Source organism: Grampus griseus (genome assembly GCF_964374135.1).
Source record: "Grampus griseus genome assembly, chromosome: 17".
Classification (NCBI taxonomy): Eukaryota; Metazoa; Chordata; class Mammalia; order Artiodactyla; family Delphinidae; genus Grampus; species Grampus griseus.
In genome coordinates this window covers 21,386,013-21,458,101 of record NC_139011.1, presented here as the reverse complement: position 1 = coordinate 21,458,101, position 72,089 = coordinate 21,386,013, and the positions used below count along the sequence as shown (strand labels likewise).

Sequence of the window (72,089 nt, the reverse complement as noted above, 5' to 3'; positions counted from 1 at the left end):
CTATTTTAAAGATTTTTCTCTTTATCAGTGGTTTTAAACAGTTGACTATGTTGTACCTTAGTGTAGGATTTTTCATGTTTCTTTTATTGCAGCTTGTTGAGGTTCTTTAGCATTTTCATGAAATTTGGAAACTTTTGGACTTTTTTAATTCAAAATTTTAATAATTATACTCCGTTTAAAGTTATTATAATATACTGGTTATATTCCCTGTGCTGTACAATATATTCCCTGTGCTCAAGCTTATTTATTTTATGCATAGTAGTTTGTACCTCTTAATTCCATCCCCAAACCTTGCCCCACCTTTCCCTCTCCCCATTGGTAACCACTAATTTGTTCTCTGTATCTCTGAGTCTGTTTCTGTTTTGTTATATTCACTCGTTTCATTTTTTAGATTCCACATATAAGTGATAACAATGTATTTGTCTTTCTCTGTCTGACTTATTTCACTAAGCATAATACCTTCCAGGTCCATCCATGTTGTTGCAAATGGCAAAATTTCATTCTTTTTTATGGCTGAGTAGTATTCTATTGTATATATAAACCACTCTTCTTTATCCATTCATCTGTTGAAGGACACTTAGTTTGCTTGCATATCTTGGCTGTTGTAAATTATACTGCTATGAGCATTAGCAGTGTGTATGTATCTTTTTAAATGAGTGTTTTTGTTTTCTTTGGATATATACCCAGCAGTGGAATTGCTGGATCATATGGTACTTCTATTTTTTTTTAGATTTTTGAGGAAACTCCATACTGTTTTCCACAGTGGCTGTACCAATTTACATTCCCACCAACAGTGTACAAGGGTTCTCTTTTCTCCACATCCTTGCCAACATTTGTTCTTTGTGGTATTTTTGCTTATAGCCATTCTGACAGGCATGAGGTGATATCTCATGGTGGTTTTGATTTGCATTTCTCTGATGATTAGCAATGTTGAGCATCTTTTCATGTGCCTGTTGGCCATCTATGTGTCTTTGTTGGAAAAATGTCTATTCAGGTCTTCTGCTCATTTTTAAAATCAGGTTGTTTGTTTCTTGATATTGAATTGTATGAGCTATTTATATAGTTTGGATATTAACCCCTTATTGGTGATACCATTTACAAATATTTTCTCCCATTCAGTATGCTGTCTTTCCATTTTGTCAATGGTTTCCTTTGCTGTGCAAAAACTTTTAAGTTTACTTATGTCCCACTTGGTTATTTTTAATTTTGTTTCCTTTGCCTTAGGAGACAGATTCAAAAAATATTGCTATGATTTATGTCAAAGAGTATTCTGCCTATTTTTTCTTCTAGGAGTTTTATGGTTTCAGGGCTTCCATTTAGGTCTGTAACCCATTTTGAGTTTATTTTTATGTATGTGTAAGAGAATGTTCTAATTTCATCTTTTACACATAGCTTTCCACTTTTCCTAGCACCACTTATTGAAGAGACTGTCTCTTCTCCAATGTATATTATTGCCTCCTTTGTTTTTTTCATATTTTTTAATTTTTTCATTTTATATTCGTGTATAGTTTATATACAATGTTGTATTAGTTTCGGATGTACAGCCAAGTGATTCAGTTATACATATACATATATTATTCTTTTTCAGATTCTTTTCCCATATAGGTTATTACAGAGTATTGAGTAGAGTTCCCTGTGCTATACAGTATGTCCTTGTTGATTATCTATTTTATATATAGTAGTGTGTATATGTTATTCCCAACCTCCTAATTTATCCCTCACCCTCCCCACTTCTTGCCACCTTTGTCATAGGTTAATTGACCATAAGTGTGTGGATTTATTTCTGGGCTCTCTATTCTGTTCCATTGATCTATGTGTCTGTTCTTATGCCAGTACCATACTGTTTTGATTACTATGGCTTTGTAGTATAGCCTGAAGTCAGGGAGCATGACACTTCCAGCTCTGTTCTTCTTTCTCAAGATTGCTTTGACAATTTGGGAAATTTTTAGTCATTCTCAAATATTTTTCCTCCTCCTCTTTTTAATGGACTCCATTAGTATATTAGACTGCCTGAATTTTCCCCTCATTGATTCTCTGTTCAATTTTTTTCAGTCATTTTTCTATGTTTCATTTTGTATAGTTTTTATTACTATTTCTTCAAAGTCACTAATCCTTTTTTCTACAGTGTCTATTCTGTTAATTCCACCTAGTAAATTTTTAAATTACAGTAATTGTATTTTTCACTTCTAGAAGTTCCATTTTGATTTTCTAAAAAGAATTAAATGTCTTTATGTAACACGTTGAATTTACCTTCTTTACCTATTGAATATAGTTATAATAGCTGTTTTAACATCTTTGTCCACTAGCTCTGTAGTCTTTGTCATTTATGGCTCTTTATCTATTGGGTTTTTCTCCTTCTAGTCATGTCCGAAATTTTTTAATTGGCTCCTGGACACTTTGAATTTTACATTGTTGGATATTTTTGTATTCCTGTATTCTTGAGATTTTTAAATAAGATGCAGTTATATTCTTTGGAAACAGTTGGCTCCTTTCAAGTCTTGCTTTTAAACTTTATTATGTATGTACAGAAAAGTCTTCATTCTCAGGCTTTTTCCCATTGCTGAGGCAGTAATTTTATGAAGACCCTATGCAGTCCCCTTGATTACAAGGTTTACCACCATGGATAATGGAACACAAACTTCTCATCTTTGTGTGATCCCTGGGTATTAACACCTTGTTCTCTTTGTGTAGTTCTTTCCATAATCTCAGGTAGTTTGTTCACATGCATTCATTGAATAGTATTTACCTGAATATTCAACTCTCCAGAATGTCGAAGTTCTTTTTTTGTGTGTAGTTCTCTTCTCATAGGTGGCCTTTGAATTCTAGTCACCTTGACCTTTTTGGACAACCAGCGCCATCTTTTCAACTCAGGGAGACTGTAAAGCTTCACTTGGGTTTCCCCTCTCTGAACTGCAGCAAAGAATCTCTCTCCAAGCCTAGGCATTCAGGGGACTTATCTCACTTGTTTCCATTCTCTCAGGGACCACTGTCCTGAGCAGCCTGATGGTCAATGTCTGAAAATTTCTGTACCGTAACTGTTGTCTGTTTTTTAAATTTCATGTAGGAGGATAAATCCAGTACTTATGTTCCTTATCGGCTAGAAGGGGATACCTCTCAATGAGTTTTTAATTTGTTTTTCTCTTATTATGTGTGAGAGTGAAAATCTTGTATTTTATTTGTATTTCTTTTGCCTTTCTCTATGTTCTTGTTCTTTGACTTTTTTCCCATTGAGGAGTTGGTATTTTTCCCATTGAGGAGTTGGTATTTTTCCTTCTTCATTTCTAGGAGTTCTTTAGATATGGTGATTAGCCCCCTCTTTTTTGTAAACCTATTTCAGTATCTTATTTGTGCTTTCACTTTGTTTATGGTGTTTTTTTATTCCATAAATGTGGTTTTCATTTTTATGTAGTAAAATTTATTAATGTTTTCTTTATTACACTTGGATTTTGAGTCATATTAGAAAGGCCTTCTTGTGGCATATTTTTAATATCTTCAGAGTTGAAATTCTTTGCCTCCTGAGGATGGTTTTATGTTTGCCAGTAGCCTAAAATTATTTGGAATAAAATCTGGTGAATAAAGTAGGACACGAAATTGAGTAGTGACAATTTTGATTAAATCATAAATTTTTTGTGTAGTTAAGGGGTTGGTTTTCATACCAAATGCATACATTTTTCTGAAGTTGATTCCAAAGTGAAATTATAGAAATATGTGACTGGATAATATTTTTAAATAATAAATTTCCCTTCTACTGTAGTTCCTTCTTTCCCTTTCCCCATTTAAGAAGGGAGTCTGGGGACTTCCCTGGCAATCCAGGAGTTAAGTGTCCATGCTTTCACTGCAGGGAGCACGGGTTCGATCCCTGGTCAGAGAACTAAGATCCTGCATGCTGCACAGTGCAGCAGGGGGGAAAAAAAAAAAGGGAATCTGTTCTAAACTTTCTGGCCTTGGAGGAAATATGTGATGAGTAACAATGGGGAAGTTGAAGGCTCTAGAGAGAAATAGCTACATGGTACCTTTAGGAAGAAAGGACTTAGGCAGACATAGGGGAGAGGTTCTATGGTCAAGCAACAGAGAACCACTGAACCCGAAGAAGCCATCAGAGAGGAACAATGGACGTTACTTGGGTAGCTTGTGTGGACAGATGATCAACACAGAGAGCACCCCCGCTCCAGATGATGAAAGACTGAGGAAGAACCTGGAATCATGACAAATTCCCCAACTGGTTGGGTAGAAACACCAAGAATAACTGACATGAGATGTCTTACCAACTGGTTGTGTGGAGTCTTGAATTTGAAATTTAGTTTATAGAAAATAAATATGGCTTATACATTTATTTTTTAATTTTTTTTAATTTATTTTTTTAAATTGAAGTATAGTTGATTTACAGTGTTGTGTCATTTTCAGCTTATACATTCAGATGAGATCTACTTTTTAAACAAATATTCTGAGCTATGGTTAACATAAATTTGTAGCTTTCCCAAGTGAGGTATTTGAAGAGATGCATTCATTTGCTTGTCTGCTAAGAGGGGGAGGAGGGTGGGTCAACTGAATTTGTTTCTATCACCTTATCACAAGGGTTTTTAACTTGAAGTCCTTAGATCCCTTAGGGATCCCTCATATCCCTAGGAACTTGGAAGGCAAAAAAGATTACATCTTTACTAACTTCTAATTGAAATATAGAATTTTCTTCTATTATAAACGTAGGCAACAAACCCATAGGAGTGTTAGCAATGTAATTTCATCAAAAATAGACCGCCCACACACACACATTATCATAGCATGATACGGTTACTGTATCTCGGTATACTGTTTGCTACTCATTACTACTCAACAATACTTCAAAATTATGGTAGTTTTAAGACTTATTGCTAGATTTTCTTATTTAATAAGGAAGCACTATAATTACTATATCACAAATATTTTTAATATTTTGATAATTTATATTTTAACATAATTCATTTTCTTTGTAATCTCATATATTTTATCTTGAGCATTTACAAACATTATCCTGACAAATCGTCCATAGGCTTCAACAGATAGTTAAATGTGTTCTTGGCATAAAACAAGTTAGGAGCCCCTGTTTGGTTCAATTCCTGGCTCGAGTCACCTCAAGAAGGGACAAGATAGTAAGAAGGCAGTTACAAGCTTTTCCTTTCCACCTCCTAAGATTTGAGGATGTAACTTAACTCTAAGAGGAACTGACCTTCTACAGTCATTTCAGGCTCAATAAACCGCAGGAGCCAGCAGTTTATCTGTCTGACTTGACAGCTTCCACCAGGAGCAGTGCTTACTAGGTTTGAGGGCCTGAAACTTCTCTGCAAGGCTTGGCTGATGATAGATTTGCTTCTCTTCTTAACTTATGAGCTGGTGCCAAGATGACTTTCCATATCAGTGAAATAGCTGTAAAGCTGACCTTCTGGGCTTGGGGGCTCTTCTCAATTTCATCAGCACCAATTCCATCCTGTCTTTGAATCCATTACATTCAGAGCACTGGGCCTATATCCTCTCATTCACCTCTGCGTCTGCCTCTGCCCTCCCAATACTCCTTCTTCTCTGTCCACATCCCCTCCAGCTGTGGCAGGTGATGGTGCCAGGAGGCTGGAGGATTCCAGCATCCAAGACTTGCAGGCCCCTGCTGAGACCAGCTATCAGCTTTCACCATTTGACAAGAAGAGAATGGAAACAAAATCAGGCCGAAAGCAAAGGCCGTGCTGAGTTGAAGTCTCTGATCTTATCGTTTTTTAAACACAAAAGTCTCTGACCCAGAACTCCCTTTTCTGAAGATCAACCTGAAAACAAAACTTTTCAGTCTCTGCTACCTAAGAACATTTTACCACATGCAACGTCATCTTCTGTTTTAACTGTAGTAATGAGAACTAACATTTCACAGTGTATGAAGTGCTTTCTTAATTAGTATTTCATTTATCCTCAGGGCAATTGTGTCCATCAAGTTTTCTTGCTCCCATTTGACAGATGAGATATCTGAGCCCTGAAAGCTTTAAGTTAGATGGTATGTGAATTATCTAGATTGCCACAGTCCCCACCATTCCCTGTTGAGCCCAAGCATTGAGACTGAATATCTGTTGTCATTTATTATTCTCTTCGTTCTATTTTTCTTATAGTGGAATTAAGAGGAAAGGAAAACATTTCTTAAACTCACTTATATCTCAAAAGTGGGAAAGTAAAATCTAGACCTCGAGAACTTTATTTTCAGCCTGATTTGCCTGGGTCCTGTAGGAATTTGAGATTCCTTATGGAGACAGTTGTTCCCCAATCTGGATGCCCACTGTAAACATCTTGGAAAATTTGAAAAAATACATGACTCTGCACTATACCACAGACCCATTGAGTCTGAATCTTCAGGCATGGGACCCAAGATTCTGCAATTTAAAAATTTCCCTAGATTATTTTGATTAGGAAGCCACTGATTTAACTCTCATGGCTCCTTATTTGTGAAGCCCTCTTATGGAAAGCAGACTCCACTTTCCCCTAAGGCTCCTTCAACAACCCAACACTACGAAACCCAGGTAAGCTGGAAACTGACTGACAGCCCAGGGCAGTCAGGTGAAAATGGTCCATTTGGAGTTTGTAATAAGTAGAATATCATTTGATTCACTGGTTTGGCCCTATTCAGTCACCAACAAAAGGGGCATCAGGAGACCATATCACTGCTGATTCCCATTAACCCATGGCGAATTCACAGAACCATATCCTGTTCACACTGAAAGAGACCTAGAAATCATTTAGAAAATTTGAGAAGTCACTTTCTCTCCTTGTTTCTAGCTTCTCCATCCAAAAAGCCAAAATGCAGGAAGAGATAGAGACAAAACAGGGTTTGAACATGGATTTCCTGATAATTTTTTTTTTGAATTTTTGAATTTAATTTTATTTATTTTTTTATACAGCAAGTTCTTATTAGTCATCAATTTTATACACATCAGTGTATACATGTCAATCCCAATCGCCCAGTTCATCCCACCACCATCCCCACCCCGCTACGGCTTTCCCCCTTGGTGTCCATACGTTTGTTCCCTACATCTCTGTCTCAATTTCTGCCCTGCAAACCGGTTCATCTGTACCATATTTTTAGGTTCCACATGTATGTGTTAATATACAATATGTGTTTTTCGCTTTCTGACTTACTCCATTCTGTATGACAGTCTCTAAATCCATTCACGTCTCAACAAATGACCCACTTTCGTTCCTTTTTATGGCTGAGTAATATTCCATTGTATATATGTACCACACCTTCTTTATCCATTTGTCTTCAATGAGCATTTAGGTTGCTTCCATGACTTGGCTGTTGTAAATAGTGCTGCAGTGAACATTGGGGTGCATGTGTCTTTTTGAATTATGGTTTTCTTTGGGTATATGCCCAGTAGTGGGATTGCTGGGTCATATGGTAATTCTATTTTTAGTTTTTTAAGGAATCTCCATACTGTTCTCCATAGTGGCTGTATCAATTTACATTCCCACCAACAGTGCAAGAAGGTTCCCTTTTCTCCACGCGCTCTCCAGCATATGTTGTTTGTAGATTTTCTGATGATGCCCATTCTACCTGGTGTGAGGTGATACCTCATTGTAGTTTTGATTTGCATTTCTCTAATGATTAGTGATGTTGTGCAGCTTTTCATGTACTTCTTGGCCATCTGTATGTCTTCTTTGGAGAAATGTCATTTAGGTCTTCTGCCCATTTTTGGATTGGATTGTTTGTTTTTTTAATATTAAGCTGCATGAGCTGTTTGTATATTTTGGAGATTAATCCTTTGTCCATTGATTCGTTTGCAAATATTTTCTCCCATTCTGAAGGTTGTCTTTTCATCTTGTTTATGGTTTCCTTTGCTGTGCAAAAGCTTTGAAGTTTAATTAGGTCCCATTTGTTTATTTTTGTTTTATTTCCATTACTCTAGGAGGTGGATCAAAAAAGATCTTGCTGTGATTTATGTCAAAGAGTGTTCTGCCTATGTTTTCCTCTAAGAGTTTTATAGTGTCTGGTGTTACATTTAGGTCTTTAATCCATTTTGAGTTTATTTTTGTATATGGTGTTAGGGAGTCTTCTAATTTCATTCTTTTACATGTAGCTGTCCAGTTTTCCCAACACCACATATTGAAGAGACTGTCTTTTCTCCGTTGTATATCCTTGCCTCCTTTGTCATAGATTAGTTGACCATAGGTGCGTGGGTTTATCTCTGGGCTTACTATTCTGCTCCATTGAACTATGTTTCTGTTTTTGTGCCAGTACCATATTGTCTTGACTACTGTAGCTTTGTAGTATAGTCTGAAGGCAGGGAGTCTGATTCCTCCAACTCCGTTTTTTTCCTTCAAGACTGCTTTGGCTATTCGGGGTCTTTTGGGTCTCCATACAAATTTTAAGATTTTTTTTGTTCTAGTTCTGTAAAAAATGCCGTTGGTAATTTGATAGGGATTGCATTGAATCTGTAGATTGCTTTGGGTAGTAGAGTCATTTTCACAATGTTGATTCTTCCAATCCAAGAACATGGTATATCTGTCCATCTGTTGGTATCATCTTTAATTTCTTTCATCAGTGTCTTATAGTTTTCTGCATACAGGTCTTTTGTCTCCCTAGGTAGCTTTATTCCTAGGTATTTTATTCTTTTTGTTGCAATAGTAAATGAGAGTGTTTCCTTAATTTCTCTTTCAGAGTTTTCATCATTAGTGTATAGGAATGCCAGAGATTTCTGTGCATTAATTTTGTATCCTGCAACTTTACCAAATTCATTGATTAGCTGTAGTAGTTTTCAGGTGGCATCTTTAGGATTCTCTATGTATAGTATCATGTCATCTGCAAACAGTGACAGTTTTACTTCTTCTTTTCCAATTTGTATTCCTTTTATTACTTTTTCTTCTCTGATTGCCGTGGATAGGACTTCCAAAACTATGTTGAATAATAGTGGTGAGAGTGGACCTCCTTGTCTTGTTCCTGAGCTTAGAGGAAATGCTTTCAGTTTTTCACCATTGAGAATGATGTTTGCTGTGGGTTTGTCATATATGGGCTTTATTATGTTGAGGTAGATTCCCTCTATGCCTACCTTCTGGAGAGTTTTTATCATAAATCGGTGTTGAATTTTATCAAAAGCTTTTTCTGCATCTATTGAGATGATCATATGGTTTTTCTTCTTCAGTTTGTTAAGGTGGTGTATCACATTGATTGATTTGTGTATATTGAAGAATCCTTGCATCCCTGGGATAAATCCCACCTGATCATGGTGTATGATCCTTTTAATGTGTTGTTGGATTCTGTTTACTAGTATTTGGTTGAGGATTTTTGCATCTATATTCATCAGTGATATTGGTCTGTAATTTTCTTTTTTTGTAGTGTCTTTGTCTGGTTTTGGTATCAGGGTGATGCTGGCCTCGTAGAATGAGTTTGGGAGTGTTCCTTCCTCTGCAGTTTTTTGGAAGAGTGTGAGAAGGATGGGTGTTAGCTCTTCTCTAAATGTTTGATAGAATTCACCTGTGAAGCCATCTGGTCCTGGGCTTTTGTTTGTTGGAAGATTTTTAATCACAGTTTCAATTTCATTACTGTGATTGGTCAGTTCATATTTTCTATTTCTTCCTGGTTCAGTCTTGGAAGGTTATACCTTTCTAAGAATTTGTCCATTTTTTCCAGGTTGTCCATTTTATTGGCATAGAGCTGTTTGTAGTTGTCTCTTAGCATGCTTTGTATTTCTGCGGTGTCTGTTGTAACTTCTCCTTTTTCATTTCTAATTTTATTGATTTGAGTCCTCTCCCTCTTTTTCTTGATGAGTCTGGCTAATGGTTTATCAATTTTGTTTATCTTCTCAGAGAACCAGCTTTTAGTTTTATTGATCTTTGCTATTGTGTTCTTTGTTTCTATTTCATTTATTTCTGCTCTGATCTTTATGATTTCTTTCCTTCTGCTAACTTTGGGTTTTGTTTGTTCTTCTTTCTCTAGTTCCTTTAAGTGTGAGGTTAGATTGTTTATTTGAGATTTTTCTTGTTTCTTGAGGTAGGCTTATATAGCTATAAACTTCCCTCTTAGAACTGTTTTTCCTGCATCCCATAGGTTTTGGATCGTCATGTTTTCATTGTCATTTGTCTCTAGGTATTTCTTGATTTCTTCTTTGACTTCTTCAGTGATCCCCTGGTTATTTAGTAACGTATTGTTTAGCCTCTGTGTGTTTGTGTTTTTTACATTTTTCCTCTGTAATTCATTTCTAATCTCATAGTGTTGTGGTCAGAAAAGATGCTTGAAATGATTTCCATTTTCTTATATTTACTGAGGCTTGATTTGTGACCCAAGATGTGGTCTATCCTGGAGAATGTTCTGTGCACACTTGAGACAAAGTGTAATCTGCTGTTTTTGTATGGAATGTCCTATAAATATCAATTAAATTTATCTGGTCTATTGTGTCATTTAAAGCTTCTGTTTCCTTATTTATTTTCATTTTGAATGATCTGTCCATTGGTGTAAGTGAGGTGTTAAAGTCCCCCACAATTATTGTGTTACTGTCGATTTCCTCTTTTATAGCTGTTAGCAGTTGTCTTATGTATTGAGGTGCTCCTTATTGGGTGCATATGTATTTATAATTGTTATATCTTCTTCTTGGATTGATCCTTTGATCATTATGTAGTGTCCTTCCTTGTCTCTGTAACGTTCTTTATTTTAAAGTCTATTTAATCTGATATGAGTATTGCTACTCCAGCTTTCTTTTTGTTTCCATTTGCATGGAATATCTTTTTCCATCCCCTCACTTTCAGTCTGTACGTGTCCCTAGGTCTGAAGTGGGTCTCTTGTTGACAGCATATATATGGGTCTTGTTTTTGTATCCATTCAGCAAGCCTGTGTCTTTTGGTTGGAGCCTTTAATCCATTCACGTTTAAGGTAATTATTGATATGTATGTTCCTATGACCATTTTCTTAATTGTTTTTTGTTTCTTTTTGTAGGTCCTTTTTTTCTCTTGTGTTTCCCACTTAAAGAAGTTCCTTTAGCATTTGTTGTAGAGCTGGTTTGGTGGTGCTGAATTCTCTTAGCCTTTGCTTGTCTTTTTGATTTCTCCATCTAATCTGAATGAGATCCTTGCCGGGTAGAGTAATCTTGGTTGTAGGTTCTTCCGTTTCATTACTTTAAGTATATCATTCCACTCCCTTCTGGCTTGTAGAGTTTCTGCTGAGAAATCAGCTGCTAACCTTATGGGAGTTCCCTTGTATGTTATCTGTCGTTTTCCCTTTGCTTGTTTCAATAATTTTTCTTTGTCTTTAATTTTTGCCAATTTGCTTACTATGCGTCTCGACGTGTTTCTCCTTGGGTTTATCCTGTATGGAACTCTGTGCACTTTGTGAACTTGGGTGGCTATTTCCATTCCCGTGGTAGGGAAGTTTTCAACTATAATCTCTTCAAATATTTTCTTGGGTCCTTTCTCTCTCTTCTCTTTCTGGGGCCCCTATAATGTGAATGTTGTTGTGTTTAATGTTGTCCCAGAGGTCTCTTAGGCTGTCTTCATTTCTTTTCATTCTTTTTTATTCTGTTCCACAGCAGTGAATTCCACCATTCTGTCTTCCAGGTCATTTATCCGTTCTTCTGCCTTAGTTATTCTGCTATTGATTCCTTCTAGTGTAGTTTTTATTTCAGTTATTGTATTATTCATCTCTGTTTGTTTGTTGTTTTATTCTTCTAGGTCTTTGTTAAACATTTCTTGCATCTTCTCGATCTTTGCCTCCATTCTTTTTCCGAGGTTCTGGATCCTCTTCACTATCATTATTCTGAATTCTTTTTCTGGAAGGTTGCCTATCTCCACTTCATTCAGTTGTTTTTCTGGGGTTTTATCTTGTTCCTTCATCTGGTACATAGCCCTCTGCCTTTTCATCTTGTCTGTCTTTCTGTTAATGTGGTTTTTGTTCCACAGGCTGCAAGATTGTAGTTTGAGAATTTTTTTTAAACAAGATCATGATGGCCTACGTTGGATTAATATTTCTCTTTTGTCCTGAGGTAAACATGGAACATTGGGAGATTCTTGTAATTTATTTGCTACCACTTTTCTTATATCAAGGATGAATCAGTTATAATGTTGGATACCCTTTTGTCTGGTCCAGCTATTTAAGGGAATCAGGGATATGTTTTCTTTCCTTCCTTTTTGGATAATAATATTGGTAGCAATAGTAGATACTCTTTATTGAGCAATAATTCTGAGTCACACAGTCTCCTATTCATTTTCTGTATATTACCTTATTTAATCTTTACAAAAAACCCCAGCAACAGGTGTTTACTTCCATGTTTTAGATATGAGGAATTGGAGCTCTGCAAATTAAGTTAACTTTGTTTATTCATTCAACCTCTATTTATTGAGCAGCGATCACGTGCTGGGTCAGAGAGCACATAAGCAGCAGAGCTAGTATTTAAATCCGACTTTCTGATTCTCAAACCCATGCATTTCGCCAGCTCTGAGAAACTTTTCTGTTTTTCTTTTTTTTGTTTGTTTGTTTTGTTTTGTTTGTTTTTGCGGTACGCAGACCTCTCACTGTTGTGGCCTCTCCCATTGCGCAACACAGGCTCCAGACGCGCAGGCTCAGCGGCCATGGCTCACGGGCCCAGCCGCTCCGTGGCATGTGGGATCTTTCCGGACCAGGGCACGAACCCGTGTCCCCTGCATCGGCAGGCGGACTCTCAACCACTGCGCCACCAGGGAAGCCCACTTTTCTGTTTTTCTAGGACTTTCTTCCATTTCTCCCTTGGGCCCCAAGTTGATACTGATTCCAGTGTTGGTTCCCATAATACTTCTTTTCTTAATATTTCCTTGAATAAAGACCTTGTCCAGGTCAGGTCTCCTGAGGTTAGAGCCAGTGTGTGGGGTGCAGTTAATGTGAGGAGAGTATGACTGGAGGGACTTAGCTCCAGATGCTGGGGGCACCTGCCGGGAACTGCCACATGGAGGCTGCTGGGCTGGGGCAGGTGTGCTGGACACGTCTCCATGATGTTAGAGTTCACCTCCTGTGGACAGATCAGGTGAGACCCTTGTGCCATAATCTAGAGGGTCACTGGTCATGAAACACTCCCATATACCTTGGAAATAAACTACACCTAGTAAACAAAGGTAGGAGGTATCTTACAATGAATAATTATGACTCATTTCATTTTGGAGTTAATTTCCAAAGCAATTTTGTATATATGGTTTTTATTTCATGCTCAGGTATGTGTACTATAGCTAGCATAAGCAGAGATTCTGTACTTCCAGTGGGTCAGGGATTGTTAATAGCTGCTGTATGCTCTGCTCCCCTTAGCCTCTCAAGAACCACTTCCTCTCTACTAAAACATGCCCTCACCTGCTGCTCTTGAGAACCCTGTTAAGCCTGGGTTAGCCAGCTGGACTATGAATAGCACACGGCCTAGATATATCCATCATTCCTACCAACAGACAACCAAATACTAGACATGGACCACCAGCTCACCGCAAAAACATGAGTGAGCAAAGATGACACCACATGGAGTAGCAGTGAGCCATCCTAACTGAATCAAGCCCAAATTTCTGAGGAAGGTGAGGGAGCGAACCACATGGACATCTAAGGGAAGATCATTCCAGACAAAGGAAGTTACCAGTATAATGATCCTGAAGTATGATGGGCCTAGCTTGTTCCAGGCATAGCAAGGAAGCCAGTGACTGAGTGCAATGAGCAAGGGGAAAGGAAGTAGGAAATGTGATCAAAGAGGTAGTGGAGGAGAGTGAATTTGCCCCGGGGCCAATGCCATTGTAATGACTGGTGTTTACTCTGAGTGAGATGGGAAGCCTTTGGAAGGTAGTGAACAGAGGAGTCATGTGATCTGACAAAGGTTTTAACATGATCCCTCTGGCTTCTGCATTGGGGAGAGTTTGAAGGAGGGAGTTGGCTAACGTGAAAGGGAAACCAGTTGAGAGGCAGTGATCCAGGGAAAGAGATGATGGTAACTTGGATGGTAGCAATCAAGGTAGTAAAAAGTGGTTGAATTCTGGCTATATTTTGAAGACAAAGCAGCAGGATTTGTTGGAGGGTAAGAAGTAGGGTGTGTGAGAGAAATTGAGTCAAGGGGGACTCCAAGGTTGTGGGTTTGAGGAAATGGTAGTTCCATTGACTACGATGGTGAAGTTACAGGAGGAGCTCGTTTGTAGGTGAAGATCAGAAGCTCAGCTCTGGACGTGTTAAATTTGAGATGTTCAGTACGTATCCCAGGGGACAGATCAAGAGGGCAGCCCGAGTTCAAGATTGAAGTCAGCTGGAGGTATAGAGTTGAGTTATCAGCACGTGGATGCTATTTAAAGCAATGCGACTGGAAGAAATTACCAAGGGAATGTGCACATAGGAAAAAACCTTTCAAGGACTGAGCCTTGGGGCGTTCCAGTGTTAAGGACAAGGAGATGGGGACTCAACAAAGAAATCTGAGAACGAGCTTGTAGCGAGGTGGGAAAAACAAACAGCTGAGAGAGCAAATATCCCAGAAGCCAGGTCAGAATGTATTTCAAGGATGAACCCAGAGATCAAATGAGAGAATGCACTAATTAGGACAACAAAATCATTATCATGTGGTGATCATGTTTCTGCGAACAAAATGACAAACTGGATTTCTGGTTTAAGTCTTCTGTGAGTTGGATACTCCAAGTTGGACTCTGAGCAATGATTCTGCTTTGGGTCTGCTGAGCAGATCGGGTAAGACTGAGGGCCAGGCCTTGGACTGTAGTAAATTCATGTGACCTTGTGAGGTGATTTGGCAATCCCTCTGCTTGTATCTGCTTTTAGTGACTTTTTAGCTTTGTCACGTGCAGGGTCTGCTTGGGAATTCTGTCCTCACATCTGCCTCTAACCAGCCTGCCCTGTCAGAGCTACTCTATCAGCTGTCTTTAAGAGATGTCCCATATGGGCTGGGTCTTTCATGCATAGGTTTTTGGAGTCATTGCCACACACATGGTGAATGGTGCAATAGAAACTATGGCCCTTATCTCAGTCAGATTGGAATTTGTGCAGGAGAAAGACTTGCCTGGAAACCAGAAAGTTTTGGTTCCGGTTCTAACTCAATCACTTAATTAGATCTATTATTTAAGGTAAGTTACTAAACTTCTTAGAGCCTCAGTGTACTATCAGGATAGGTTAGATTATGCAGCTGTTAATAAATTAACTTTGAAGTCTCAGTGGCTTAACACAACAAAGGCTTATCCCTTGCTCCTGGTATACGTTTATCCCAAGTTAATGAACAGGCTCTGCTCCCCTCAGTTGCTCAGGGACCAGCCTGTTGGAGCTGATGGAGATTCTCCCAGCTAGGAGCTTCTGTGGCACTCCCACCCTCCTTAGTCCCTGAGCTTGGGGGACGAGAAGAAAGGGGAGAAAAGTTCATATGGGCTTTTCACTGCCTCAGTTCTGAAGAACTGTGCTTTGTTTCTGCTTAGAGCCCATTGGTCACAGCTAGTTACATGACCTCACCTAACTACCATCGGAGCCGTGAAATGTAGAGAAACAAATGAAATCTTCACTGACCATTGTAGTCTACGTCACACTCAGTTTCTACATCTGTTGATAAGGTTAATAATAATACTATTATTATTATCATAGAGATACTATTATCTCATCATAATAATACTATTATTTATCTCACAGAGATGTTAGGAGGATTAAATGAGGTAATGCAGGTGACACGCTTAATGTAGAGCCTGACTCCTAGCAAATGTTGGACAAATTCTAGCCATGATAAATGTATTATTAAGTGGGCAACAAATTGTACTATTATTATTCTTATTATCGTCATTTTATGATTCTCCTAAAAGCAAAAGTGATTTTGCCGAAGCTCTAAACCATTTGTCACCTTTGGGCCGTTACAAAGTCATTCTGCCCTGAACTTCGGCTCAGGATCAAGACAAGGGCCACTGACAAAAAAAATTCCAGGAAAACTGGAATTTGACAAGGCTTCTCTTTACCCTCTACCCCTGGCCTACCCCTTTTGCCAATACTCCTGGCCATGAATGCCTCTGTCAGCAACCCAGGAGGAAGTCTGAAGACATTGGAAGCTTTCAGCTCTTTCTCCTCCTAAATGATCTTCCCGGGCCCAGAATGATTCCTACACATCCAGGCTCTAAGAGTGTGAGACACGGGAGGCTGCTGGGACAGCTCAGTTTTCCCGGCAGTAAGGCTCCCATGTAAACAGTGGAACCAGAAGGACTTAGAAAAATGGTCATACTCAACAAGCGGACTCGCTCTTGTCTGGAAATGTTTTTCAGCTTTCTATTTTCTATCTGGTGGTTCAAGGTATGAAGTTCCTACGTGACCTGGTTAAAAGCAGAAAGGTCTGTTGAGAGGCCCTATTTGTTGGTAAATATAGGAATGCGGAGAAGGAAGGAAAAATGCCAGGTGGTCCTTCAGCCTAGACTCTCTAGAAAGTCCAGCAAGACTGCTTAGCCTGAGAGTTGATCCTGTCCACTGCCTGCTACCTTGGCTTTGCCTCCTTACATTTGGCTCCCAAATCAACCCTCCTCCTTTTTACCTCCACGCCTTTGCCTGTGCTATTCTTTCTTCCTGGAACACCCTGCCCTTCTGGCTTCTGTATTCCACCTGCCAAATGAAATCACACTCATTCTTCAAGGTCTGGTTCAAGTGCCACTCACTACTTCCTTGACACCTTTGAAGAGGTAATTGCAAGGATTATGTTTTTGTATGCTATTAGCAGTGTCTGATGTTCAGTAAATGTGTGTCAAGTTGAAAATCTCCCTCTTTGTTAATTTTATCCTTTAGTGTATGTTTTTTTGGAAGCCATTGACTGTGTCAAAGTTTCAAAAAGTTTGTGGAAAGTTGTTTCTTCCCCAGAGTCTCATCAGGAAAAGCATTAAGTGCTGAAATTCCCCCAAACTGTTATGTTTATAAAACTTGCAACAGTTGCCCAAGAAATCAACCTTAATTATGTGGTATCCTCTTACCATCTGTGAAACTGACTTGTAGATTAAGACCTAACCTCATCTTCACCTAATATGCTCGCTCTTCTTCCTGAGGAAGCTGTGTTATTAACTACGTTTGTGGAGCTCTCCAGATAGCAAAGTCTGTGCACATACGTAACCTCATTTAGTGCCCATCATGATCAGGGGGCTTGGTAAAGTGAGGGATAACATTTCATATGCAGCTTTTATAATCAAGCAAATATGGCCATCTCTGTTATTTCAGCAGAGTCAATCTGAACACATTTGGGATTGCTTGGGTAAGAAACTCAGGATTTACGACCTGCTATTGCATTTCAAACAGCATGAAGAAAGTGACACTGTTGTTTCCTAGAAGGCAAAGCTTCTTTTGTTTTTTTCATTACACAGCATCTTTATTTTATGATGCAAAAAAAATTATAAATCACTTTTTGGACTGTTTTGATGTCTGTAAAACAACTTGTAAAAAATGGAGTCAGTCTTTTTCAAGAAGTCCTTGTGTGCGCTGACCTTCTGGGCACCCATCCGCATGGCCCAAGGTGCTGGGAGTCTATGTTTGTCAAGGAGAAAGCCTCTCTCTGGCACCCTGATGGCTGTCACTGTGACCTGGGGTTGTCAAGACTGTGTAGACATTAGAGGTCTGGTCTACTCAGCGGGGGGCCTGGGAAACATTGTTCTGGAAGCGGGCAAGGTGGATTCCTTGTTCATCTTGCCACCCCTCTCCTGGTTGAGCACCGGAATTGCTCTGTTTTCCCATCCAGTGTACTCAGCACATTTGTCCCCCACAAAAAATTATTGTGGGGACTTAGAATCCCAAGTCAAGTATTCTTCTGTATCTGACCACTTATTTAAACTCCGAAGGGCTCTCTTCTAAACTGGTAAAAGTATTACCTGAATCTTGGGCCTTTGGCTGTTTGTTCTGGTCCAGCTACCTCTGCTAGGTGGGCTTTGCACCAGCCTTACAGGCGCAAACCCTACCAGAGCCTTCAGCCTCCTGCCTTGGGGCGTTTCCCAGAAGGGATGGGTAGTTAATGTCCCATGGAGCAAACCTTTGCCCACTGGGAGATGGAAGCTGGCAGATAAATTATTCTTCCTTCCTGTTAGCTTTTCTTCTTTCCTTATTTTTTAAGGCAAGATTATGAGTCTTTAAAAACCATAAGAATTCATATTCTACTCTTAAGACCAATATCTACAGACATTGGCTTGATGAGTTACTTTATTTTCATCCTTTGCCACTGGTGATGCTGAATACAATAAAAACGATCACATCCCGCTCAGAGTGACTCACCGGGCTGGGGAGTTCTGCGATTACAGACAAGTCCTCCAGAAGTTCATGTCAAGTAGTCAGAAGAAGGACAAGTAAGCAGGTAAATTACAGTATATTGTGATGTTTCATAAAAGAGGTATAGGGACTTCCCTGGTGGCGCAGTGGTTAAGACTGCGAGCTCCCAGTGCGGGGGGCCTGGGTTAGATCCCTGGTCAGGAAACTAGATCCCACATGCATGCCAAAACTAAGAGTCCACCTGCTGCAACTAAGGAGCCCGCAAGCTGCAACTAAGTCCTGGTGCAATGAAAAAAAAAAAAAGGTATAAATAAAATATAGTGGAAACAGAAGACAGGGGAAATAATTCCTTTGGGGGAATCAAAGAAGGATTTATTTCTTTGGAGAAGCTGTCCTGATTCCCTTGAACTTACCAGAAACGTAGCTCTATGAGGCCAGGAACCATGTTTATTTTGTTCATGTCAGTATACCAGGCAGCGAGAATCATGCCTTGCTCAGAGTAAAGCCCTCAAATATTTGTAGCCTGAACAACAGCTAATAGATTAAGAGCAGTGACCACAGGCCAAGCACTATGATAAGTGCTTTTGTTTGCATTATATTATTTAATCCTCATGGGATCCTTATGAGATTTTGCAGTAGAGAAGCAAGACGTAGAGAAGTTAAGGTGGTCCCCATGGTTTCTAGTTAGAGACAGAGCTTTTATTCAACCCACCTTCTGCTTATTCCAATCCCATGCCCTCCGCTAGGCCAAACTCAATAAAGAGAATCTATCAATTTTTAAAAAGTCTTATTGGTGTATAGTTGATTTACAATGTTGTATTAATTTCAGGTGTACAGTAAAGTGATTCAGTTACACATATACATATATTCATTCTTTTTCAGATTCTTTTTCCATATAGGCTATTACAGAATACTGAGTAGAGTTCTCTGTGCTATATAGTAGGTCCTCGTTGGTTATCTATTTTATGTATAGTAGTGTGTATATGTCAATCCCAAGCTCCTAATTTATCCTCCTTCCCACTATGTTTCCCCTTTGGTAACCATAAGTTTATTTTTGAAATCTGTCAGTCTGTTTCTGTTTTGTAATTAAATTCATTTGTATCATTTTAAAAAAATAGATTCCACATATGAGTGATATCGTATGATATTTTTCTCTGACTTCACTTAGTATACCTCTCGACGTTTTGATGATTGCCGTTGATGTGATTATTTTCCATCCACTGGCTCTCTCACTCATTCACCTAGCATGTAGGAGACCGCCAGCAGCTGGGATAATTAGAGTGGGACTTGAGAACCCCTTTGACCAGATGCCCTCTGGAAATAACCCTGTATCGGTTTGCTGGACTTGGGGAGCTTCATTCCATCTTTGAAATGTATGGGAATTTCCCACTGAGCAGCTGTTGGCCAACTGAGACCTAATTAGTCCTAGAGCATAAATAATAAGTGATCACAGAGGGTTCCTCCTCCCTCCAGTTGGGGCTCCAGATGCTGGCCAAGTGTTCCAAAGGCAACTCTGAGGATGAGGCTAAATTGTATCTAAAAATGTCATCTGGGAATTGCCTGCCTCAGAACCACAGGAATGCTCGTTAAAAAGGCAGATACCTGGGCCAAATTTCAGGGCTGCAGATTCACAGTCTCCCCCATGACTCCTTCATTCGTAACATCTGAGAATCACTGCCTCGTTGGGCTTTGGGAAATTTGACAGGATGAGACTTGTGTCCCTAGGTTTAATTTTTTTCTAGCCCTGCTTCTAAGAAGAGGTTTCCATTAGGTTATGTGCTCATATAATGGTTACACAGTGGTTATCACACAAGGTAGTAGCAGGCCATAAGCTGAAGCATAAAGTCAAGTAAGAATTCTCCCTCTGGGCCTAAAGAATCGAATAATGGCCTTGGGAAAAATGAAGACAGTGTACTTCGAAGAAGCAGCAGCCAACCTGTGGTCTTTGAAGCTGTGACAGAGAAAAGAGCTCTGTAAGCTTTGCTTTAGTGGCTCAAAATCGCTTTCCTTACAGCCTTCACACAGCTCAACAGAAGCCACAAACCTGAGGGTAATGGGCTGGGTCTGCGTGAGGTTGAAAACAATTTTGGATAATACATCACATTTGAAAATCAGGAGTAGGGGCTTCCCTGGTGGCGCAGTGGTTGAGAGTCCGCCTGCCGATGCAGGGGACCACGGGTTCGTGGCCCAGTCCGGGAAGATCCCACATGCCGCGGAGCAGCTGGGCCCGTGAGCCATGGCCACTGAGCCTGCGCGTCCGGAGCCTGTGCTCCGCAACGGGAGAGGCCGCAACAGTGAGAGGCCCGCGTACCGCAAAAAAAAAAAAAAAAAAAAAAAATCAGGAGTATTCACATAAGAATCTGGATTCCTGGCCTCTCTTGATAAACCCCTAAATGTGGCAATGCTGGGTCTTTTCTGAACCAGCAGTTGGTGAGACTTTAGCAGACACCGCCCACCCCTCCCACCTCTGTTTATCCAACACCGGGCCACTTCACTCATTTCCATTACCTGCAGAGACTAAGCATTTGCACTCCTGACAGAAGCACAGCTGGGAGAGAAGCAGGAGGAATACTGAACAGGAAGCAGACGCTCCTGGAAGGAAGCATGTTCTTGATATAAAAGCCTCCCTGTCCTGCCACCATTTTAAATTCCTATGTTGATTTACTAGTTGACAATAACTTAAGAATGTTTAGAGGAAACAGCATGCAAGCAAGACTATAAGGCAGGAACAGAGTGATATCACTTACATGTGGAATCTAAAAAAAGGGTACAAATGAACTTATCTACAAAACAGAAATAGAGTCACAGATGTAGAAAACAAACTTACGGTTACCAGGGGGGAAAGGGAAGGGGAGGGATAAATTGGGAGATTGGGATTGACATATACACACTACTATATATAAAATAGATAACTTTACTAAGAACCTGCTGTATAGCACAGGGAACTCAATACTCTGCAATGGCCTATATGGGAAAAGAATCTAAAAAAGAGTGGATATATGTATATGTGTAACTGATTCACTTTGCTGTATACCTGAAACTAACACAACATTGTAAATCAACTATACTCCAGTAAAAATTTTTTAAAAAGGTAATATAAAAAGAAGAAGATAGTCAAAATAAGTGGCTCCAGATACCTACTAATGCCCCAGGGCCCCCAGCTCCACCTGGGAGGTCATGTCCAGGGATTGCTTCCTATTTTTATGGAACAGAGCTATTTGTCTGTGTATGCCCTTAGCCTCCAGGGCGATAAATTCTTAAATTACTTTTATAGGAGAAGCTTAGAGACTTGTAGAAATTAATTGCCTTTTGTGATAATGTGTATATAGTGACAAAAGAAAGAAATGCTTGGATGGATGTAGCTAAATACTTCCTGATACTTTCTAGGTACCAGCCTGGCTGGATGCCTGTTGCATTCATAGAGTATTACATTTGATCCTCACAAACCCCATGAGGTAGGTCTTGCTACCCAACCTTATGGATGAGGAAACTGAGGTTCAGAGAAGGGAAGAGGTTTGCCCAAGGCACACTAGTGGTAAGTGACAGAGCTGGGCTTTAAATCCAACTGTGCCTGATTGTGAAGTTAGCAATTTTTCTACCCGGGGATGTCATGTGATATTTTCTCATGTTTTACATGGTTTCAAGAGACATGTTATGACAGGAGACATATATAATGGTACTTATTGGATTGTATTATACTAAGCAGTAGGTCATGCCACCTTAGAAATTTAACAGCATTTTTCTAAATGGTGTGAATGTTTACCTGCCTTTGGGTTAGGACTATCACAGGTGACCCCTTCTGACTTCTAAAAAATTGTGATTATTTTTCAATTATTTAGCACTATATAGTTTAATTTTTTTGGAGAAAGATCCTTAAAAGAATGTATATTAAAGCCTGCAGTTTCTTTAGAAGAAAGAGGGAAAGTTTTGCCAATTAACTATACATTCATTCATTTCACTTCATTCATTTTTAGTTTTATTTTCCCCTAGCTTTATTGAGATAATATTGACATATAACATTGTATAATTTAAAGTGCACAGCACGTTGATTTGATACACTTATCTATTACACAATTATTACCACCATAGTGTTAGCTAACACCTCCATCTCTTCACATAATTACCATTTCTTTTTTGTGGGGAGAACATTTAATATCTACACTCTCAGCAACTTTCAAGAATATAATAAAATATTATTAACAATAATCACCGTCGTATACATTAGATTCCCAGATTCATCTAATAACTGAAAGTTTATACTCTGACCCAACATCTCCCCTTTTCCCCCACCTCTCAGCCCCTGGTCCTACCAGCCTACTCTCTGCTTCTGTGAGTTCAGTTCTTTTAGATTCCACGGGTAAGTGATATCATACAGTATTTGTCTTTCTCTGACACTTATTTCACTTAGTATAATGCCCTCAAGGTCCATCCATGTTATGGCAAGCAGCAGGATTTCCTCCTTCTCATGACTGAATAATATTCCACTGTGTGTGTTGTGTATTTACCACATTTTCTTTACCCATTTATTGACAAACACTTAAGTTGTTTTCATATCTTGGCTTATTCTTTGATGATAGCCATTCTAGCTGTTGTGAGGTGATATCTCATCGTGGTTTTGATTTACATTTCCCTGATAGTTACAGATGCTGAACACCTTTTTATGTACCTTTGGCCATTTGTATGTCTTTTTTGAAAAAAATGTCCATTCAGTTCCTCTGTCCTTTTTTAAAAAAAAATTTTTTTTGCCCTTGAGTTGTATCAGTGCTTTGTATAATTTGAATATTAACCTCTTATCAAATAGATGATTTACAAATATTTTCTCCCATTCTGTAGGTTGCCTTTTCACTTTTTTGATGGTTTCCTTTGTGCAGAAGGTTTTTTCTTTGATGTAGTCTCACTTATTTTTGCTTTTGGTGTCAAATCCAAAAAATCATTTCCAAGACCAATGTCGAGGAGTTTATACTCTATGTTTTCTTCTAGGAGTTTCACAGTTTGAAGTCTTACATTCAAGTCATTAATCCATTTTGAGTTAATTTTTGTGTATGGTATAAGATAGGGGTCCATTTTCATTCTTTTGCAGGTGCTACCCAATTATCCCAATGCCATTTATTGAGACTATCCTTTCCCTATTGAGTATTCTTGGTGCCTTTGTTGTAAATCAAATGACTGTATATGAGTGGGTTTATCTCTGATCTCCCTGTTCTAGTTCATTGATCTGTGCATCTGTTTTCATGTCAACCCTGTGCTGTTTTAATTACTAGAGCTCTGTAATATAGTTTGAAATCAGGAAGTGTGATGCCTCCAGCTTTGCTCTTTCTCAAAACTGCTTTGGCTATTCAGGGTCTTTTGTCATTCCATACAAATTTTAGGATTGTTTTATTTCTGTTGGAATTTTGATAAGGATTACATTGAATCTGTATTTTGCATTGGGTAGTATGGATATTTAACAATATTCTTCTAATTCATATGCTCAGAGTATCTTTCCATTTTTCATGTCTTCTTCAATTTCTTTCATCAGTATTGTATAGTTTTCAATGTATAGGTCTTTCACCTCCTTGGTAAAATTTATTCCTAGGTATTTTATTCTTTTTGATGCAATTGTAAATCAGATTGTTTTCTTAATTTCTCATTCCAATAGTTCATTGTTAGTGTGTTGAAACACAGCTGATTTTGTATCCTGCAACTTTACTAAATTTGTTTATTCTAACAATTTTTTGGGGGGAGAATCTGTAGGGTTTTCTATATATAATATCATGTCACCTGTAAATAGATAAAACTTTACTTCTTATTTTGATTTGGATGCCTTTTCTTTCCTTTTCTTGCCTAAATGCCCTGGGTAGGACTTCTAGTACTATTTTTAATAAAAGTTTAAAGAGGGCTTCCCTGGTGCCACAGTGGTTAAGAATCCGCCTGCCAATGTGGGGGACACGGGTTCAAGCCCTGGTCTGGGAAGATCCCACATGCTGTGGAGCATCTAAGCCCATGTGCCACAACTACTGAGCCTGCGCTCTAGAGCCCCCGAGCCACAACTACTGAGCCTGCGCACTGCAACTGCTGAAGCCCACACGCCTAGAGCCCGTGCTCTGCAACAGGAGAAGCCACCGCAATGAGAAGCCCGCACAGTGAAGAGTAGCCCCCATTAGCCACAACTAGAGAAAGCCCATGCACAGCAACGAAGACCCAATGCAGCCAAAAATAAAATAAAAATAAATTTTTTTAAAAAAAGAGGGCTTCTCTGGTGGTGCAGCAGTTAAGAATCCACCTGCCAATGCAGGGGGCATGGGTTCGAGACCTGGTCCGGGAAGATCCCACATGCTGCAGAGCAACTAAGCCCATGTGCCACAACTACTGAGCCTGCGCTCTAGAGCCCATGAGCCACAACTACTGAAGCCCATGTGCCTAGAGCCTGTGCTCTGCAACAAGAGAAGCCACTGCAATGAGAAGCCTGGCCATTGCAACGAAGAGTAGCCCCTGCTCACTGCAACTAGAGAAAGCCCGCGCATGGTAATGAAGACCCAATGCAGGAAGGAAGGAGGGAGGGAGGGAGGGAGGAAGGAAGGAAAAAGGAGGGAAGGAAAGAAGGAAAAAGGAAGGAAGGGAAGTAAGTAAAGGAAGGAAGTAAAGTAAGTAAAGGAAGGAAGTAAAGTAAGTTAAGTAAGCAAAGTAAGTAAGTTAAGTAAGTAAGTAATTAAAGTAAGGGCATTCTTGCTTTGTTCCTGATCTTAGAGAAAAAAGTTTCCAGCCTTTCACCATTTAGTATGATGTTAGCTGTGGGCTTGTCATATATGGCCTTTATTGTGTTGAGGTACATTGTCTCTATAGCCATTTTGTTGAGAGTTTTTATAGTGAAAGATGTTGAATTTTGTCAAATGCATCCTCTGCATCTATTGATTTTTATCCTTTTGTTAATGAAGTGTATCACATTAATTGATTTGCAGATGTGGATCCATCCTTACGTCCCTGGATAAATCTCACTTGATTATGGCATATGATCCTTTTAATATGCTGTTATAATCAGTTTGCTAATATTTTGTTGAGGATTTTTGTGTTTATGTTTCTCAGGGTTATTGGTCTATAGTTTTCTTATAGTATCCTTGTCTGGTTTTGGTATCAGGGTAATGCTGGCCTGGTAAGATGAATTTGCATGTGTTCCCTCCTCTTCTATTTTTTGGAAAGGTTGAGAAAGATTGGTTTTAATTCCTCTTCAAATGTTTGGTGGAATTCACCAGTGAATCTATTTGCTCCTGGGCTTTTTTTGTTATTGGATGGTTTTTGATTACTGACTCAATCTCACCACTCATGATTTTTCTGTTCAGATTTTCTATTTATTCATAATTCAGTCTTGGTAGGTTGTAGAAATTTATCTACTATTCTAAGTTGGCATGTATTTATTATTCATAATATTCTCTTATAATACTTTGTATTTCTGTGTTATCAATTGTAATATCTCCCCTTTCATTTCTAATATTATTTCTAATAAGTTCTTTATTAGTTAGCCTGCCTAAAGGTTTGTCTATTTTATTTATCTTTTCAAAAAACAGCTCTTAAGTTCATTGATTTTTTTCCTAATGTCTTTTTTAGTTTCTATTTCATTGATTTCCACTTGAATTTGTTATTTCCTTCCTTCTACTAAACTTACATTTAGTTTTTTCTTTTTTATAGTTCCTTAATGTGTAAAGTTAGGTTGGCTATTTGAGATCTTTCTTTTTTCTTTTTTTTAAAAATTAATTAATTTATTTGTATTTAGTTTTGGCTGTGTTGGGTCTTTGTTGCTGTGCGCAGGCTTTCTCTAGTTGCAGAGAGTGAGGACTACTCTTTGTTGCAGTGTGCAGGCTTTGCATTGTCATGGCTTCTCTTGGTGAAGAGCATGGGCTCTAGGCATGTGGGCTTCAGTAGTTGTGGCACATGGGCTCAGTAGTTGTGGCGCACAGGCTTAGTTGCTCCGCAGCGTGTGGGATCTTCCTGGGCCAGGGATCGAACCCGTGTCCCCTGCATTGGCAGGCAGATTCTTAACCACTGCGCCACCAGGGAAGCCCTTTCTTTTTTCTTTATGTAAGTGTTTACTGCTGTAAAATTCCCTCTTATAACTGCTTCTGCTGCATCCTGTAAGTTTTGGTATGTTGTATTTCCAATTTTTATTTGCCCCAAGATATTTTTGATTTCTCTTTCAATTTCTTTTTCAACCCATTGATTGCTTAGGAGCATTTTGCTTTATCTCCACGTATTTGTGCATATTGTAGTTTTCCTCTTGTAATGGATTTCTAGTTTCATGCCACTGTGGTCAGAAAAGATGATTGATATGATTTCAGTCTTCTTAAATTTATTGACTTGTTTAATGGCCTAATATATAGCTATCCTTGAAGAATGTTCCATGTGTATTTGAGAAGAATGTGTATTCTGCTTTTGGATGGAATGTTCTGTAAATGTCTAAGTCCATCTGGTCTAATGTATAGCTTAAGTCCAATGTTTCATTTTTGAATTTTGGTCTAGATGATCTATCCAATGTTGAATGTGGGGTACTAAAGCTCCCTACTATTACTGTCTCTTTCTCCCTTCAGAGATGTTTATATTTGCTATATAGCAATATATATATTTGGGTGCTTTGATGTTGGGTATATGTGTATTTATGATTGCTATATCTTCTTGATGAATCGAGCCCCTTTATCCTTATATTTTGACCTTCTTCGTCTCTTATTAATGTTTTTGGCTTAAAGTCTATTGTGTTTGATACAAGTGTAGCTACCCCCACATACTTTTTGTTTCCACTGGCAAGGAATATATTTTTCCATCCCTTCACTCTGAGCCTATGTGTGTCCTTAAACCTGAAGTGAGTCTCTTGTAGGCAGCATATAGTGGGGTCTTGATTTTAATCCATCCAGCCATTCTGGGTCTTTTCATTGGTGAATTCAACCCACACATATTTAGACTTATTACCGATACGTAAGGACTTAACTAATGCAGTCTTATTAATAGTTCTCTGTTTGTTTTATATTTCCATTGTTTATTTTTAACCTCTGTTTCTGGCTACCTTTATAAATTGGTGATTTTTTATGATAGTATATTCTGTTTCCCCTTTCTGTATCTTTTGTGCTTTTACTATAGGTTTTTGCCTTGTGGTTATTATGATGCTTACATAAGATATCTGATAGATAAAACAGTCTATTTTAAGCTGATAGCAACTTCAATTTTCAACAAGACCTTCCCCCTTTTACTTTCCCTCTTTTAAGATTTTGATGCATTATTTACTTTTTATATTGAGTATTCATTAACAAATTATAGTAGCTATAATTTTTTTTTTTTTTTTTTTTTTTTGCGGTACGCGGGCCTCTCACTGCTGTGGCCCCTCCCGCCGCGGAGCACAGGCTCCGGACGCGCAGGATCAGCGGCCACGGCTCACGGGCCCAGCCGCTCCGCGGCACGCGGGATCCTCCCGGACTGGGGCACGAACCCGCGTCCCCTGCACCGGCAGGCGGACTCCCAACCACTGCGCCACCAGGGAAGCCCTATAATTATTTTTAATACTGTTTTCTTTTGATGTTTATACTGTAGTTAAGTGGTTAACACACCATCCTACTACAGAATTAGTTTTTTAAGTTTGAATATTTACTTTTACCCGTATGCTGTATACTTTTGTATGCTTTCATGTTACTAATTGGCATCTTTAAATTTCAGCTTGAAAAAACCCCTTTTAGCATGTCTTGCAAAGTAGGTCTAGTGGTGATGAACTCCTTCAGATTTCGTTTTTCTGCTCTAGGAAAATCTTTATGTCTCCTTCGTATCTATATCTGAAGGATAACTTTGCTGGATGGAATATTTTGGGCTGGCAATTTTTTTCTTTCAACACTTTGAATATATTATTGCTTCTCTCCTGACCTAGAGTTTTAGCTGAGAAATCTGCTGAGAGCAGGCCTAATGGGACTTTCTTTATAGGTTACTATCTTTTTTACCTTGGCTGTTAGGATTATCTCTTTTTTGTGGTACGCGGGCCTCTCACTGTTGTGGCCTCTCCCGTTGCGGAGCACAGGCTCCGGACGCGCAGGCTCAGCGGCCATGGCTCACGGGCCTAACCGCTCCGCGGCATGTGGGATCTTCCCGGACCGGGGCACGAACCCGTGTCCCCTGCATCGGCAGGCGGACTCTCAACCACTGCGCCACCAGGGAAGCCCCATCTCTTTATTTTTGATTTTTGACAGGTTCATTATAATGTGTCTTGGATAAGGTTTTATTTGCACTGAGATAACAGCGTTATATTAGCTTTGTGAACTTGGATGTATAATTCTCTCCCCAGGTTTGGAAAGTTCTCAGCTATTATTTCTTTATTTTAAATTGAAGTATAATTGACATATATCTTTGTATTAGTTTCAGGTGTACAACATAATGATTTGATATTTGTATATATTGCAAAATGATCACCACAAGTTAACATCTGTCACCATATGCAGTTACAAATTTTTTTCTTGTGATGAGAACTTTTAAGATATACTCTCTTAGCAACTTTCAATTATGCGATACAGTATTAACAACTATAGTCACCGTGCTGTACGTTACATCCCCATGACTTATTTATTTTATAACTCAAAGTTTGTACATTTTGACCTCCTTCACCCATTTTACCAACCCCTCCCCTCCACCTACCTCTGGCAACCACTAATCTGTTCCCTGTATCTGTGAATTTGAGGGGTTTTGTTTGCTTATCTGTTTAGATTCCACATATAAGTGATGTCACATGGTATTTGATTTTCTCTGACTTATTTCATTTAGCATAATGTTCTCAAGTTCCATCCGTGTTTTCGCAAATGGAGAAATTTCATGTCATTTGTTTTTTTATGGCAGAATAATATTCCACTGTGTGTGTTTGTGTATAAAATATACATGTACACACCATATCTTCTTTATCTATTCATCCATCATAGACACTTAGGTTGTTCCCATATGTTGGCTATTGTAAATAGTGCTGCAGTGAATTTGGAAATGTGTATCTTCTTGAGTTAATGTTTTCGATTTCTTCACATAAATAAATACCCAGAGGCAGACTTGCTGGATCATATGGAAACTCTGTTTTTAATTTTCTTAGGAACCTCCATACTGTTTTTCATAGTGGCTGCACCAATTCACATTCTCACTAACAGTGTACAAAGTATTCCCTTTTCTCCACATCTTCACCAACATTTGTTATTTCTTGTCTTTTTGATAATAGCCATTCTGACAGGTGTGAGGTGGTATCTCACTGTGGTTTTGATTTTCATTCCCCTGATCATTAGTGATGATGAGCATATTTTCATGTACCTGTTGGCCATCTGTATTTCTTTTTTGGAAAAATGTCTACTCAGACACTCTGCCCATTTTTAAATTAGATTGTTTGTTTTGATATTGAGTTGTATGATTTCTTCATGTTTCAGATATTAATCCCTTATCAGATATATATTTTGCAAATATTTTCTCCCATTCTTTTTGTTTTCTTTTCATTTTGTTGATGGTTTCCTTTGCTGTGCAGAAGGCTTTTGATTTGATGTAGTCCTCCTTGTTAGTATTGCTTGTTGCCTTTGCTTTTAAGGTCAGCTCTAAAAAATCTTAGCCAAGGCTGATGTCAAGGTGCTTATCACCTATGTTTTCTTCCAGGAGTTTTATGGTTTCAGGTCTTACACTCAAACTTTAATTGATTTATAGTTAATTATCATGTAATTTCCAGCTTCATTCTTTTGCATGTGGTTGTTCAGTTTTCCCAATACCATTTTTGAAGACACTGTCCTTTCCCAATTGTATATTCTTGGCTCCTTTGTCATAAGTTAATTGGCCATATATGCATGGGTTTAATTTTGGGCTCTCTATCCTGTTCCATTGATCTATGTGTCTGTTGTTATGACAATACCATACTGCTTTGATTACTATAGCTTTGTAATATAGTTTGAAATCACAGAGTGTGATGCCTCCAGCTTTATTCTTTATCAAGATTGCTTTGGCTTTTCAAGGTTTTTGTGGTTCCATGCAAATTTTAGGATTGTTTGTTCTATTTCTGTTAAAAAAAAAAAGCAGCAGAATTTTGATAGGGATTGCATTGAATCTGTAGATTGCTTTGGGTAGTATGGACATTTTAACTATTAATTATTCCAATCCATGAGCATGAAATATCTTTCCATTTATTTATGCAAGCGGGGTATTGAAGTCCCTACCTTTATTGTTTTGCTGTCTATTTCTCCTTTTAGTTCAATTAATTTGTCTTATATATTTAGGTACTCCTATCTTGGGTGCATAAATATTTACAAATGTTTTGTCTTCTTGTTGGATTGACCTCTGTCATTATGTAATGTCCTTTTTGTCTCTTAATGAAGTGTTTATTTTAAAGTCTATTTTGTCTGATCTAAGTATAGCTATCTCAGCTTTATTCTGGTTTCCATTTGCATGGAATATCTTTTCCCATCCCTTTACTTTTAGTCTGTGTGTGTCCTTATATCTGGAGTCTCCTATAGGCACTGTAGAGATAGGGTGGCTGAATGGATTTAAAAAAAAAAGAGAGAGACCTATTTCTTTTTACTGGAGAATTTAGTCCATTTACATTTGAAGAAATTATTGATATGTGTGTGTTTATTGTGTGGTAATTGTTTTCTGTTTTGTAGTTCCTCTGTTCCTTTCTTTTTCTCTTGTTCTCTTCCTTTGTGGTTTGATTTTCTTTAGTAGTATTCTTCAATTCCTTTCTCTTTATCTTTTTTGTATCTGCTATAGACTTTTGCTTTGTGGTTACCATGAGCCTTACATATAACAGCTTATATCTATAGCAGTCTATTTTAATTTGATAACAAGTTTGAGTGCATTCTAAAAGCTCTACATTTTTATTGTCTCCCCCACCTCCAAATTTTGTATTTTTGATGTCACATTTTACATCTTTTTATCTTTTGTATCCCTTAATTATTGTAGTTATAATTGTTTTTTTACTAAAACTTTTGTCTTTTAACCTTCACTACTAGGTTAGGAAATTTTTCAGCCATTACTTCTCCAAATACATTTTCTGTCACTTTTTCTTTCTCTTCCCTACTGAGACCTCTATAATACAAACGTTGGTCTGCTTGATGTTGTCCCATAAGTCCCTTAAACTACCTTCATTTATTTTTTCTTTTTTTTTTCCTGCTCTGTTAATGTACTATAGTCTAGTACATTTTTTCCAGTTCAGTTATTGTATTCTTCATTAATATGACTTATGTTTGGTACCTTTTTTTTTTTTTTTTTTGCGGTACGCAGGCCTCTCACTATTGTGGCCTCTTCCGTTGCGGAGCACAGGCTCCAGACGCGCAGGCTCAGCGGCCATGGCTCACGGGCCCAGCCGCTCCGTGGCATGTGGGATATTCCCGGACCGGGGCATGAACTCGCATCCTCTGCATCGGCAGCATTAGCAGGCGGACTCTCAACCACTGCGCCACCAGGGAAGCCCTTTGGTACTTTTTTATACAGGATTTTGTCTTTTTTTTTTTTTTTTTTTTTGAAGTTCTCACTGGGTTCATCCATTCTTCTCCTGAGTTCAGTGAGCACCTTTATGACCATTACTTTAAACTCTTTATCAGATAAATCACTTATTTTTGTCTCATTAAGGATATTTTCCTGAGATTTTATCTTGTTCTTTCATTTGGAACATAGTTCTCTTTTTCTTCATTTTCCTTGACTTTCTGTGTTGGTTTCTGTGCATTAGGTAGAAGAGTCACTTCTCCTAGTCTTGAAGGAGTGGCCTCATGTAGGACAGGAACCTTATCATTTAACCCTGTTTAGCTCTTTGTTGTCTTTCAAACTTTTGTGATTGTCCAAGAAGATTTATTTTTAGTGGCTCCCAGTAGTTGAGAGTGTGCCAAGACCTGTAAGTGTCCCAAAGAGGAGAATCTCAGTCAGCATCTGGATTTAGGCTGACTGGAAGCCAGAAACTCAGGCAGCAGCTTTTAAAGTATTCAAATGTATACAGTCCAGCGGGACCAGGTTAGGGAAGTTTTCAGCCATGACTTCTTTGAACAAGCTTTCTGCCTCTCTCTCTCTCTCTCTTCTTTTTTGGGACCCCTATCATATGTATATTGATCCTCTTAATGATTTCCCGTAAGTCCCTCACACTATTGTCTCTCTTTCTCTTTCTGTTCCCCAGCCCGGATGAATTCTACTCCCTGGATTTGAGTTAGCTGATCCTTCTGCTTGACTAGTCTGCTGTTGAACCCCTCTATTGAATTTTTCAGTACAGTTATTGTATTCGTACACTCTGTGATTCCTATTTGGTACTTTAAAATATTTTTTCTCTTTATGGAAATTCTCACTTTGTTCATGCAATGTTTTCCTGACTTCAGTGAACATCTATATATTATTTTGAAATGTCTATTGGGTCATCACTTATATCTGTTTCATTAGGATCTGTTTCTGGATATTTGTCTTGTTCTTTTGTTTGTAACGTATTTCTCTGTTGCTTCATTTTCTTTGACTGTGTTGGTGTCTGTGCTTAGACAGAACAGTCACCTCTCCCAGTCCTGACAAAGTGGTCTTGTGTAAGAGATGAGCCTCAGCAGTAAGCCTAGCCCTTGCTCCTAGTTGTTTCTCAAGCCTTTGTGATTGTCCAGGCTGCTTTCTTTGTTCCTACTGGCTCTCAGTAGTTGAGGGTGTACCCAGATATGACAATGTCCCAAAGGGAAGGACTGCAATCAGCACATAGATACAGGCTGGTTGGAAGCTGGACCTTTAGGCAGCAGCTGGTTAAAGTATTTAGACCTTCCAGGTGGGTGTTTTGCCTGCTCCCTCTGATTTGGGCCTGGGTCTATGGCAGTGGGGTGTGTGTGCGCGTGTGCGTGCTTCTGAGTCTAAGCTAAGAACTCCTTTGTTGTTTGCTACAGTTCTGTGGGACTTGTGAATGTCAACTTGTGAACCCTGTTGGCTCTCAGAGTCAGGTGATCCAAGGGTCTTTCCCTCAGGCAGCAGCCGTAAAAGCTGGGGCATAAGACACTTGTGAAAGCTCTTTTCAGGGATATACTGGTGACTTGAAGCAAGCTAGAGGGAGAGAGCGGGGGGAGGCGTCTGCTGGTTTCCCTAGTCTGAGGAGGATTGCAGTCAGCCCCTGTAAGTGTGCTCAATTAGAAACCTGACCCTTAGGAATCAGCTTTTTTTTTTTTTTTTTTTTTTCCGGTACGCAGGCCCTCACTGCTGTGGCCTCTCCCGTTGCGGAGCACAGGCTCCGGATGCGCAGGCTCAGCAGCCATGGCTCACGGGCCCAGCCGCTCCGTGGCATGTGGGATCTTCCTGGACTGGGGCACGAACCCGTGTCCCCTGCATCGGCAGGCGGACTCTCAACCACTGCGCCACCAGGAAAGCCCAGGAATCAGCTTTTAAAGTACACAAATAAGAGCCTTTCTTTGCTCCCTTTGCATTGAACCCTGGGAGGATAGCTGTGGCGAGTGCTCGCACACCTGTTAAAAACGTTTGCTAGTCTTGTGGGTCTCCTGGATGCAAGCCCCATTGGCTTTTAGAATTAGGTATTTTGGGAGCCTGTCCCTTGGGTGGGGTCTTAAGAGTTGTGGTGGTGAATGTGGGGTCCAAGTCCTCCACTCTTCAGGGAGAAGTTGGAATTGGAGTTCTCTCCTGATTATATATTGCTGTGCTGGGGGTGAGGTTTATGTCAAGCACGTCTCAGCCTTTCCTACCCACTTTGACGTGGGTATGCTCTGGTTTTACCCAATGTATAGGAGTCGCTTAGGGTTTCTGGATTTCTTTCAAAGGAAACTGCTCCATGTGCAGCTGTACATTTGGTATGTCCATGGGAGGAGGGGAGTTCAGGAGCCTCCTATGTCACCATCTTTGCAGCCAGGATTGCTCATGTCATAGGGCACTGAAGGCAGAAGGAAGGTAATGTGCTGAAAGGGAGGGAATGTTCAGAGAGAGACCATCTCCTAGGTTCCTTCTGGCATCTTACTCAGATTCCCTAGTGTTTACAAAGACCTTTAGTCTCTTCACAATCCTTTCTTGCATCCCACTCTTTCAGATTCATATCTTGAAAACTCCATTTTCTAATATGAATCCCTTGCTTTAAACATTTTTACAACCGCCACAATTTACTGAGTGCCCACTTTTAGGGACCCTTCGCCAATACTCTGCAAGTTCTGTACCAACCACCCAGATTGATGGTTGAGGAAATGGGAGTCTCAAGGCAACCCTGGGCTATTTAACTGTAAATACCAGTTTACTTTTCACTTGACGGATTTTTCTCAAATTCTGCGACTGGTGGCAGCATGTCAGGCATTACTCCAAACCACACAGTAAATAAGATATGCCTTGCAGGCGCACTAATGTTGACTCAGATTGTTGTGGGAGATCTATTACTTTATTTCCTTCCATCCATTCAGTTATTTTGTATTCAGTGGGCATTAGCAATCCAGAAAAACATTCTGCAGGAAATAGGACCCAGACATCCAGTATTTTCTAAAGCTCCTCAGGTGACCACAAAGGGCAGCGAGGTTGAGAACCTCTGCTTGTATACGATCTGGCCCAGATAGAGAATAAAGCTTCTTGGGCTTTAGGCTCCATAATCAAATTAAGATTTTGAAGCTGAGTTTCTACACCCCTGGCCCATGGCTCTACTGCACCCCCCCTTTTTAAAAATTAATTAATTTTTGGCTGTGCTGGGTCTTTGTTGCTGCATGCGGGCTTTCTCTAGCTGCGGTGAGCGGGGTCGACTCTTCCGTTGTGGTGCATGTGCTTCTCATTGCAGTGGCTTCTCTTGTTGCGGAGCATGGGCTCTAGGCACACGAGCTCAGTAGTTGTGGCACGTGGGCTCTAGAGTACAGGTTCAGCAGTTGTGGCGCACGGGCTTAGGAGCTCCGCGGCACGTGGGATCTTCCCGGAGCAGGGCTTGAACCTGTGTCCCCTGAATCGGCAGGTGAACCACTGTGCCACCAGGAAAGCCCTACTGCACCCTTTTTGTTAGCTCTAAGTTGAGGAAGGAAGTCAAGGGGCAGGATTCCACTCTCACATCTCTACCTAGGCTTTTTAGTCCCAAGTTGAATACTCATGGTTCTGCTATACCTGATAATAAAACCATTACCACCCTGAGTTATCTTTCAAATCTTAGCAAAAGCTTTTTCTCGTTGGACTATCTGCAGGTACTTTGGCATGCTGTATTCTAGGCTCCCATGACTTACATATTAGGCTGCAATTCTTTACTAGGCTGTCTTGACCACAGGTGGTGAGCCTCAAATTAAAGCATCTTCGGGTTGAGGCTAATTGGTGTTTAGTAAACATTGGTTTTTCTATTATAAACAGTATTAAACTATTTATGCGGAAGATACAGCACGGCTTACTTAAACCATAAAGTCTTGAATGTCTTAAAGCTCACAGCTGGTGGCAGGACAAGTCAGATGCTTGAATGCAAAGGTGCATACATTCCAAGTTACCTACCGAAAGCCCTGGCTAAGGTAGGCTTCTCAGATGGCCCCAGAAAATCTCCAGGACGTTGCCCATGGGCTACAATTGTTTAGGGCGCCAAGAACCATAGGCATGTCGTAATTTGTTATGTACTTAGCAGTTACAGGCCTGATCTATGCCCCAGAGATTCCTCAGTACCAGCCATTGTAACGATTTGTTTTTTACTCTAAGACCTCTTGAAAAGTTCACTTACTATTTGTATGGATAATTATTCAAGATAGGGCAAAAAAGATGAAGCGATGTTTTCTTGGGGAGTGCCACCAACTGAATACCAATACCTCAAAATTTACAGCTTATAACACAACTTTTATTAGAAAAGTTATACATAACATAGCATCAACTATTTTCAAGAACAATATTAAACCTGATAAGCAACAAAAACCAGACTAACAAAATGTGTAACAAGAAACTAATGACCTTTCTATAATCATTCAATTATCTACAATGTCTTTATACAAAGGGAGAAAAAACCATGGTTTACAGGCACATCATATTGAAAATAAAGCGGCAACAGCAATTTTATACAATTACCATTCTCAAGAAACTGAATCATCAAAACAGTAATTACGAGTTCACAAATTTAAAACATCTCACATAATTTAAAATTATTGGGTATACACTGAAGTCTGAGTGATTTTTGTTTTCCACAAAAGTGCCAACACTTAAAAGCTAGAACTTTTCAGTGTGTAATTTTGCCCTAAAATGTTAAGACATGTATTGATAATCGTAACAGTCACATAATTCCTGGTGCTATCTGATCTGTTAATATTAAAGCCTTTATTTGGATGTGTTTTTCTTCACTTAAATTATAGGAAACCGGATACTGGATTTCTGTTGCAAAGCTATTAGAGTTCCAAACACAGGAGTGTGCAAGCACTGGAAAAAATGATCAGTACTAAAACATAATAAATATCAGAGAAGCCATTAGTTTTTACAGCACTGTCTGCTTAAAGGTTAAGTCAACCAGTTGTACGATTTCCCATCAGTTTGTCCTTTCAGTTGGCATAGCAATTTCTATTTTCATGATCTGAATACTCAAATATATCCAAACATCTTTTTAAAACTTTGATTTATAGCTCCTGGAAAGTTATAAATGCTTTTTATATTCATTCTACGCTAAAAAGTCTATTTCTGCTCATTTTAGAGCCTCACTAAAACAAGAGATTTCAGGATAGTAAGATTCATTAAAAAGGTTCAAATGGAATGATTTACAAAAAATAGGGCACTTTAAACCAAGTCCTATTTTTTTGTAGCTGAAAGGGATTAGTTACAGTACAATTTCACACAACCCCATGATCAAGTGTGGAATTATACTTTAAAACCTAAGAGGATAATCTCTGCTTTGGGCACCATCCCTAAAGCACAATGGTTACGAAGAAGACTGCCCGGTGCTGGTGGGAAAAGACGATTCACACTATAGTTATTAACTGTCAGGCATTTTTTCCTGAAAAGTTCTCCTTTACAATGCATTAATGGAGAACTAAGATAAAAACCCTGACTTTCCACTGCTACTCAACAGTATTATATGCGCCAATATTGCACAAATCTGTTCTGGACTGTTAAAATAAACTTGGGGTACTTGTTTTCTCCATCAGAGCACAAACACCATACAAGCAGTTTCCCTTAATTGATAAATTTAAAATACCAGAAAACATGAAGAAAGAGGCAGGGACTTTGTACACACAAAAATCTAAATTTTCTTGAAGGGTTCTGAAGGGTTCTGTGTGCCCTACACATGGGGGCAATTTGTACACACTAGTGAAATGAACACTAGCTATAATGCTTCTAGCTGCTCAAATGATGTGGAACCTTGGTCCGGGGGTTGCAATGATATCGCTGTACGGTTCTTCCTGTGTCAGCTCAATAGCCTGCTGCTTTTTAAGAACCAGGAAGCTGTAGAACTTTGCTGCAGCCTGCTTTCTGTTCGTGTTTCGACACAACTCAAGCAAACTGATAGACTCAGCTCCAGTTTTAGCGAGAGCTCGCTGAAATGAAAGGAAGAATTAAATGAAAATAATCTACACAATGAAGTAGTAATTTTAAAAGGATACTACTTTTGGATACTGAAAAAAGTATACTGTATATTCTGTTGGGGGCTAGGAGTAGATTTTTGAACAGTACCAGGGTGTTTCTCACATTAAAAAAGGCAAGGGGGCAAAGTTAACATTTGTTGGGGCAACCTAATACAGATGATTCATTTTTTCTAATTAATAAAATCAGTTCATCTATCAATTTCATCTAGCACTTACAGTTCTGAAAACTGTCAACTCTCCTTTGAATTTATTTTAGGAGACCTGAGCACCTTGCCTGGTATTTCATAGACACTCAAGGTATCTCCTCTGTATCTGACACATTAAGGCCCAAGGATAAATGACACTGTACAATGATTTGACAAATTTAGTGATTCAACCCATTAAATTTGCTCAACCAAAAGTAAGAAAATGTGCACACACAAAGGAGCTCTGCTTTGCAGGGTAACCACGGGAAAGTGTTCACCTGGATGCTTTCCAGGCTTACTCTTAGCCCAACAGCTTATGTATTAAAATAGTTTAAGGTGTGGTTTTGCAAAAAGTTTCACAAAAGGTTTTCTGGTTAATTTTTTTTTTTTTTTTAAGGAAACACTGCCAAAAGCCTTTGATGCAATTTTTTCTCTAAGACTTTACCTGAAGACCATGAAGCATCTGCTGAGTCCTTTTGTTCCATCTTCTTTCCTCTTGATCCTGATCACCCCCTGAGGCATCTTCATCCTGAGTGAAAATGACCCCCACACAAAAACAAAAAACTGCCAAAACTGCTACAAAATGAAGCATTTCCGTATCTCCTGAAAGCTCTAAATTGTGTGCATTTTGACCAATGGAAAAATCACTTAGCATCTAGTTCGACATCCTTCTTAAATTACAAAAGAAAATCCTCTGTACCTGCAAGCAGTTAACTGAATATATGACTCTGTACTGGTCTATAAGTGTGTGATCTACACGGTCTGGTCCATGGACTATCGCTGGTTGGCGAGCTATGCATTACCGGCCCTTGCTAAGGTAAGAAACTTAAGCAAGGAAATAAACCAACTATGTCACTAAGCATACTGTTTATTTTAACTGAATGTATATTTATGTATATTTATGTATTTTTTTTGTAGCATGATTTTCTGGACGATGGTATTCCAGAAAATTCCTAATCTCACTATGGACCACTACCAAAGAGCCTGCAGGCTAGCAAAGATAAGTAAGTAATACTGTTCCATACAGTGTTTTAAAAGCAATGGGCTATAATTATAATATATATTTAACTGGAGTGGCGTGGCTGCCAGTCACCTGCCACCTACAAGACTGTCTTAAGTTGGCATGGGGCAACAGCTGAGATGCTTCCAGGCTATGCTGCAACTATCACCACATCCAAAGAACCAGGAGTTAATAACAGCTTAACATAGAAAGTATAATTTTAAATGCTAATTGAACACTAAGGCTGAGATACTCTAGCACACAGGCTGGAAGAGCTTCGGGGCTACATTCTGACTTTAAAACAGTATAAGGCTCATGTTAAGCACTAAATGGTTATGAAGTCTATGCTGGCATAAATTACAAACACGACCAGACGGTAATGAAAATTGGAAGAAACTTTAAAATATTTGACAGAACATCAAATAGAAGAATACACATTCTAATATACAACCTTAAAGATCCAGGAAAAGAGGGAAAGAAAAAACTTGAACAGCCAAAGCATGCCCCAGGACAAACCACTCCAGTCTAATGAAAAAGCAAAATCCACACAAATAGATTAGAGGCAGATGCTAATAGCTGACCACACAATAACAAAAGCAGCTCACAAACAATTCAGAAGTCAAGAAATCAGTGAAAGGGCAAGTCCCATGTCCTTGAAAAGCCCCCAAGGGACAAATGAGAGAGAACACAGCACATCTGAAGTTCTTAATGATGGTCTAGATCACTAAGAATTTGGCTAAGTTCTGCTTATATTCAAAATTTTTTCATCACTCTGATGCTCCACCACAATGAACTCAGCTCCAAGGTGAAAAATAGTAAGAGCTGGTTGAAGACTTTCGCTAAACCTAGAATGGGAATTTATTCATCAGATCTTTTTTTACAACGTTTTCTTACCTCCTCCTCTTCATCATCTTCTTTCTCCTTCTCTTTCTCCTTTTCTTTTTCTGGTAAAAGTTCTAACTCTGGAATTAATTGACAAATATTTGGAGGCTCTTCTGGGGGCAGCTCTACAGGAGGTATTTCCATCTGCTCTACCTGCTGAGGCTTAAAGCAATAAACATAAGGCAAGTTCAGATGCACATTTCCAGGGTAGCTTCTCTTAACTATGCAAACATGCATGTAGTTGCTGCAGTTTTCAAAATGGAAAGAAATACTTTATCTTCACACTTCCTCATAATCAATCAAAACCTGATTACACATCTTGTTCTTTTACTGTAAAGCCACAACATTAAAGTACTTTACAAAGGAAATTAATCCATTCATTATCTTAGAACAGAAGTGTTTTGTTTAATTCTATGTTAGGAATTTGCAAACAAGAAAAAACCCTCAACAACACTTTCTGTATTAGCATTTTAGGACTGAACAGAACCCACTGACTCCAGGGCAACGCAAAAAGGCTCGAACATTAATTAGCCTGGTACTGTCGACCATTGCTGTATAAGGGCTACTGCAACTCAGCCTGAGCTCGAAATAAGAGCCTTTGTGCTCTTCCAGCAGCAAATATTAGGAAGGAGGAGACTATTTTTCTGGGTCCATTTCTTGAATTTCTTTCTTCTTGGACTTAATACTAACAAACACATGAGAACATTAAAAGAGTGACAAGGGAACAACTACCCGGAGAGTGGTACTAGAGTAACCCACTAATTACTTGTTCCCGTTCCTGAACTCAAAAACGCTTTTTTTAACAACTCCTTACCATCCGAGGGCATAGAGAACTAGTTGTTAAAATTGGCAAAGAATATTCTTTTGCCAATGTCTTGATGATGGAGGCTGAACCAAGAGCCTAAGGTACCGAAAAGCCTCCCTTTGCCCAGAGTTAATTTATTCTATAGACTTAAGCTTGGGAAGCCTTAAACCAGACCACCTCCTTCCTTTATACTCAGGATAGGAACACGAAGTGAACTTAATGGTAGCCAGTCTAAATGAAGTAGCAAGACGTTGCTTTACCTTTTTTCAGCAACTGGATGAGTATATAAGAGAGCCTAAAACTGCTTAGTATTAAAGATATACAGGAATATTTATAAGGAATAAACCAGAACACGGAAGAGAATAGAGTCTAGGAATAAGCCTCTGCATATATGGTCAATTAATTTAGCACAAAGCAGCATACAATGAGGAAAGGACAATCTCTTCAATAAATGGTGTTGGGAAAACTGGACAGACACATGCAAAAGACTAAAATGGATTAACGACTTGAATCTAAGACCTGAAACCATAAAAATCCTAGAAGAAAACATTGGTCCTGACGACTTTGGATTTGACACCAAAGGCAAAAATAAACAAGTAGGACTTCATCAAACTAATATATCTGCAAATCAGGGATTAATATCCAAAATATATAAAGAATGCAACACAACTTAAGAGCAAAACAAACTGATTAAAATGGGCAGAGGATCTGAACAGACACTTTCCCGAAGACAGCAATACTGATGGCCAACAGGTACATGAAAAGGTGCTCAACATCTCTAATCAGGGGCACGTAAATAAGAACCACAATAAAGCATCACCCAAAAAACAGGAGATAACAAGTGTTGGCAAGGATGAGGAGAAAAGGGGAATCCTCTTGCACTGTTGGTGGGAATGTATATTGGTGCAGCCACTATTTATCCAAAGGAAATAAAATTGCTATCTGAAAAATATCTGCACTTCAATGTTCACTGCATTATTTATAATAGCTAAGCTATGGAAACAACCTAAGTATCCATCAACACATAAATGGATAAAGAAAATATGATATACGTGCACAACGAAATATCATTCACCGTAAGAAGGAAATTCTGCCTTTTGTGACAACATGGATGGACCCTGAAGGCATTATGCTAAGTGAAATAAATCAGAGAACGCTCAATCCTGCATGATAGATATATCACTTACATGTGGAATCTTAAGTATCTTAAAAAGCTCACACTCACAGAAGCAGAGAGTAGAATGGTGGTTACTAGAGAGTAGAATGGTGGTTACTAGGGGGTGGGGGAAACGAGTAGATACTGGTCACAGTCAGTCAGTTTTGGGGATCTAATACACAGTATGATGATTACACTTAACAATACAGGTGTCCCTCAGTATCTACAGGGGATTGGTTTCAGGATCCCCTGTGAATACTAAAATTTACAGATGCTCAAGTCTCGTACTGCAGACAGCTCTCAGTATACATCCATGGATAAGGAGGTTCAACTATATACTATGTACTTGAAAGGTGCTAAGAGTAGATCTTAAAAGTTCTCGTGACAAGAAAAAAATCTAATTCTGTGAGGTGATGGATGTTAACTGAACTTACCATGGTAATAATCATTATCTATTGCACACCCAAAACTAATACAATTTATATATGTCAATTATATCAATAAAACCAGAGAAAAAATGTTCCATTAGCAGGAAGTTTGTTTCATTTTACTCACAACGTACTTAACAGGTTCCATATGCTGCTTTACTTTTCTATCTAGACTGTCAGATTCACCGTGGGCTAATATGGGCTAATGTTTGAGAAGTAAAGTAAAAACCAGAACCAAGTTCAGAGTCAAGGAGTCCACATTAGCCAAGGATGCTCACTTTAGTCCACTGTGAAGCAGAGTCAGAAAAACTCCTAAGAACACCTCCCACTTACAGGACATTGTGTTTTGATCCTCAGCTGTCATTCTTTCTGGACCCATTCCTTACTATTTTCTGCCCAAACCAAGACACTTCAAAAGGTCTCCTTAAATAACACTTGCTGTTACTAAAACAGCAAGATCTAAAACATTGCCCGCACACCCACACCCCAAACATCTTGGAGAGCTGTGCTTACAGGGATCATGGGTTCTGGGTCCATCTGTCCCACTTTTCGCTTAACTCCCTGAGGTGGTGGTGGAGGCATGGCTGACTCATCCAGGTTTGTTCTGCTGGTCTCCATTGACTCCTGGAGGCGGCTTGGCTCTTCCAAAATGGGCTCATCTGCAATCGATCATATGAAGAGGGGACAACGGTCATACAGTCCTCAACATTCTAGAACCATTTAATACTAATATGCTAAGACTTTCCCTAATGAAGAAGGCTGAATAAAATTTTACCTCCACAAAGGTTACTAAATTTATAATACATTTAAAGGTGGGAAGAGGTTTTTAAAAGGACATGTCCCACCTCCAGTCCAAGGCAGGAGAATCCTTTAGTAGACTATCACTCGGCCAAGTCCTAGGCCTCAGACCTTTCTGAAAACTTCCCAGCTAACAAAGGAATCAGAGAATATAAGGCATGTATTTCCCTGTCCAAAAGTTTGAGAATACGTCTTTGTTCCTGATTTCTTTTACTCTGGCAATATATAGGTAAATTCTAAGCCAACGTTCACTGCAATCGTATCAGGGAACTATTCCAGTGAACAGACCGATGACGTCACGCTGCTGCTGCTGAGGCTGCTGGTCCTCTCTGGGAACCTCCGGATTTTCAAATTCTTTGAGGAATTCATCCAAATTATCAGCCTCTCCTCCTTTCCTCCTTTTTCTAAGATCTTCTGGTACTAGTGGTGTAAGACAGCGTGTAAACAGCTATTAAATAAAGAAATAAATATTAATTATAAAATCTCTACTATAAATCACATGAACCGAAAACCTACCACTGGCATTACTATTTTCCATAAGTATGTTTTAACTATCTGTATATATAATTTAGCATGATTTCTACTTAATGCTATATTCATGCTTCATTCTACTTTATAATTTGAAATCCTCTATGTAAAAATTATTTTCACTTGCAATTTTAGAAAAGTTGAGGATGAAATTTTTAACCATTGTCTCATAACTTGGAGATAACGCTAATGTTCTAAATTTATTTACCTGTTTATTTTCATATTCATACACTTAAAACAATCTAACTGAAATCATACCCAACAGCTTTGCATAGTGCCTTTTTCACTTAATATTGTACAGTAATTTCATGAACTATCATTTCTAGTATTTTTAATGATTGAATATTCCACTGAGTGGAAGTAAATATATATATATGTGTGTATATATATATGCCACACTTGAATGATTCTTCACTATTTTAAGTTTCTTTTAACTGTAAATAATAATTAATGGACATCTTTACAGAAGTGGCTTTTTCCATATTTTGAATTACTCCTTAAGAAAAATTCCTGACAATGAGACCACTGAGTCAAAAAAAAAACCCACTTCAAAACCTTCTTCCAAATGATTCTACGATTGTGCTTCCAATATACAGCAGTTTTACCAAAGCCTTGCTGCTTTAAACACTTTATAGTAAAAATCAATTGGTTCTATGATGCCTCAGAACTTTGCTTTAGAATAGTCTGGAACCTAAAGTGAGCAGAAAGGGCCTGTAAGTGAAAAAAAAACTCTCATAAAGCCAGATTTCTGTACTGTGGGAAAAGTAGAACGACCCCTTGTTTTAGCCAGAAAGCAACATCTAAAGATTGCAGACTGGAACCACAGTACACACCAAGGCAACAGAAGTGGTAATGTATCATAGAAAGTTGAGGAGAGAGAACTGTTATTAAAGACATCAGTGGCTTTTTAGAATAGTGAAGATTAATTCTACATCTTTTAGAAATGCAGGTGTCACTTATCATGATCTTTCAGATCAGGTTTATGTTCAGTATACTGTTGTGTAAGGGAGGAAAAAAAAGAGACGATGCTGTATCACTGAGCAATACCTGATCAAAAATGATTCAAACAAAAGTTTTTAAAGTTTATTTTAAAAAATGATCAAAATCTATATGAAATTTAAAATTCTGCAAACTATATTACCTTCAGTAGTCTGTTATTCCACAAAGGCTGAGCAGGTAAAGAGAAAAGTTTTTCCACTCCCCCGGTCTCTTTCCACATCATCAATTTCTTGGTGGGTGGCGCCAGATCCAAAGTAGTAACAATATCGGAGTAATCACTAAGCTGGGCTCTAATCGTCTTGCTATCCAACTCTTTGACACTGTCAACAATTAGCTTCCTCTTCCTCTTGGCTTTTGTTTCTTTGACTGGCATGATATAAGAAAATAAGGTCATTTTTTCTGAGGCCAGCATGAAACATACAACTACCAGATTTGGTCTCATTATATTCCTGCTTTTCTAACACCTAGAGGAGAAGTTAAGCTTTCATGAGGGTAGAATCTGTTTTAAGTGATGTTTCCCAAGTACCATATAGAGGCTAGCGTACAATAGGTGTTCAATAAAAATTTGCTGAATGAATGAATGTTGACTTTTAGCACAAAATGAGCAAAATAATGGCAAGAGCCAATTCATTTTTGCCCGTGTAGCTTTATATTGTAAACACATCACACTTGGTTCAGAGTTGGGCTCAAGTCCTAGGTTCTGCCACTTATTAAGTGAGTGACCATTAAGAAAAGTTAACTTCATTTTGCTAACCTCTTCATTTTCTCATTTGAAATATGGCCAACCACTTATAGGGGATTGTAAAATATTTAGTATGATGTCTGACATAGATTGAGGACTCTATAAAAGGTTGCAACTACCATGATTTTTATTGGAAAAGTTACAATTCATGTATGGCAGCTGCACAAGCAGCTTGATAAAGTGAAACAAGCCCAAACCCAGTCAGATGAACCCAGAACTCCATCCTGTACACTTTTTGTATCCTCATTTCTAATCCTTACTAAACTCTTACAAAGAGGTAACATTATCTCAATTTCTTAAGATACAGAAAAGCTCATGGTATTAAATAAATTCCTCAAGATTTCATTGTCATACATGTTATATACCCCATAGGTTTTAAAAATATTCATGTGGTTCAAAATTCAAGATTCAAAAAGATGTTATACAGTGACAGCCTCTGTCCAGGCCCTGTCCTCCAGCTACTGAGTTCCCTTCCTTGAAATTAAAAAGTTCAAGTTTTTGCAACAGCTGGCTAAGCTCAATTATCCTATTTTAAACACTGCAGTATATGTCCCTCTTACCTTGTTTATAGATCTCTGTAATATCTGTCAATAATATAGTATATAATTTACTTAATTACCCATGTTCCCGTATTATTTAAGTTCCACAAGGATAAAGACTTGTTCATTTTTATATTTTTAGTTCCTAAATATAGCTACACAGTAAGTACTCTTTTTAAACCAGAAGCCCAAATCAGAATTTTTGGTGATCGATTCTAAGTAGGAAACCTAAAAAGTTAATCTTGTTTTACTTAGAAGTAATAACAGTAACTTGAATTATACTGTAAATGACTTAAAGTATTCCACCCCATTGTACCCATACACCGTCTAGAAATTTTAAAGTTTCACATCCAAATTACATACTGCCTCTTTTACTCAGAAGCAGCACCCCCAATTAAATAATGCTTTGCTGTGCTTCTTAATAAGCAGTATAAGAAAAATACTGATTTTAGAACCTTTGATATTTCCAGTTAAAAGTATTTTTAGATTTTCCCAGATTGTAGCCCAAACCATACACAGAAATCTAGAATTTTGGAAGATAACTGATCAGTCATCTTGTACTTTACTGAAAAATGCCTTGCAATGCTTTCTGTTACACATGTGACCTGTTGGCATTTTTGTAACCCCCAAAGACTACGATATTTATTAGCAGAAAGCTTGTTCCAGACTTTTATTTCACAGCAACTTGTAAAGATACTCTGTAAGATATTCGAATTATAAGTGAATTAAAGTTTCCATAATAGATGACTAACAAAGGAGAAAAGTTTAGTTATATTTAAGATGAGCAGCAGATTAGTGGACATGAGCCAGAACTAGAAAAAGTTCTAAGTCAAGAAGTTTGTTTGCTCACCAGTGATATCAATAGGTTCCAAAGCAAACGCTTCTTCCTCATTTGGAACAAGTGTTGTTTGATCAGTCATAGTTGGCATCGGTTCGACAGGATCCACTGAATCAGGACTATCAGGCCCACCCACTGTAAAAGCAGAAATTTGGTCACAAAAGGCTTGGCTATTTAATAATATATATCCAGCAAATGAGGGGGAAAAAAATCCCTTTGAGTAACTGAAAGAAACCCACGGGTTCCAAAGAAAAAACACTTTTCTAGTTATAAGGAGGTCTCTCCAGTTGACCTATTGCCCAAAAAAGGGGGCGGAACACAGGGTTAAAGAGACTCAATCACAAGCACTGTTTTTAAGGAGATTTACAGCTCATTAAAAGCTGAAACTTTTCGTTTTTGGTCTTCTACAGTGAATATCTTTTTGGATGCCATACGTCACGCCCAGGATCACTGAACATGAAATGCTTACTTGATACGTTATCATCCTCATCCATGTCATCATGCGCAGGCTGTTCTGGCAACATCACCCCCGCCTCCGACAGGGCAGGGGGATCGTCAAAGATACCGCCGTCATTATTACTAATAAGTTTGTCATCTGAAATACGGAATGTAATTTAGTTACAATTTGAAAAAGAAATGCTAAAAGAACAATAGCCAATCACTGGAAAAATAATGTTAAAATGGATTAAATTAAAAAATTTAAATCTGTATTCATTATGCATCTGTTCTCTTCAAGGTAGTACACAAAAGTATAAAACAACATATGAAAAAAAATCTCTTATTTTTAAAACATATATTTACTTAAATACAAATAGAGTACTTCGAAGAATTAGTAAAACTTAAAACTCCAAGACAAGCAGTTTTAAACAAAATTAGGTATTGTTAAAACAGTTTTAGGCTACAGGTTTACAGAAAACTTTTACTGAACCAACTGGTGACAATTCACACATATATACCTAGAGAGATGCTCAAGACTAAGAATTAGCAACTGCTCTAAAACCCCGCAACTAAATAAAGAAATTATGTTAGAATAATCACCTTGTTGTGACTTACCTAATATACCACCATCATTTCCTTCTCCAAAATTGTCATCCTTATATTGGTCTTCATATTCTAAATGGTTAATCTTCTCATTCAGATTGCTGGTGCTCTGTTCAGGCTCTAATAGGAGGTTAGAAGCACCAGTGCTCACTAACATGTCATCATCCTCGAAAGCGCTACCTTCTCTCATTATTTCACGATCATCCATTCCAAAGTCACCTAAACAAATTTTAGTTGGTCATTAGTTGAAAAAAAGTTAGAGACATCACCGAATCAAAAGAAAATGGCTAATGATTTATTTTAATTATAATGTCACATTTGCTTACTGAAGTCTTATTTATCTTTGAATATTAAAACATCTAGTTTAAACTTTAAATCTTTATTATATTTCATAAACTGATTCTGGTGCATGAGAAAATTCAAATATAAGATCCAAATTTAGGTTACCCTAAATATATTACATAATTTTAACATTATAGCTAGTGGCTAATGATTTGTTTCTCTATTACCAAAATCATTTTCTTGTAGAATACTGATGTTTCCAACTTCTTCTCTCATGGTTATCTCTTCCACTCTACTCTGGTTCAGGCTGAACTGCTGGGCCACATCGATGTCACTTTAAGAGAATTTCAAATACAATGTAGTCTCAAGTCTCATTGTAATGTATTTATAAGGGAACACACATCTCAATTCTTTATATAAGCAAGAAAAAAAAACCATACATACAACCTATGGAGCCTAAGTATTTAATATTAAATAAATACAATCCAAGAATCTAAATGATGTGGAAGTTAATTTGTATTTAAATTTTAAAACTGTTAATGACCAGCAAGCAAAATATAATATGCTGAAATCACTACATAAGGCAACATGGTATACAGTGCAAAAACTTAGAGATGCATGGGCTAGATAGGCATGGGTTTTCATCAGGGCCCTGCAACTTACAGGCTATGTGAACACTGAAGTTACTGGCTTTTCTGAGACTGTTTAGTACAAATGTGGAACACCATCGACCAAATTCAGAATGTAAATACTTCCAAACAAATCACCAGGTTTGTTCAGCAAATAAATGGCAAAGACAAACACACAAAAAACATGTAGCTCTGTTACAGGTTCTTACGAGAGACTTCTGAGACATATCAACCAAATGCAGGCTGGAAACTCTGTATAGACCGTAGCTGAAACAAAGCAGGGCGGGGGGAGCCTAAGCGTCAACTGGGGGCATTTGACTGCTGATTGTATATTATATTAAAGAATTATTGTAATTTAAAAAAAACTGTGGTAGTGTTATGGCTTTGTTTTAAAAATTCCTTGCCTCTAAAGAGATACATTCCAAGGTATTTACAGATGAAATAAAATATTTGTTATTTGCTTTAAAATAATCCGTTGTTAGAAGGTCAATTGGAGAAATACAGCTGAGACCTTGAGCAATGTGGGATTTAGGAATTTTGACCCTGAAGTCAAAAATCCACATATAACTTTACAGACAGCCCTCTGTAACTGTGGTTCTGCATCCACTAATTCAACCAACCTCAGACTGTGTAGTACTGTAGCATGTATTTAGTGAAAAAATATCTGCACATAAGTAGACCCTCCCAGGTGAAACCTGTCTAAGGGCCAATGGTACACATGAAATAAAACTGGCAATATATTGATAATGAAAGAAGCTGGATGATCAGTACCTGGGGTTCATAATATTTACTAATCTCTCTACTGTTTAGCTATGTTAAAAAATTCCACCATAAAAATAGTTTAAAAATAAAATAGGAGTATAAAGAAAGGGAGGAAAAAGTAAAGCAGCCAAATAGTGCCTAGCACTAATTAACACAATAAATGCAAAATAAATCATAAATTTACTCCTATAATTAAAAGTCAAAGATCATTTTTTAAAAGAGCAGACAAATTTGTCAAAAAATAAATGGGGATTGGTGTAGAGGGTTTCTCGGATAACTGTGCTACTCAATCACTTGGAAAGTGACAGTCACTTCCCTGTCATGGTAATCATAGCTGAATTCTGAAGACTTGAGAAGAGGGAAACAACATACCACAGTATTCTGCTGTAATGGCCATCTCTGTACAACTTTCTCGTCTTAAATGTTGTGTGACAATGACCCTTTCTTGCTCTTTATAGAAAGTTATCTCATATGTTTATTAAAAAAAGAAAAGAACAAAAATTGTGGCTGAGTATAGCTTGGCCAAGATGATAAACTGGTAGATGACTTTACTATATACCTCTGAAAAAAATCATGAAGCAACAGTTCAAGTTTTACTGATATCATTATGTAAAGCAAACAGCTGGACTGCTGTTCAGTTTACACAATGGCCTAAGCAAATCAGAATTCTCTTAGCTGTGTTAAAGCTGGCATCTTCTACATGATCTTATAGAAGAAACACTTCTAGGTTATGTGTTTCATATTTATACGCTAAATGAAAGCACATGCATTCTAGCTACATGTTAACGCAATGTCAAAACATCCCAAGAAAACTATGCATTTGGTAAGCCAATAATGTTTTTTGCACACCAAGTCAAAAAAAAAAAAGAAGAAGAGACAGAGAGAGAGAGAGACATACTCTAAGTCAGGCAATGGCTGATCAAAATCATGAAATTCTTCAGGTAAAGTAATAGCATTGTAAGCAGCTTCTCGATTTTCCTCAGGCAGGTCAACAACACCTGGAAAAGAAACGGTAAGCTTGAAGACCTGTGGCTACACCAAAGATTATCAAGGGGTCAACGAAGGTAAAGTCAGTATAGGGAGGGAGGGAGACACAAAAGGGAAGAGATATGGGGACATATCTATATGTATAACTAATTCACTCTGTTATAAAACAGAAACAAACACACCATTGTAAAGCAATTATACTCCAATAAAGATGTTAAAAAAAAAGTCAGTATAATTTCTTAAGGTTATTTTCCAGAAGGGTTGATAATATTTGCAAAGTACCACTGAAGCTCAAGTACTTTTGTTTTTTTAATAATCATTAGCCACATTACTTGTGTTACAAGAGGTCAAAGCACTAATTATGCATTAAACTGAGAAGTCTTTAAAAGGACGTATCAACAATAAATATTAATAACAGTTTTCTAAATAAGCATGAAATTTATGAGGAAAAGGAATGACTGCAAAAAAATACCCCAAATGTTAAGAGGAACTGGTTATTTTAGGAAAGTGGGATTAAATTATTTCAATTTTCTTTACATTTTCCCCTATATTTTTCAAGTGGTCTATAATAAAAATGCATTGCTTTACAAGATAAAAAGAAACAAAACATGTTATTTAAGCAAAATACACTTAGTAGCCACATATAAGAAATCATCGGCCCCCGCCTAAATATTTTACTTTTAACCAAATCTTAGATCTCAAAGATTTCACTATTTATATATTAAAATAAATGGAAGTATAAGAATATAACAACAGTAGAAATTACGGTATAAGGCATCTCTCCTACACATTGAGATTATTTTAATCAGAATAAAATTTTGTCAATGCTTTAAAAAATTATACAATAGTAATTATCTATGCAGATGCAAGTTTGGTTGCTAGAGTCCAATTTAGAATCAACTATTACCTAAAACAAAACAACAATGAAGAACTATAGAGAACATTTAATAAAGTCTCAACAACTTAAGCTAAAAGTGAATTTGATTTTAAGACTACACTAAGGGCTTCCCTGGTGGCGCAGTGGTTGAGAGTCTGCCTGCCGATGCAGGGGACATGGGTTCGTGCCCCGGTCTGGGAAGATCTCACATGCCACGGAGCAGCTAGGCCCGTGAGCCATGGCCGCTGAGCCTGTGCTCCGCAATGGGAGAGGCCACAACGGTGAGAGGCCTGCGTACCACAAAAAAAAAAAAAAAAAAAACACTAAAATTATTCAGGAAAAAATTAGAAGTCTAATATTTTCTTTCCTGAGCTTTTTAAAAATCACAGAACATTAGTTTTCCACACTTCAACCTCTGATGATTGCTGAAAAAGGCGTTAAAAGAAAAAGGCAACTCCAAAGGATTAATAAAAAAGGTGTAACTGTCATAATTCCATATGTAGAACAAAAATAAAATCGGTTTTCTCCCTTGAAACACTGCCTCTCTAAGCTCTGCCCCGTTTTTAAGGGGTTCCCTGTACTGCAATTAAAACAAAACAAACTACGCTCATCTAGCATATTTGCTTAGCAGTTTTTAAACTAAACACGATTAACTCCAAAGTTAAAAACAAAACAAAAAAGTCAACAATACCTGGCCGAAAAGCCATCTTTATCTTAATGAATGCTTCATTACAGTCTGCCAGGAGATATTTGGCTTTTCTGTGATAGATTCGAACTACTCCCAGTAAGAGATGTCCTGACGTTCGGAGTGCCATCTTCACCTGTGAATTAACATTACTCTAATTTATAAAGTTAATTTTCTGGATTTAGAGACTACTTCAAAGCTTGTATGTTGTGCAATTCATAGGCAATTTATATCTCTCCATACTTTTAACCATTTATTTGAAGTTACCTCACAATCATGTATATTTTATTTCTCACTGCCTTTACCTGTAAACTTCCTGAGTATACCCAAAGAATAGACTGGCAGAAATTCATGAATGAATATAGATGTGAAGGTAGCTATGAAGCAAGTATTAAGGCAATCCATAACTGTTGTCATTAGCACATTAAGAAGTATGTGGCACTTTTGGTTGCCAATCTAGAGTCATTGCTCCTTGCTGGCTAACTGAACTCTGATTTTATTTGGGAAGTGAAATGTCCCCAGTCTTGAAGGATGACTGTCTCATTCTTCTCTGCTGGTGCTCGTTTTTGAGCGGGCATGTAACCCAGTTCAGCCAACGAGAAGTTGGCTTGACTGAGCCAACTTCTCAGTCAAGTAGGTCAGAGAATTTCTGAGAAAGATTTTCCCAATTAAAACAAAACAAAACAACGAACACCCCTCCCTTCCTTCTCCCCTTCCTGCACTGTGAGTAGGTGGGGCCTGTAGCTGCCTGCAGTACCCCCGTAACTGCAAGGCTGTCTGCATGAGGACAAGAAGCCACTAAACTAAGAAAGGTAAGTCCTTGGATGACATCTTTGAACTGCTGAACCTAGATCTTCCTATTTCTAAACTTCTAGTTAAATAAGACTGTTAATTTCCTTATTGTTTAAGCCACTTTTCACTGAGTTTTTATTACCTGACTCGAAAGCATACTAACTGATAAAGGATAATGGTATCCATCTTTCTTCACAAGAAAATACATTCCTCAGCCTGTATTTTATCAAGGTAGATCTTGATCAGTGCTTAGGAGGATCCAGTATGTGGGATGAGACAGAGTAGTTGGAAAAGAATGAGAGAAGTAAATACCCAATCTAAATAGAATGATTCAAAATTCCTCTGGTTATAATAAGAAATTTTTTTTTTAAGAACAAGAAAACATGAGCTCAACTTTACCAGATTGTTTTCCAGATAACACCATAAAAACATCAAATTTTTAAGTAGCAAAGAAAGCTGTTAAATATTTGCTTAAAGTTTAAATTATGCTTAGTACACTATGTTACTTATAACTTACAAATACAATGTGTTGTCTTATTTAATATGGGTACTCTCTATAGCAGTCCAGAATCCTATTTACAGTAACTCTCGGGCTCTATATTTATGGTCACATCTCATAACAGCATAAATTATGAAGTTTAGTGTTATAAATTCTTAAGTATCTAAAACTGTAATAAATTTATAACTAAATCTAGGACTTATCTGATGATAAATCCCTGATATGAAAAATAATACCCAATTAAAATACTGCTCATAATGGAAAATGAGAATCTCCCTTTATGGTGTAGTCTTAGGAAATTTAAAATTACTGCTGACTGCACCTTCACCTAAGAAAAAAGGAGGGAAAAAACCCCCAATCTTGGCATGCCATTACCTTGTCCAGAATTAGCAACTTTTAAAAGGTGGTGTTTAAACAAAAACATGGAGATACAGAGAAGAGAGTAGCGGTTACCTTAGGAGAAGGGGTGGGGGAAAGGCAAAATGGCTAAAGGGGATCAACTGTATGGTAATGGATGAAAACTAAATTTTTGGTGGTGAGCACACTGTGGGGTGTACAGAAGTAGAAATATAAAACCTATATAATGTTATAAATCAATGTTACCTCAAAGTAAATTTCTTAAAAATGCAGATAATAAAGTAGTCACCTCATTAAATAAAAAGGTGGTGTTTGGGCCAAGTCTGTCTTTCTGGATTAGTTTTGGTTCAGAGTTCAGTCCCAGAATAGGTAAAACGAGGTGTGGCATTTTTGCTGTTGAACTAGCTCATGTTAAGAGTGGAGGTATAATCAAGAACACAGGCTATACATCCAAGGAAAACTCTGATCTGCAGGGATTTAAGAGGGGCTGTTCCAACCAGAGACGGAGAGGGGAAGGGGGGAGAGAGAACGCATGCAGCTGCAAGGAGCAATTTGTCTGCCACTTGTTCTAAACGACTAAACCAACATTTCACCCACAAGAACTGCACAACAAAAGCAGACATTAGACATTTTCAGGTCAGTTCACCCTGTGGAGATATCTATTGTGATATATTCTATCACAATAAAACAAAATCAATCAATCAAATAAAAACACGCTTAGAAATGGTTTTCTAAAGTTGTAGTGTCCCTAATGGGGTACAAAGTACTCTGCACATATTATGAAAAAGTTTGTTATCCTTTTAAGCCAAATCACCCTCAATACTTGCTTATGGATGTTAAAGTTAGCCACACTTATCAATTTTAAGAAAAGAGTTCAATTTCTCCCTTCTCCATTCACCTAACTCAGTAAACAGACCTATAAAAAGAAAATATCATCTTCTCAAACAATTCGACCAGCAGTGCACACTGGTGCAATTTCCCCACAGAACAATTGTTAATGCACATCAGAAATCTTAAAATAAGTATATCACCTGCTCCAATAATTATATTCCTAAACATCAACATTAAGGAAAGACAGAGAACAAAAGATTTTACAAGTAACAGTTACTAAATGGCTGTTTTTTAAAAAGAGGAAAACAAAAACTTGTAATCCTACCACCTAGAGAAACCTTTAGTAATATTTTAATATGCCTTCTAGGCTTTTATATATGCATAAACACAATTTTTCTTTTTGTGTGCATGTGTACACAAAAAACTGTATTATATTGTTTTGTAATGAGCCTGCAGCCAGGAAAAGCTCTGTTCATAGCATTATCATAATTTTTAATGGTTGCATTATACAGACCAGAGGAATTAAATTCAAAAAATTTGGAAAAAATATGGATTATTTCCCTCCCTCCCAAAAGAAGCTGGTCAAACAAATCATACACAATCAAAATGATAAATTTCAGGTCCATAATCCTTTATATTAAGTCCTAGGGGCCAAATGTGTTTTGGAATTCAGAGCTTTTTGAATATTAAAAGGTAATGCAGTGCACATGCCGTTTATTAAAACATTCCCAAGAGTGTCTGCAGCAGCTCCCCATAACCATACGCATTAGAATTTATGAAAACACAAATAACCTCACTTCAATTTTGGTCAAGTTGTGTTTCTGGGTTTTTCTGTGTATTTAAGTTCTGTGGGTAAAAGACTATGACAATGTACAATGCAACCATTAAAAATGATGGCAGAGTTATGACAGAGCTTTTCCTGAATGCAGTCCTGTTACAAAACTTACAGTGCAGTTTTTTTATACATGCATAAGAAAGGAGAAAAATTACATGTATAACACATGCACCCATAAAAGTCTAGAAGACATAGCAAAATACTAAAGGTTTCTCTAGGTGGTAGAACTACAGGTCACTTATTTTCCCCTGTTTGTAAAGTTTTCTAATTAGTATTGTCTTAGAAATAACATAATAGAAACATCTTTAACACCAATAAATTCTACACTATAACTCTAAGACCAGTTGAATTTCCATATACAGATAGAAATTTTATAATTTAATCTAATTCCAAATACAAACTTTCACTTCTCTCCTGTGAAACATTTATTTTCCCAGAAAACTTTTCTGAACAAGTCTCTGCTACATCCCATCTTTGTTCCTGGGATGCCCTTGCTCCTTCAGCAGTAAAGAACTACTCTTATTTAACACACTATACCAGCATTGTCCAAACTGTTAATTCTAAGAGGAGCTCCCAAAGCTGATCCAGGGAGCTGCAATCTGGAATGCTTTCAAAATAGGAAAACTGGTACATGTATGTGTGTATGCATATGCATAAATACAAAGCCCAGGAAAGGACCTTTAAAACACAGATGTGATATGTGTGTGTATGTGGATATATAAAAATTATATTCAAGGACTATACCTTTATTTTGAGATTAACCCTTCATACATTTTTAAAGTCAACCTGTCTGTTCCTCAATGAAATGCTCATGATGTTAGTAGCTATAATTGTGACTGTTTGTTTGAATGGTCTTTCCTTGGCAACACAAAAAACACATATTAAGTCATACTATTTGTGAAATACAAGGGTGGAAACCACTGCTTCAGAAGTTTCAGAGGATATCAATAAAATCTCCTCTAGAAACAGAGTAGTAAGCAAGGCAGATAAGGTAAGGACATTCATAAGGCTTCCATTCTAGGGGAACACAGTAATTAAATATTTAGGGAAAGATGGCCAAGTACAAAAGTTCTACGATGGGGAAAAGTTCTGGTATCTTCAAGAAACGGCAAGTAGGCCTGGGAAGCTGAGGTGGAGCAAGTGTTCTGGATACTATTTGCTACGTGGATAAAGTATCAATAGTTAGATCTGGCCCCTGCAACATTTTCTAACTAATGGGTCCTTATTTTGAAAACTTTGTAAATTCCTCAATCAGGAATACCTATACACATATTTAGTATAAAAAACATCTAGAAAGTTAAATATAAAGTATTTGGGTACTGCCCGACCATGCTTATCTGCCACTGAAAGAGGCAAATGAAGATATGTGTACTCAACAGAATTTTTAAAGAGAAGAGAGTATCAAATTGAAACTCTTGCTATGGATTTTCTTTACCTCCAGTATACATCGGTGCCTACCTAAGAAGCTGTTTTTATAGAATTCTATTTCACACATCAATGAACAATCAACGAAGTGAATAAAAATATCAACATCAAACATACCTTCGGTGAGATGATACTCTCCACACTGCTCTCTAAATTACACTCAAACACATGGGCTTTGGTTAGCTTCTTATCCCAGTGGGCCGCTAGCCAAATTTTGGCCAGAGGCCCTCTTTTACTGAGGACAAAATGTGCGTAGAACATTGTTCTGGTTGACTATGAAACAGGAGGAAACCTGAAGGGGACAAAAAGTTAATGCAAACAACACCACATGAGAACTGAATTATTTAACAAGACATACAAGAAACCTGAAAATAAAAGTCTCCTATTCTTCTAAATATGAAAACTATGAAAGGCTTGAGTGAAGTATAGTATGCATATAAAAAACAATCTATTGTTTAATTTTGAGAAGGTAAGAAAAGATCCCCCCAAATGCTAAGCTGAAAGGTAAGGGGACAAGTCAGGTCACTTCCATGCCCTACTGTCATCTTAAAAGTGCTAGTTTGGTTTTTTTCCTTTAAGTAAAAACTGTCTTCAGAAAACTCTTCTTTTTGAAGTTCCATCAAGTGTTAATTCCATTCCTATCCTGATTACTAACTGTAAAAATAAGTCTGCTTCTGGCCAAAAGCCAGAAAATATATTCTTCATGACAAGAAAAGAATGTCCAAGAAGAAAAACACTCAGGCACAGATATTAATCAATGAGGAAATTTCCATGTTTAGAACCCCATTAAAAACTGAGATTCTTAGCTAAATGCATTATATAATAATTGCTACCTCATGACAAGCATTTCATATTTCACCAAGCAGATAAGTAAGTGGGTTGGCCCCATTTTACAGGTAAGCAGTTTTCAAAAGCTGAGCCTTAAAAAGATAAGCATTGTATAGTTTTCTCAACTCAGGAATCTGGAAAGCACTTGATCACTAAATTCAGGACAATGATACAGTATACAATTTAACTCATGACTGAAACAGTCTTAGTAGAAACACAAGTATGTTATTCTTTTATTTTCCTTTTATTTTCCTAATGTATTAATATCTAAGAAAAAAAAAAGGCAGCCTGCAAAACTCCAGCTTGGAGAGCATGTGAACGGTGTAAAAAGATAATTTCCCTTATATCATGTATTTTCCCTTTTCCACAGAAAACTTTAGAAAATCTATTTTGCCAACTGAATTTTTTCTGAAATGTCCGTAACACTAAAAAAAGGTAAGTCATGCTTTTACAGAAAGAAACTCAAGCACACCCAAAACACATGAAAACTAATTAAAATTTAAAAACTTTAAAAACTTATGTCACACCTATCCCTTGCTCCCTACCATTCCTAAGTCCTGGCAACCACCACTCTGTTCTTTACTCAAATTTTAGCATTTTGAGAATGTTATATAAATGGAATCATACAGTATGTGACTTTCTGGGACAGCTTCTTGGATTCAGCATCATGATACAAATTCATCCAAGTGTTTGTTGCATGTCTTAACAGTATGTTCCCTTTCATTGCTGAGCAGCATTCCATGGGGGTGGTTATAGTACCACAATTTGCTTAGCCATTTACCTATTGAAGGACATTCGGTTGTTTCCAGTTTTTCGCTATTTCAAATAAAGCTACTGTAAATATTAGTGTACACAGACTTGGTGAATGTTAATTTTTCATTTTTCCAAGACAAATGTTCTGTGGTGTTATTGGACAGCATGATAAGTGTTCCTTTAGCTTTTAAAGAAACTTTAACACTGCTCCTATCAAAACTCTAATGAGGTTTTTTAATAGCTACTGACAAGATTTTTCTAAAACTCATAAGGGAAGGCAAAAGACCCAGAATAGCTAAAAGTATTTTGAAAAAGAAAAATAAAGTGGGAAGAATCAGTCTACCCAATTTTAAGACTTATTATATAGCTACAACAGTCAATACTGTGTGAAGAGAAAGATACACAGATCAATCACAGATCAATGGAGCAGAGAACCCAGAAATAGATCCACACAATTAAGTCCAACTGATTTTTCACAAAGATGCAGAAGCAATTCAAAGAAGGAAGGTAGTCGTTTAGTCTTTGACAAATGGCGCTTGAGTGATCAGACATCACCCATAGGCCAAAAAAAAAAAGAAGACCTCAATCCAAACCTCACACATTATATAAAAATTAAGTCAAAATAAATCGCAGACTTAAATGTAAAACTATAAAACTTTAAGGAGAAAACCACAAAGGAACACCTTTGATATCTAAAGCTTGGTAAGAATTTTTAGATATTGTACCAAAAACATGTCCTATAAAGGAAAAGAACCTAACATGAAGGAGTCCACTGAGGATGCAAAGACAAGACAGAAGATGGAAAAAATATTTGCAAACCACATATCTGAAAAGGACCTGGATCCAAAATATATAAAGAACTGTCAAAACTAAAAGAGTTAAAAAAAAAAAATCCAACTAGAAATGGGCAAAAAAAAAAAAAAAAAGGACATTTCAAGGAAGAGAATATACCGATGGCAAATTAAAAACAAGAAAGATGCTCAGCATCACTAGTCATTAGGAAAATGCAAATTAAGACCCAATAAGATATCACTGCACACCTCTTATAGAAGCTAAAATAGAACATAATGGCAACAGGAAGCAAATGCTGGTGGGGATACAGAGACGCTGCCATTTCTCATACACTGCTATTGGGAATGCACAATTTCTTTTGAATTAGCTTAAGAAAAAAGATCCAGAGTAAGTTAACTTGAATTTTCATGTTTTTACAAAGGGACTGTAAATTTTAAACAAGGAGTTTGCTTATTGTACTTTCAATTAAAAACTATACTCATTCTTTCCAATAAGGTACAGAAAATACATACATATTAGTTAATGTATCCCAGGGAAGAGATTTTATGCCTGTCAAAAATGTTTGGGAGGGGGCTTCCCTGGTGGTGCAGTGGTTGAGAGTCCGCCTGTCGATGCAGGGGACACGGGTTCAGGCCCCGGTCCGGGAAGATCCCACATGCCGCAGAGCGGCTGGGCCCGTGAGCCATGGCCGCTAAGCCTGCGCGTCCAGAGCCTGTGCTCTGCAACAGGAGAGGCCACAACAGTGAGAGGCCCGCGTACCGCAAAAAAAAAAAAATGTTTGGGAGGGTGGTGCAAGAGTAATTCAGTCAGGTTTGCCTCATCTCCAGTTTCCATCACTTAATGAAATTTTCAATCTCTGAACCAGATGCTTCCAGGGGATCATTAATTCACATTAGGAAAATTTTCTCTGAAGAAAAAAATAAAATAGGCTTCATCAACTGCCTAATGATGTGAACTTTTTCTCTCAAATGTGGAGTTAAGAAAAGAACTAAGGAATACTAAACTAGGAAGAATTCGGATCAAATGCTCTAAGGTAAAAGCATTAAATAACAACACCTCAAGTGCACCTTCTATTCCACTTAGCAGATCAAAATTTGCTTCCTATCATCAAAGAGAGCCTCCTATGTTGCAGCGCTTCTACTTCAAGCCTTAAAGTTTGTTAGCATAAAAATTAAGCTGCCTCTACAGCATTATAAATATAATCTACAGGATTTTGTAGAAATCCAATATAGCTCTATGTTCTCAGAAATACAATCACTGTCATACACAATAAGCTCCAAGTATCACTATAGAAGATAGTCATGTTCCAAATAAGTAAAAAAAACTCTCACTATTTGGCTCCTAGAATACTCCCTGCTGCATGTCAACTACTAAATAAGTGTTTAATGAACAAGGAAATGAAATACACCAAGTGATCTCATAATTGATACATGTAAAAAATTCTGGAAATTTTAGAAATTGAAACTGGCACGTCTCAACAGGTGTCAGCAGTTCATGGCCAGCACTTCAGCTGCTAGTCAAGAGTACCATGCCTAAAATATCCCAGCTATGCCCAGGCAGAGATTCCTAAACGGATGCTTTCTTGGCATTGGATGGGGAGTAACTAAAGCAGAGTGGTGCTAAAATTAATCTGGGAAACAATTAGCAAGAGGAAATCACCTTAATAACTAAAGGAAGCCTGATGTACAGCAGTGGGTCAACTATTGGCTTGTACCTAAATAAGAATAAAGTGTAATCATTGTTGCCTTTTAAACCATTTTTTTCCCTTAGTAATACCAAACCTTTAACCAATCTTTAAAGAAGATTGGTTCAAAGTTTTAAAGATTCTAAATTTTGCTAATTCTTTACAAAAGATCTTAGCAGAAAGTCTGCATTTGGTCAAAAAGCACAGCTTACCAATTTCATGACTGCTCAATTTTTTTCTAAAGCAGCAAACAACTTTTAAAAATTGATCCTAAAAAGTAATTTAAATCTGATGTGAAATGACAGACTGATAATTTAGAACATATTCAGGAACGCAAAAACGGCGATTTCTTTTAAGATGTTTCTAAAAAACCAAAGTCAAATTACAGCTCATGTTTCTACAATGATGTTAAATCATTATAATATTTCACTCATCTGTTAAAAAGCAGGGCAGGATACTGGTTGCATAAATTGGTATGACCTCTTTGAAGGGCAATGTGGCAACATCTCATACTTTCCAGCAAGAAACTGCACTTCCAGTAATAAACCAAAAGTATATTTGAGGATGTATAATAACAATTAAAAAAAAACCCAAAAACTTACTAAGCTCCAAGTATTTTAGGTGTCCATCCTCTTCGTGATAGTCTTAGAAGATAAATACTGGCCCATTTTACAAACCAGGAAAAGGAGAAAAGGAGAGGATAAGGAATGTGGCAAAGGTCACCAGCATTTAATGCGAGTGGAACTTGAACTTCAGAGCCCACAAGTCTAACTAAACACTATGTTGCCTTGCCAGCATGACTTTTAATAGCAAAGTATTAGAAATAACCTACCTAGCCCTTAATAAGTGACTTTTAGCAAATTAATACAATCATACAATAGAATTCCCATGCACTCTTAAACAATGATAAAAGAGAGCTCTCTCTATACATGTATACAAACACGCACTTGCATGAGCAAAAAGTATCTATGGAGTGCAAACAAAACTGATGACACCGGTCACCTTTGAAACCTGTGCCCAGTGAGAAAGTGAAGACTACCCTTCTGTACTGTTGGACTTCTTTTCTTTTGTAACTTATGGCACACACAAACCTCATCTATTCAAAGTAAAAACAATTATTTTGGGAGTGCTTTGCCAGTAACTAGCATGTTAAGCTGCTTAATCTGTGTAGTTCACTTTCCCTAACTATAAAAAACTGGAAGGTGGAAATTCAGTGATAACTAACCTTAGAAAACATCAACATCGAACTCAGATAAGAACGGAACCATCTCTTTGGGGGTGCTTGGGGAGTGTCTCAGGGACAGAAGGTATTTCCAACCCTGCACCCTAGAGCTCCCCTCCCTTTTGATACTAATGTTCTTTGAAGAAGAGTTTTACAATCGGACAGTCCTAGGTTCAAACTCAGCTCCCTCCACAGTTGTTTTGTACGGGTTAAAAGTGAATTAACATCTGAGTCTTAGCCTTCTCATCTATAAAATGGGGATGTTTCCCGAACAGTATTATGAGAATTAAACAGAACATCATACCCAACACAATGCCACTACAGACACAAATAGTTACTTTGGAAAAAAAATCTCCCACAGAGCACATACCAGCTATCATGATCATGCCTAACAATTCTGACATCACAACATTTAAACAAAAACCACAAAATCTTTATTTCTGATATTAGAAATTTCCCTTCTGTACCAAACTATAAAGATAAAACTTCTCAGAATCTTTATGTTCCAATAAATAGGAACTCACCAGGAAAGAAATTCTCATCCTTAAGAAAAGTTAATCCTAGATTGTACTAATGCGTTGCCTCTATAAACACAAGAAAGGTAAAAGCTATGCTCTATCAATGTAATTCTGACTTGTATACAAAAAGGTATTATGTCCACTGAGTTATGCACTGCTGTCACCTCATCTACAAACTGGTAATAATTTAATCATTGGGTATGGCATACATCCTCATCAATGCCTTTTTAAAAGTAATTGATTAGTTGCTTCCAACATGAAACAAAGTAATTTAGTGACGCTACAACTTAGGAAAGCTTCTGCAGCCTGTCTTCAACATTCCGCACAACCACACAGCTCCCTGGCATTTACATTCGTTGGAAGAAAATGGGAATTTGTTTCTGGAATTCAATGATCATTCTAAACAATATACGGAGAGCAGATGTTAACTTTCGCTTGCAAAGGGAAGCCGATGAACAGTAGCCTTTACCAGAAACCCTTAAAAACTCAAGCGCGTTTTTGAACACTGAAAGCCTAACAAATCGTAAGGTGGCCAAACCCTCCAGCGTTTCCCTCTTTCAAATTTGAAGAAGGCCGCTAAGTCTGGCAGCAGCACAGCTCGACAGTGTCACCCCACACTATCACAGCAGATCATTCTCAAAGCCTTTCTCAGCGAAGGAGACACAAGGCATTTGTCAGAAACGCCCCCCCCCCCCCGCACCAAATACAACACTCAATATCCTCAATCGCTAGGAAAGCCAGGGAGGAAAACCAATTATGCTAATTTCCTAAGAATCAGAGGCAACTTCCCTTGATCGCGTTTTCTATGGGTCTGGCCAATATTTAATATCTCCAGCGTAACCATTTTCCTTTAAAAAAAAAAAAAAAAACGGGGAAGGGGGAGCAACACTGGTCCCTGGCGAGGGGCCCGCCCCGTTCTCCGGCCCCACCGTGGCCGCGATGGCAGGGCCCGCGTGTCTCCTACCCCCGCACCCACGCTCGGCGGACGGCTGCGGCCCCTCGGAGCTGGCGTCGCGGGCGGCCACCCCGCCGCCGTCTCCCGCCCCGAATCCCGCGTCTTCCCAGACAGCCATTTTCACCCGAAGAGTAGGCGGCCCGGTGCCCAGAGCGCGCTCGTTCAAACCTCCTCCTCGCCCTCCGGTGCCCAGAGCCGCGTCTCCCCGAGAGACCGACCGAGTAACTGCTTCTTTGGCCTTGGAATAGACCTGAACCATTTGTTACCCAATAGACAATGATGCGGGCCCAGGCTGCGCGGGTCCCGGCTGAGGGTGGGCACCTGGGCAAGGGGCCTGGGCGGCGGCGCAGCGGTTCGGGAGCTCGGAGGGTGGCAGCACTGCCCCGACCCGGGGCGCAGGCAGTGCCGACGTCTCCCTCGCCCTCCCCCCCCGCCCCTCCTCCGGAGTCCGGCTCCCCGACGGCAAGACGGCAGGGAACGGGTGGGGGGAAGAGAGCCAGAGGAAAAGAAGGGGTCGGCCGACTATCTTACCTTGTTCTCCGCCGGGAGTTGGGCGGGCTGGGTGGCCTGGGGAGGGGAAAAGGGTCGGGGGAGGGGGCGGGGAAAGGGGGGGAGCCCTTGTGAGGTGTAGCTTCGGAGCTGCTCCCGCCGCCGCCACGGCCGCCGCCTCCTTCCCGATTCACTCAAACAAACAAGATGGCTGCCGTTACGCCGCGGCTCTTCCTGCCGCCCAAATCCTCGGTTCAAATCGGCAGGATGTTTACGGTCAAAATGGTACCTGTGCGCCTGCGCAGCCAGCCTAAGACCCAGAAGGAGCAACGCAGGCGCAGCGACCATTTCCTTTTCTTTGGAACCCGCCTTCTGGTTGAGCAGTCCCGAACTGAGCAAGCGCAAAGGTGATTCTCTTGCTAGAGGGTCTTCTAGCGTCGCGGAACTGGCAAGCGGCGCGCGCGCAGTGCTTGCCAAGGAAGCGCTGATTGGATGTAACTTTATTCTTGGGCTTGTTTTAAAGGGAAAAAAACCTTTGTGTAGTTTTGTGTGCCCCTTACATAAAAATTCATTTAAATGTTTCTGTAGCAACGAATGTAACATAAATCCCTTAAATAAGTTCTCTAAAATGTAGGGGTTCATTCATTCAGTCAACCTATATTTATAGACGGTCTTCTCTGAACCACATACTAAGATAGCTAGGGTCTGGGATATAATGACGATATAGTGAGATAGTATCTGCCTATGTGCTATTACCCAAAGTACTTAAGATGATACAATGATCCAGCCCCTGTCTCCTGACCCTCTTGCCTCTCTCTTCCTCACTGTGCTCCAGTCATCAAACCAAGAGAGCTCAAGAGTTTTGCACTCACTGTTCTCTGTGCTTAGAATAGTCTTGCATTTCCATCCCGTCTCCTTTTGTCTAATTCTTAATATTACACTCTTAGCTCAAAAGTCACTTCCACAAGAGAGTCTTCCCTGATCCTCTGTATTATTGATATTTAGGATAACACTACTAATGTAAAAAAAAAAAAAGGTCCCCATCCCGCCCCAAACTTAAGGGCTTTACAAAACGGCCCTGCCAATTTCTGCCTATATGACCATGAGTAACAGCCTCTCTGTGCTTTCGGTTTCTCACCTGAGGATTGTTGTGAGGATTCATGAATACGTGTAGAAGCATTTGGAATGGTGCATGGCATGTTACAAGTAATCTAAGTTATTTTTATTACTATCTTCATTGTCATTATCACAATTATTCTCCCCTATAAATTTTTTTTTTCCCCTAAAGAATGGCACCCTGAGCTAGACAAAATGCTCCTAGCCAGAGTAGAGGATAAGATTACCATCGTTTGATGTGGACACCTAGCAGTTTTAATCCAGCCCAGGTGTATGCTAGTTTTTCAACTGCCCTGGACCCTTCGAGGGTTTTAACACTATACAACACAACTCACTTTTAACCTTCCTATGTTGTAGCAACAGGTGGATAAGAAAGTGGGCAGCCTTGTGCTCCACTTATTCTGTGTCACCTGATTTTTGCTTGGGGCAGGGTTTAACTCACAGGCTGGAGTCCGTTAGCCAAGTGGTCATGGCAGCTGGAACTCAAAGCTTCATCAAGTGACTATCCTATTTTAATTGGGCAATTTTTTGTTTGTTTATTTGTTCTTTTCTTTGTGTTTTTTTTTTTTTTTTTTTTTTTGCGGTACGCGGGCCTCTCACTGCTATGGCCTCTCCTGTTGCGGAGCACAGGCTCCGGACGCGCAGGCTCAGCAGCCATGGCTCACGGGCCTAGCCGCTCCGCGGCATGTGGGATCTTCCCGGACCGGGGCACCAACCCGTGTCCCCTGCATCGGCAGGCGGACTCTCAACCACTGCGCCACCAGGGAAGCCCCCTTTGTTTTTTTAATGGGGACTTTAAGAGGCTGCCATTAAGGATAGTTGTTGAAATCCCAAGCTAAGTAGGGAAGGGGTGCAAGCACTTTTATTATTTTCATTGTGACTTCCCTCAACCAATACAGATTAAATGTTTAAAACATTTAAATCCTTCCTGCTGGTGTGGCTTTTCATAAACTCAACTCTGGCAATTGTGTCATCATCTCCAAAAAACAAAAACAAAACCAAAAACCCACCCCCCCAAAAACAAACAAACAAAAACCCAACCAACCAACCAAACAAAAACACAGACTCACTCATTAACAAACTCTTTACAACAGAAAAATTCAATTTCTGCCAGTGAACGATTTACTTCAACACTTCGAAATAATTTAAGCGTATCAGCTACAAAGTGATCTAAAACTAATCGCCTGGGAAGAGTCTTGAGTCAGGTTAAGGATTACATGGATAAGACTACATTGCATGGTGAATCCTTCTTCATTGTTAATATTAAATTTCAGTTTAAATCTGTCTCCATTTCAAAATATGTTCAGATGAATATGCATTGCCACTTCCTGTCTTTCTTATATTACATTAGTTTTTAGAGTTTTTGTCAGTGGGACCACATACATTTCCTCTTAATTTGAATAAAAACAATTCTGTTTTACTAATTTCTAATAACAAATCTAACGTTTAAATCAACAGCTTATTTTTTTATCTAAGACTTTTTTCCCTCTATCTTTGAAGGATGGTTATGAATATGGGCTTTGGGTTCAAATCCATCTCTTCTACTTCCCAGCTGTTTTACCATATGCAATTTATTATACTTCTCTGGGTTTTGATTTCTTTATCTACAAAAATGGAGGCCATACTCTTTATGACTGATGAAAGAATTAAATAAGATCATATATATGAAATACTTAGCATAGTGGCTGAAACTGAGTAATTACTCAATAAATTGTGACTATTACTCTTGAACCTTCTAGCTTCTGAGTAATGAAATAGCTGGCAAGGTATGGCAAATATTTATCAAATATTCAGCTTTTAAGAACATCAGCAAATACCTAATACTCTAAATGCCCCTCTTAACTATACTTTGCTCTATGCCCATTTTGTAATCCTTATTTGATTACAATTGTAATGTCTCTTTCTCTCCAGTACTGGACTCCCAAGGTACTATCACTTCTTTTCTCTTGAACCATTTATTCCTACCCAGTAGCTCTCCACTGGAGCCCACTTTCCCTTTCATGGATTTCTTTAATATTTTCTTCACATATAACCCTAATTCCCTAAATCTGTGGATTTGATTCTTTTGAACAAGGTATATATTCTGTTCTGGCTTGAAGTCCCATCCTATCAACATATTCATTCATTTCCTTACACACAACGTTGAGCTAGTTAATTTTTCTTGCTACAGAACTTAGCTGCAGTTAATATCTCCTTTACCTGGAAATACTTATTTGGTGAGTGTGCAATTTTGCAATGTAAAATTTGCAATTTTAATAATTGTGAATTTGTTTGACTAAAACCATGGCAGGACAGATTTAAATTGCAGATCTAATCTTCCTCCAGTTGGAATACTCTGCTTTCCTTTCCTGCTTCCTCAGTTAATGACTTGTATGATTTGGGATAATCACTGTCTGAAGAACTGGATGCTGCCTCTGTCTTAAGCATGTTTATAAAGCAGCTGTGTTCTATGTCTTATTATTTCAGGAACACACACACACATTCACACAACTGAGACTTTTCATGAGATAAAAACTGTTACAGAAATAGATGATCAACACATAGTAACAGAGTTGTTTAAGGTTTAAACACAATTTCATAGATTTGTTTCTCTGAATTGCTAAACTTTCAAAATATAATGCTCTATGACATAAAAAATATATCGTAAGTAGGAGGGGTTAGATTAAGAGAGGAATAAGGCAAATGGATAGATTTTCAGGAGTATTTCAATATTAATAATGGATGAGTATTAAGTATGTTGCACCAGAATTTAAAAATTATTTAAATAAAGAAAAATCAAAGTATAAAATATTTGTTGCCTGTGGTTTCTAAAGTTCATTAAAGTCCAGAAAGAGTGACTAGCCCCTTTCAGATTGTGGGCTAAATAGAGAAAAATGGACAGAAAATGACTGAAAAAAATTGTAGATTCTTGCTTTTCTTCTACTGTCAACAATATTTTTTTTATCCCTAAAAAGGATGGTAATATTTTGATCAAAAAGGGAACACATTTTAAGGACAACAGTCATAGTCAAAAATGTTATAATCAGATGCATTATATTTAAGAAGCGGTGGGATTAAAGACAAAACATTGGTATTCAATTCTTAATATTCTAGATATTAAATAAGTTAGTGATAATGGCATGTGTGAGAGAGGGTTTTATAAATCATAGAAATGGTAGATTTCATTCATAGTCACATGCTCAGCTTGAGGCATGTCATTTTGAATCAGGATTCTGCTCTGGAGAGGGGCTGCAAACATCCCTGTCAAGGCTGCACGGTCTGTTCAGACAGGTAGGTGTCAGCAAAGAAAAATTACTAGGGGCCAGGAGTGGCCTCAGGGATGTGCAGTTCTCTGGGCCTCATGGGAATGTGAATTTGTCAATGACTGAGGTTGAGGCCAGTGGAAGCTGCAGAGGCAGAAGCTGGGTCAGGGTCTATGATAATCACTTTGACTTTTCTTAGAAAATTTCATTATGCTAACAACATTTCCATGCTGGGAGCACTTTTAACTCCTTAGCTGGACGTTTTTGTCCTTGACTGTTTTGATGCATTTCCTCTACTTTTAAGCCCATGATCTCTTCTGTAATAATGAGGCATCTTTGGGCTTCCCTGGTGGCGCGGTGGTTGAGAGTCCGCCTGCCGATGCAGGGGACATGGGTTTGTGCCCCTGTCCGGGAAGATCCCACATGCCACGGAGCGGCTGGGTCCGTGTGCCACGGCCGCTGAGCCTGCGCGTCCGGAGCCTGTGCTCAGCAACGGGAGAGGCCACAACGGTGAGAGGCCCACGTACCGCAAAACAAAAAAAAAAAAAAAAAAAAGAGACATCTTTGACAATAATGGGTGCTTACCCAAAAGCAGATGGATAGTGTTTCCTCTGAACCCCTCCAGTCATTCCAGAATGCAGGTGTTTTTGTTATAACGTAATATACATTGTTCTTTTCATCCTGCAAATTGCTTACTAAAAATAGTAGGGCAAACTGCAGGAAAATAGGGCTGGGGTAGAGCTCTTAAAACCAATGCAGAGAACAAAAATGGTAACATCTTAATTAAAAAATCCTTGCAAACTTCAAAGATGTTAAATTACCACTAATCAAGGAAGTAATATAGTAGATACAGTATAAAAATTAGGTGAGGGCTTCCCTGGTGGCGCAGTGGTTGAGAGTCCGCCTGCCGATGCAGGGGACACGGGTTCGTGCCCCGGTCCGGGAAGATCCCACATGCCGTGGAGCGGCTAGGCCCGTGAGCCATGGCTGCTGAGCCTGCGCGTCCGGAGCCTGTGCTCTGCAACTGGAGAGGCCACAACAGTGAGAGGCCCACGAAAAAAAGTAGGTGGAAGTAGCTTGATGGAAAAGGTGTAAAGAAAGGTAGAAGCTGCTAGGTTATGAGATAAGGGAAACTCCTGCAGTAAGCACTTGAAAGACACAGTGCGGGGCTCAATGGAGCCAAGAGCTGAGTGGAAGGAAATGGGCATCATGTACAGTCCTGTGTTAATGGGCTTTGCATTAACTTGATGGGGGCAAAAAATTAATGTGTTAGGGAAAAAAGAAATCACATCTGAACTAATGTAACTTCTGTGTCATTTGGAAATCATTCCCCTATCTGCTAACTGTAAGTGAGGAATTAATATTATTATAGAAACTCACACTGTAACAAAATAGATCAAAATTCTTTCCCTAAGACTAGAGTTGATGTTTTATTATCAGTGAGGCCTGATATATTCATAGTAGGGTGGAAGAGAGTGATTTTCCACTTTTAATGGGTTTAAAACTCATCCCGGTATTCTGTTAAATTGCAGATTTGCATTCAGCTGCTTGGGATGGGGCCCAAGAATTTGCTTTTTTTTTTTCCTCCTTCCTTTAGCAAGCTTCCAGGTAATTCAGAAGCTGTTGGTACGTGGACCACAGCAAGCGGAAAGGATTTTTAGAGAACAGACTTTGGAACCAGGTAGACCTGGGTTTGCATCATGGCTCTTTCCATTTAGTAGCTGTGTGACCTTGAGTAAGTTGCTTAACTTCATGAGGCTGTTTTTTCATCTGTAAAATCAGGCTACTTATATCTACACCTTCGCGGCTGTGGTGCTCATTACATGAGATGACATATCTAGACCATCTAGAATGGTGCTTGGCACATTGTTTGAGCTCAGTAAATAGTAGTTATTCTTTTAATATTATTGTAGTTACTATTAGTGATATCTGGATATCTAATGACATACTTATTTTCCTCAACACATTCCCCATTCATTTCTCCTGAGATCTGCTGATTTTCTCCTTTATTGTTGATCTTTATTCTATATTGAGTTCCATGACAAAAACTGTGTATTACTTCCCAATATCTTTCCCTTATTCTTTAGATTGGCATATGGCACCCAGCTAAAAGATGACATTTACCAACCTCCTATGCATCTAGGTGTGGCCAGGTTAATATGTCTTGCTCAGTGTTATGTGGGCATTCCTAGATTTCTTAAAAAGAGCAGCGTTTTCCAACTGGACAAACTCTTTATCCACTAGCTAATGGAAGGTAGGGTTCAAAAAGATGATACCAAGGAATTGTTTATTTTAGGTGTGAAATGGTATTGTGGTTATATTTTAAAAGAGTGCCACTATCCTTTAGAGATTCATACTAAAATATTCACAGGTTAAAACATAAGATGTTTGGGATGTATTATAAAATAATCCTCAAGAAGTGGAAAGAGGAGTGGGTGAGGGGATAGAAACAGGATTAGCAGTGAGTTGACAATTGTTGAAGGTGGGTGAAGTGTACATGAGGAAATCACTCTCTCTACCTCTGCATATGTTTGAAATTTTCCAAAACAAAACATAAAAAATTTTTTTTTAATGAAATCAAGACATGAAGAATAATTTTAATCTTTTTTTTTTTTTTTTTTTTGCGGTACGCGGGCCTCTCACCGTTGTGGCCTCTACCATTGCGGAGCACAGGCTGTGGACGCGCAGGCTCAGCAGCCATGGCTCACGGGCCCAGCCGCTCCGCGGCACGTGGGATCTTCCCGGACCGGGGCACGAACCCGTGTCCCCTGCATCGGCAGGCAGACTCTCAACCACTGCGCCACCAGGGAAGCCCTAATTTTAATCTTAAATAAGCAAATTTCCAAAGATTCACAGAACGTTTTTTTAACCAGCATTTATTCTAGAACATTTGGAATTTATAAAGTATATTTATATGTAACCATCCAATTCTCCAAGTTCTATCTGTTCTATTTGGCAATCTGTTCTATTTGGCAATGATTAATCAATTGGAAATGGGATTTCTCATTCATACATCTTACTGGTAGCACAAAATCAGTGACCTTTAGCCACACTTGGAAAGACAAACTGAGGTGAAATCTAATATTTTAAGCAACACATCAGTTAGTCTCTATGGTCTTCCATATTTTATCTTGCTTCCCGACTGTCATCACTCATTTCTTTTGCACAGTGAGACCATGAGTATCAGAGGCGAAGGTGGGTCATGGTATCTTCTGTTTAGGTTCTAACAGATCAATGGCTATTAATCCAATGCTGCCACCCTCTATGTCTGTCTGGTAACCATACACCACATTACCATTCACCAAGGACCTATTTGATAATTATTACATAACACTATTTTCAATATTTTAAAAACTTTCCTTTCTCTCTACATCCCCTTCCAGCTACGGCACCACTTCTCAACTACCCTTTACAGCAAAATTTCTTTAAAGAATTGTTCATGTTTTCTACCTCCAGTTCCTTCCCTTCCATAATCTTTTCATTGCAGTAAAATATATATAATACAGAAATCACCATTTTAACCACTTTAAAGTATACAGTTCAGTGGCATTTAGTATATTTACAGTGTTGTGCAACTATCACTATTATCTAATTCTAGAACATTCTTATCACCCAAAAAGGAAAATTTATACCCATTCAGCTATCTCTCCCTATTCCATCCTCCCTGCAGCCCCTGGACATCACTAATCTCTGGATTTTCCTGTTCTGGATTTTTTTTTTTTTTTTTTTTTTTTTGCGGTACGCGGGCCTCTCACTGTTGTGGCCTCTCCCGTTGCGGAGCACAGGCTCCGGATGCACAGGCTCAGTGGCCATGGCTCATGGGCCCAGCCACTCTGCAGCATGTGGGATCTTCCCAGAACGGGGCACGAACCCGTGATCCCTGCATCGGCAGGCAGACTCTCAACCACTGAGCCACCAGGGAAGCCCTGGATATTTTA

The 72,089-nt window shown here is 38.5% G+C and overlaps 1 protein-coding gene across 1 annotated transcript; it reads right to left on the bottom strand.

Annotated features, from left to right (window-relative positions):
- Positions 1-35,902: 35,902 nt before the first annotated feature.
- On the bottom strand, positions 35,903-63,969 carry RAD21 (RAD21 cohesin complex component). The gene is made up of 14 exons (XM_082674853.1): positions 63,836-63,969; positions 56,670-56,844; positions 51,820-51,949; positions 50,163-50,262; positions 48,101-48,207; positions 47,604-47,810; positions 47,020-47,145; positions 46,563-46,685; positions 44,574-44,797; positions 43,193-43,352; positions 42,620-42,765; positions 39,730-39,879; positions 38,281-38,364; positions 35,903-37,602 (listed from the first exon to the last, which is right to left on the bottom strand). The coding sequence occupies exons 2-14, from the start codon at positions 56,811-56,813 to the stop codon at positions 37,411-37,413; spliced, it is 1,893 nt and encodes a 630-aa protein (XP_082530979.1). The 5' UTR covers positions 56,814-56,844; positions 63,836-63,969; the 3' UTR covers positions 35,903-37,410.
- Positions 63,970-72,089: the final 8,120 nt, after the last annotated feature.

Coding starts and splice junctions, on each gene's coding strand:
- RAD21 (XM_082674853.1), bottom strand. CDS start 56,813: ATGTTCTACGCACATTTTGTCCTCAGTAAAAGAGGGCCTCTGGCCAAA. Junction 47,811..48,100: donor TCTACAAGAAAATGATTTTG/GTAATAGAGAAA, acceptor AAATTTGTTTAG/GTGACTTTGGAATGGATGAT. Junction 39,880..42,619: donor ACCCAGAACCCATGATCCCT/GTAAGCACAGCT, acceptor TATTGCTTTAAG/CCTCAGCAGGTAGAGCAGAT.